Source organism: Elgaria multicarinata, chromosome 3 (assembly GCF_023053635.1).
Source record: "Elgaria multicarinata webbii isolate HBS135686 ecotype San Diego chromosome 3, rElgMul1.1.pri, whole genome shotgun sequence".
Taxonomy (NCBI): Eukaryota; Metazoa; Chordata; class Lepidosauria; order Squamata; family Anguidae; genus Elgaria; species Elgaria multicarinata.
Window position 1 is genome coordinate 885535 of NC_086173.1, and position 72089 is coordinate 957623.

The 72089-nt window shown below is 42.8% G+C and overlaps 1 protein-coding gene across 1 annotated transcript; it reads right to left on the reverse strand.

Annotated features, from left to right (window-relative positions):
• Positions 1–6864: 6864 nt before the first annotated feature.
• TRPC4 (transient receptor potential cation channel subfamily C member 4) lies at positions 6865–54826 on the reverse strand. The gene is made up of 10 exons (XM_063123017.1): positions 54448–54826; positions 39208–39726; positions 35561–35897; positions 26758–26897; positions 19126–19439; positions 15545–15740; positions 12239–12433; positions 11637–11678; positions 9863–9952; positions 6865–7594 (listed from the first exon to the last, which is right to left on the reverse strand). Exons 1-10 carry the CDS (start codon positions 54823–54825, stop codon positions 6884–6886), a joined length of 2922 nt encoding a protein of 973 aa, XP_062979087.1. The 5' UTR covers position 54826; the 3' UTR covers positions 6865–6883.
• Positions 54827–72089: the final 17263 nt, after the last annotated feature.

Sequence of the window (72089 nt, forward strand, 5' to 3'; positions counted from 1 at the left end):
CCAAACATAAAATTATACTACGTAGCAAATAGATTAAGACATGTTGTAGAAGCAATTATGGGAGTAGGAGATTTATATTGGATGGAAGAAAAAATCATAAGTAAGGTAGAGATGAATCTGGAGAATGTTTTTTTTAAAGATGGAGGAAGAAAGTGGGTTGGAAGTATAGATAATCCACTCCTGAGGACTCAATGGGAAATTTGGAGTAAATTTAAAGGGAAGCTGCTTCCGAGCAACTCTCCCTTAGCACCGATAATAATGTTAAAGAATTTCCCAGAGGATCTAAAGGGCAGATTATGTAAAATATTAAAAGAGAAAAATAAAATAAAATTAAAGGATTGGGTAAGAGATATTAAAACAAGAGAGGATATGGAAAATTTGTTAAAGGAGAAGAAGCTATCTTGGCTAGAATATGGTCAATTAGAACAATGGAATAAAAAGTGGATTAAAGATAATAGAATGTGCAGAAAGATGACGAGGTTTGAAGAATTAGTAGTAAGTAAGGAGAAAGGAAAAGGAGGTAGTATAGTTTCAAAAGGATTAATGAGTGAAATATATAAAATATTGTTAGAGAAGGAGTTTAGAGAGAATACAGAGAAAATGATTTGGGAATCAGATTTGAAGATACAAATAGGGCGACAGAGCTGGGAGGGACTATGGAAACAAAGAGTGTTGAGAAGTTTATCAGTAAGAATAAAGGAGAATTATTTTAAAATTTTATGGAGGTGGTACCTAACCCCGGTTAGATTGAATAAGATAAGTGATCAACATTCAGCAAATTGTTGGAGAGGATGTGGGGAAAAAGGAACGTATTTACATATGTGGTGGCAATGCAAATATGTACAAAGATTATGGAAGATGGTGTTCTCAGAAATTGAAGAAATAGTGGGAATGAAAATAGAACAAACACCAAAAATAGCATTGCTGTCACTATTTGAAGATATAAAGTGTGGAAAAGGAACTATAGAGCTGATATCGAGTTTGTTGGTTGCAGCACGATTGATGATAGCTAGGAACTGGAAGATCCAAGGGGAATATTCTATTGAGGAATGGTATAAAGTAGTATGGGACATAGCCATTAATGATAAACTGACATGCAATATTAAGTGGAGAAAAGGCGTAACTAAAATAAATGAGTTCGAAGGAATCTGGAAACAGTTCCTAGTGTTCGTGTTTACTAAGGGAAGTGGGAAACCACCAGCAGAAGAAATGATTAGATTTTGGACTCAAGAATGATCCCGAGGTGGGGGGTGCACTTTTATGTTAAGAATGAAGATGTTGTAGTGTGATAAGGCATATGTAATAGGTTTTGATATTTGTACTCAACAATTATTCAATATGTATGCAGCAGATATTTGATGTATTTTTTTTCTTATTGTGTTTGTTTCAGTTATATTTTGGAAATGTTTATCTATGTTTATATAGTGTTGAAAATGAATAAAAATTATTATAAAAAAAAAAAAAAAAACAGAGCATGGCCCAGTAAAGTCCATTAGAGATAAGCAAACTGACCAATTATGTTACTAATGAGTGATGTAACCAGAGCCTATATATTCCAGAGGATCCCTTTGTTCGGAGAGCTCTTAATTTGCATTTCCCGCTGGAGCTCCGATGTTGCAACATTTACGAATGAACTTTAACTTGCATTCTCCAACCCCGTGTGTTTATTGACAAAGTACACACTGAGGGAGTGGCCTGTCCAGCCCTCGGGTTTGAGGGCTAACATGACCATACCCACCGGAGAAGTCCGGACTCCTCCGGGAAAAGAAGGCCAATCGGAGCAACCGGTGTTGAGGGCCAACTCACCGGTAAAACGGGGGTGCCTGGCCCTGTAGTTGCGTTAGGCCTTCTTTACCCCATCGGCCCGGCCTTCTTCCCCAGGAAATTGGAAGGCTCACGAAACTTCCGGTGAGACTTCCGGTTTCCCACGAGACTTCCCAGCCGAGATCTCACGAGATTTAGAGTGCACTGAAGACCCGGCTGGCTGATTGTTACACAGCTCGGGTGACTGTGGCCTGGGTGAGGGCCAACAGCGTGGCCATCCTAATTTTCTTTCTCCCCCCCCCCTTTGCTTGGGAGCCAGAGGTGTGTGTTTCCAGCTTTCCCTGCCTGTGGCCTCGTCGTGGTTTCTATGGTGCCCTGAGGGGCTGCTACGAAGGCTGGTGAGGGTGGGTGAGTGAGTGAGTGAGTGGGTGGGTGGGTTTTCCAGAGGTGAGTCTTATGGAGTCTCCCCCTCTATAAATGCCTCCTCTCAATCTAACAGTCTCCCTTAAAAGTCTTCTCTATTGCCCTCCTTTTTCTCCTTCCCTCTTTTTTTTCTCACCCCCATATTCCAGGGCACATCGGAATAAAAGTCTCAAAATTTGTAGAGTAAATAAAAATAAATGTTAATTTCTGAAACGTTGAATGTCTCACTTGTTCTTTATTTCAGTGATTTTAATATTAAGATATCATGTAGAACACTTTTGTGTTAATTGTAAGGTGTAGAATTAGACATGTGACCGAGGCCACGCCCCCTTGGGGGCCAGACATGTTGGGTTGGCCCCACCTTGGGGTGGGCATGTTGGGGTGGCCACACCCCCTTGAGGGCAGCCATATTGTCCTCCTTTTTGGTTTCCAAAATATGGTCACCCTAGAGAAAGCCCAATTGAATGTTTCTGCCATGCCAAGTTGTAAAGAAACTCCTGTGGCATGCTCAGGAGTAGAAAGCAGAAATATAAAGCCATTTAAAGAATGCTGCATAGAACAAGAAATTTCTCAAGAGAGTGAAGCAGAACTTGCTTTGTCTCCTGAGCTAGTAGCAAAGCCTAATAAAGAAAACATTGTGTTTGCTAACCTGCTGTTGCTTCCTAATAAGCAGCCTGTTCATATAGGAAAAACTTCAAAAATAGAGCGTCCAACTGCAAGAAGAGCCGACCTGAAACCTGAATTAAGTTTAAAAATCAACCCGGTTTTCTCTCTGAATGGGTCGCGTGGTCTTTGTTTACTTCCTCTTTCCCGTCCAGGTAAAAGAGGAAGTAATGAGGGACAGAAGCAGAGGTGGAGAAGCAACAGTAAGGAAACACGATTCCTCCCCCCCCCCATGTGATGTCGCTCTATATGTCTGATCAAAAGTAAGAACCATTGACAGCAATGGAACTTGCTCTCCGGTGAGTAAGTTCAGATTGCAACAAATATGCTTGAAGCAGCCAATGAATTAGTTGGACCAATTTTAAACACCTGTGGCGCTGGAGATATATATATATATATATATATATATATATATATATATATATATATATATCCCCTATAGCAATTATAGTCTCTTAAATGGAAAAGTGTTTTTTAGTTATATCAAAGTGCCATTGTGTTTCAGGCTAATGCTTTTTTATTGGAAGGGCTGTTCTTTTCTCTTTTCAGCATTTTCACTGTGTGAATAATAATGGAATTTCATGTGTCTAGTTCCAAGATGATGAAAGCATGAACTGGGTCCATTTCTCTGGAGACAGAAGAGAAAGCGTTGTGCTCTTTTGCTTCCTCCCACTAAGTTGACTCACGTGGTTACCTGTGGTGCAGAAAACCTTGACCAACGTACCTTGCTCAGCAGGCTTTTCCTTCGGGAAAGATCCATTATATAGAATGGGTTGTTATTTGGACAAAAAACCCATCAACACCTGTTATTATTACAATTTAGAGCCCATTTGGGCCTCAGTTCCACTTATGTTCCCTTTATAGTTTGAAAAGGTTTCAGGTTAGAGACTATTCTAGACACACAGTGTCAAAGAAATCTTGCAAGGCAGCATACAGATAAATGGCAAATTTAGGTTTTTCTTAAAGAAGTAGCGGCTATATTTCTTTAAGGGGAAACAACCTGAAATGTTTCAGAATGTTTATATGTGCACCATGAGAGTTATGTTGCCATTACACTGACACAGCATTCTCCTCCTCCTTCCTTGTTACATCCTTGGGTAAATTAGACTTTATTTACTTCAGATGGCTTCTCCTTAAGCAACAATCACAAGCCATTCATTGATATTTATTTATTTATTTATTTTTTTATTACATTTTTATACTGCCCAATAGCTGAAGCTATGGGAGCAAAAAACACAAACACCACCCACCAGTTCACCTAAGGAGGTTCACCTGGCACCCAGGGCCAGTGCTTCCATAGAGGCCACTCAGGCGACCTAGAGCACCAAGGTAAGGGGGGCGCCCAACGCTGCACCCAGAAGCCCCTCTCCCACAGCGGCTCTGAGAGGGCAGCTTCCAGGCACGACACCCAGCCAAAGTGAAACACACACACCGCCACTCGCCCCCTGCCCCAGCATCGGCAGGGCAGGCAAGATGGCGCCCTGCGCCCAGGTACACTGGGGTGGGGGTGGGGTGGGTGGGTAAAAGCAGCTCACCTGTCTAGGGTGCAAAATACGGTTATTTCAAGTTTAGTTCATACAAGAAGTAGGGGTGTGTTAGGTGTGTCAATGCATGTAGCAAGAATAGAAAAGTAGAGTAGTCCCTTTGATTTCCATTAAGTTAGTCATGGCCATTAAGCCCGATTAATTCCAACAGTTCTGCTCTTAATAGAACAAAATCTGGATCCAGCCCAATACAATATCTGTTTTGGCATCGTTTTGATTCTCAAGAAAATAAGCTCCATTGCACCTTCGCCTCCTTCTCTGGCACCTTTGCGAGGCTCCTGATAATGGGGTTGGTGAGAGAAGGGGCTTCGAAGAGGGGACAGGGCAGCCGCTCCTCTTCCCGTCCTTGGCCCAGTGCTGGAAGAGATGGCCCCAGCGCCCACGAGCGAGCGACAGGAGGCTTGAGCGCACGCAAGTCCTACAGCAGAGCAGAGACCGGGCTGAGCTGCGTGCAAACGCTGGAGCTGCCCCACCTGGCTGGCAGCTGCTGTTGGAGGCTCAGGCGGCAGCGCAGCCCCGGAGGCGGGGAGCTGAGATGTGAGTGGTGGCAATGGGGAGCTTGCCGCTGCCCCGACAAGGTGAAGAGGCAGCGGCTGCGCCCCTGGGCTTCCCGCCTCTCGGTCTCACATCTGGCGAGACTTCTGGGATGAGGTCCCTGACGGCGCACGCTGGTCTCTTCATCCTGGAAGTCTCGTGAGATGGGGGACTTCTGGGAGAGGGGGGAAGCCACCGAGCGGCACATCTGCCCGGCATTGCATCCCGCTGACTCCTGACTCTACATTTGAGTAAAATTCTGAACTCTCTCCTCAGGAAGCAAAACCTCTTTTTGCTTCCTTTTGTCTCCGCTCACTCCCTTGCTATGCCATGCAAGGGAAGGCCGTTTCTCTACACCTGCCTGTTTGCCCCCCCTCCGGATCATCCCTGTGCATGCAAATGACACACAGGGGATCCCGGGAGCAGGCAGGGACGACGCCTCCATTTTCCTGGGATAACCCTTAGGTGCAGACAGGGCCAACGCCATGATAAATACTTTAAAATGTTTCGTTATATTGTTTTATTATTAACCTGCTGTCCTCCTTAGTGCTGTAATACGTTGAACGAGGAAATAGAGAGTGGAATGGTCAGTTTACTGGAATAGATTTTCAAATGTGAATGTGTTATTTTATTCTTAATCACTTTTTATAATATAGAACACCAGTCATGGATGAGAAAGGAACAGTTTAATTTAAAAAAAAATATTTTGGCTCACAGTAAATCACTCATTGCTTATGAAAATATTCTTAGATCAATAATATTGTACATTTCAAAGCCAACACATTGTGCAAACAGTCAGAGAGGAGGCCATTAACGTCTCAGTCTTGTTCAGATTTGACTTTAAAAGATTTCTTATGATTGTCATAATTTGATAATAGATGATGGGGATTATTCGTAAGTAGTATTGTGATACAAATAAAATATACTGGAATTAGAAAAGCAGAAGTGAATATAAACTCCTCTCACATGTACGGTGCACTGATTAATCAAGGCTTGCAAATAGCAATTTTTTCAGTTTTCCATGAAGAGACAGAACTGCTTCCAATTGACCAGGCAGAGAAGCTTTAAAATGATGACTCTTCTTGTCTCTCAGGCCACACAGGGATGTGCGTGAGGGCAGGAGAGTTAACATTTTTATAGTCTAGTAGCTTTTGTGGATTTATTGGCAAGGCTATATAAACCCATTTTTCATCAAAACACATGAGCGAGGTTGTTTTGGGATGGGGGCCTTCCAGCAATGAAGTAATCACATTTTATTTTGCTGTATGGGAAATTTAAAAAAGGGCAAATTCAGATACAATATATTTATGAGCAAAAATTGTCATATCTAATTGGGTATTTTAGCAGAATTATTGAAATGATTAATTATTAGTAAATTACAGGATTGAACAGTTTTCAATAAATTATTATTATTATTATTATTAATAATAATAATAATAATAATAATAACATTTGTATACCGCCCCATAGCTGAGGCTCTCTGGGCGGTTTACATAAATCAGTTTGGTGTTTGATCCAAATTTTATTTATAACTTAAATAAATGTCTATCTAGGCAAATATTATTTGGATGGAAAATGCGTATGATTCTTAGGTCCACCATCATCCAAAGGAATCCTAAAAAAAGGTTGATAAAGGCTCACACCTTGGTTAAGCTACACTTATTTGCATAGAAAAGTATTTACTATAACAAATTGAAAAAGATAGCTAGAAAGTTTCTGTGGGTTTTTGCAACAGTACAAGAATACAAGACGCTCCCATTTAATAAAAAAATGTAAAAGAAATTGTGAAAGCTAAAGCAGGCTACAAAACAGAAGGTCCTTCTATTTACTTTCCTTCACAGAATTATATTACAAGTCCTTGCTTTCATTCTGCATTTGATTATTTAGTTTTAAACATCTTCACCTCAAAGGGTTTTGCAGTATATATATATTTGTATAGGCTCTGCATGTACTCATCACAACCTTGTTGTCAGGTAAGTGTCCTGAACAACTGTCTCTTGTTTCACACTGGAGTCACTACTGAAGTCTTGCTGATTGTCCAGTAAACCCTTTGGCACGGGCAGATCAGTGTCCTGTGTCTTGGTCTTCTTCATTTCAGAAGAAACAGCCAATTTAGAATCCAAAGTCTTGTTTTTAGCTTGTTTATACGTGGCCATTGTGCCCTTTTCAATGGGACTCTGAGTGTTTAATTCACAGTTCAGAACCAGCGCTTTCTCTCCCAACTCAGTGACCTTCTCACACTGTACTTCAGCTTGTTGACGGGAAACTTCTTCAGAAATGGAGTAGATTTTGTTTGTACTGTGCTCAGTAGAGCTGTTTTTTGATTGTCTGTGAAAGAAACCAAACTTCTTTACATCAGTCACAAAGTTGACTTTCTTTTGCTTTTCCTTGGCGGTCTCTGCTGCCATCATTGCTGACCCATTGCTCTGGCTGTGGGCGTCAGAGGCTCTGGCCACTGCTCCGGGGTGAATCATTGTCGTTATGTCAAAAAGGCTAAGTTTTTTCTTCCGAACTTTCTCATTTCCTCCATTTTCACTCCCTTCATCAGATTCTGGCAAAGAGGAGGCTTCTCTGCTGATTTTTGAAGAAGGCAAATTAGACAATTTGTTTCCTTTTAACAGACCCAGAACCTCAAAACGAAAACTGGAAATATCTTGCTTTAATTCCTAAAGTTTTAGGGGGGAAATGAGAGATATGTATACTTAGAAAAGACTATAATTTACAGGAAAGGAACTGATTTTTAAAGACCATATATTAATATTATAGAAGTTGAATGATCATAACTGCTTTTTGAAAAAGTACCTATCTGCTTATGAGCTTTTCAGCTATTGAGCATTGAAACTTGGGCTGGGATGCATTGTAATTGTCTTATGTGTGTGTTAAGGCTGGGGAATCCCATAAAAGTAAAGTTGAGGCCTTTCTATGGTAGCTCCAGCTCCACACCATTCAGTCAGTTGTTTCACAAAAGGTGAGTACAGCCTCTCTACACTGTGGAGTCTAAAAGCTCCATCCAAGGAGCATTGTATTGCATGCTCGTTCCTGGGCACTCATGGAGTTTGTTCAGGTCCCTCCCATGACGTCGTCTGCCTCCCGCGCCCCTTCCGCCCCTTCTGGCCTTCCTCGTGCGACAAAAACCCCCTGCTCTCTCCTGCTGAGTGCAGGAGAAGCAGCACCATTATAACAGCAGACTCAATGGGCCTTGTGCTCGTTGGGTACTTCCTCTTGAAAGAGGAAGTAACTGAGGAACCAAAACATGGGCAGAGAAGAGAAGGTAGGGAGCATCTTAACCCCTGGTGTGATGACTCTCTAAGTCTGTCAAGTGGACACATGATCACATACATCAATTTCAACCACAACAGGTACAGAAATAAAATATTCCCGAATGAGGTCTCTTTTATAGCCTGCTGCTGCCATGCTAGGTATTTCCCTTCTGCAGTGGAGGATACATTATTATATTTATTTATTTATTTATTTATTTATTTATTTATTTATTTATATAGCACCATCAATGCAGCAGAAGGTTCCTCAGGAGTCAGGCTCAGCAATACTACAAGCAAGAAGGAACTTGGAATTGTTGTAGATTACAAGCTGAATAAGAGCCAACAGTGTGATGTGGCTGCAAAAAAAGCAAATGCTATTTTAGACTGCATAATAGATGTAAAGCTTCCAAATTGTGTGAGGTACTGGTTCCCTTCTATTCGGCACTGGTTAGGCCTCATCTAGAGTATTGAGTCCAGTTCTGGGCACCACCCTTCAACAAGGATGCAGGCAAGCTGGAGTGTGTTCAGGGGAAGGCAACGAGGATGATCAGGGGTTTGGAAGCAAAGCCCTATGAGGAGAGACTGAAAGAACTGGGCATGTTTAGCCTGGAGAAGAGAAGACTGAGGGGAGACATGAGAGCACTCTTCAAATACTTGAAAGGTTGTCACCAGGAGGAGGGCCAGGATCTCTTCTCGATCATCCCAGAGTGCAGGACATGGAATCATGGGCTCAAGTTACAGGAAGCCAGATTCCAGCTTGACAAAGACCCCCCTTTGGCACTGGGAGGACTAACACAATTTCCTCAGGGCTGGGGAAATTGCGTATTTTTGCCCGCTTTGGTAATAGTGGCTGCTATTACTGCAGCGGGCGGAAAAAGACAAAGGGTGCACACAGGTCAGGGCGGAAGTGAGTTCTGCCTGGACCTGTGCCCCGTTTGTCAGTATAGGGGCCATGGGTTGAAAATCTGCTGGGAGTATTTGCCAAGGCCCAAGAGGGCCAGACAAAGAGTGTCCAGAGAACTTGTGGGCCCCAGCGGAATTTCGCCTCATCCCCAGACTTGTCTGAATAAGCTCTAGGTCCTGGACTCTGCAGCCATTAAATAACATTATTTGTAGATAATGTTTTTATATTAGGCATAGAAACGACATGTGACAATTACATTTGTTGCATTAAAATGTGTTAAATATATACTTCTTTGTGTAAATGAGTTTATGCTTGACTGTGTGCTGCTCCCAGTGGGAAACATCTTAGATGTCGCCTCGTGCCAACATTGTTATCTTTTCGGTGCCAGGTTAAGACTTTTCTCTTCTCCCAGGCAGTTCACAACATGTGCTGAGTTTGTTTCTAACTGACTCCAGAATAGCTGTTTTTACAAGGATACTGTTGTTTTTATTAATTTTTGTGACCCGCCCAGAGAGCTTTGGCTATTGGGCGGTACAAAAATGTAATAAAATAAATAAATAAATAAATAAATAAATAATGCTTTTTATGTTTTTAAACTTTGTATATCTGTTTTTAATGTTTATTTTTTTAAAGTTTTGTAAACGACCCAGAGAGCTTCGGCAATGGGGCAATAAATGCAATAAATAAATAAATAAATGAATGAATGAATTGTGGAGCACTGCGGTACTCTGTTCCACCGTTATTAAGCCAGCCAATATAAGACCAGTCACCTTAAAATTCTCTTCTGTCAACCCCTCTTCGGTTTTAGCATCTCTTATCATGGCTGCCACGTATCTCTTAACCAGGTTTCTCATGACCTCCTGAAAGATAAGAACAGTCCAATTTTGTCAGCACTTCTAACTGTGTTGGCTGACATTTGATGAACCTGGAATTGCGCTTGCATTGGCTTTAAGTCATTACAGAAAATATAGGAACAGGTCAGTTGCCTGATTCAGTCATACAGGAGTGGGAAAATGAGGTGAAGCAGCATGAGGAGGGAAACATGAGCTATCTCAAGCTATGGGCAGGGCTATAGAATTATATATAATAATTCTAGCTGTAGCACTTCGTAGCACGCATGTGAAAGTAGTGGTCTTGGAATCAGTGACTATGCTGGGAAGCCAATGGGAAGCTCTGAGGGGCTTGATTGGAACCCTGTGCTGCCAGTTGCCCATCCCACTTGTAGTACTAGCCAAGAAGAACAGATGGTTCTAGTGAAAGGCCCTGAAAGCTGCAGTTATTGGCTCTATTCCCTCCTTGCTCCCTCTCACTGACGTCATTTCTCTTTGCTATCTTAGAAGGTTAGACAAGAGCCCACGAGGGTTCAGCAGTCCAACAACAACAACAACAGAACTAGAAGGGACTTCCGGGGTAAATTATTAGAGCTCCCCTGAGGTGGGAGGGTCTTCCTCAGCCACCTCACCTGAGAGATCTAGGTTCAAATTCCCAGTCAACCAATGATGTTCACTGGGTGACCGTAGGTCAATCACAATCTTGATCTAGCCATCCCCTCACAGGGTTGTTAAGATAAATTGAGTGGTGGTGGGATCATGTATGTGACCCTGAACACCTTGAAGGAAAGATAGGATATAAATGTAACAAATAAATTTAAAAATGTAGCATAGTTCTTCTTATAGCTCAAACTTACGAATGTTCACCCACTAGTAGATTCCACCGAGTTCAATGGCTTTTACCCCGAAGGAAATACGCAGGGTACTGCAGCCATAGGCAAGGGGGAACCGGCTTCATTGCTCAACCTTTCCTATAGTTGTGAGTTTTTCTTTTCTTTCTAGTAATGAATTCAAATCTGCAATTTGACCCCACTGATTTTTGTTCATCCCTGGATTCTTTTTCTTTTAGTCCATTGAAAATGTTTCCTCCATCTGATAACTCCCTCTTTCTCCTAATCCATTTTTTTACACAGGATCTAAAAACTGCTTTGTGCTCAAATATGTCTAGAAAGTGAATGTAAACCTACATTGCGTCACACCCTTTGGATGTCTTGGACTACAACACTCATCATTCCCAGCCAGCCAGCCAGCCTGTCCATGTCCACATACCAAAAATAGAGTAGAAGAGGCTCAAAGGTGGTTTTTAATGTCATATTTCAAAATAGCTACTGGATGAGTCCAAAATAATGAGTCCATTACTTTCAATGACACACATATCTGAAGGTGCATCAGATGTGCAACCAAATGGTGATGCTACTCTTTGCTTTCAATGGGATACACATTCTCACATATTTTCAGTTGCACATTCTCATTCTTAAACCCCTGGCTAGTTTGCACAAGAGTTTTTGCATCAAGGCATAATCATGTATTTATTTTCTGACAAAAAATAAATTTGATAGCATTAGGCAGAAGGTTGGTTTGGAACAATTGTTCCCAGCAACTGAACTTCTGTATCTATACTGGAAATTGAATCTTCACCCTGCTAGGGCATTCCTATTCTAAGTTAAAACTGTCTCGTTCTTTCAAGTAATAAGTAAAGGAACAGGTTGGTTACCTGATACTGATGATGCCTTCTTAAATTATCAGCTGCACGCCTCTGAAAAATATAGAATACATCATATAAACTGGCTGGAATGTTACTGATAAAATGTTTCTACCTGAATAGCATAATTGTCTACCATGGCCAAAATCATACACAAAGATCTGCCTCAAAGTTGGGCTCTTTTTGATGTAACCCTTTAATGGGAAAAAATCAAGGAGGAATGTGACTAACATGATATCATAATGAAGTCTATATCTAATGTTATTCACATTACTTCTTGACCGTTTTCAAAGGCAGCCCCACGTATCAATATAATTTATTGATAAGATAGCAAACGGGGCAAAGGAAGGAGAACAGGAAGTGGGCAGAGCAAACTCAGCAGCTCTGCTACTCTCAGAGAAGAGGAAGAGGAAAATTACCGGTAGAAGGAGGCACATGGATCTGTAGCCACACTGCAACTAAGAAATAGAACCAGTAAGTACGACTCATTTACAACGTTGGAGACCCAGGGTCACGTGACGCTGTGCGTCACAGTAACCCATTCAAAACGTTAGAATAACATCAGTGTAGATTCCCACCAGGATGGGGGTGGAAAATGGCGATTTTTGGCTTACCCCAATTGTTCCAAAACTTTCAGGTTTCTTTCTAATTTTCTTCCTGCACAGTTGTCTCCACAGCCATCTCACCAGGTACCAGAAGGACTTTGGACTTGGTATAACATTGAAAGGAGTGGGCAGAGTTCCTCCTTCTTCAAAGTAACTCATCCAAAGTTTTGTTCGAGCAAATTTCCATTCAATGTCTGCATGATCCTGAATACAGGAAATATGAAAACATATTTTCATTTCATACTGGAAAGGTTTGACAAACTTCCTCTCTTCCTGATTTTAGATGTGTGCTAAAAACCTTTCTATTCCATCATGTGTTTTATTGTTTGATCTCTACTGCTTATACTCTCCCTACTAGTTTTAATGCTGGTAGTTCCTGTTTGCTTTCAATAATAATAATAATAATAATAATAATAATAATAATAATAATAATAATAATGCACCATCAATGTACATGGTGCTGTACATAGTAAAAAAATAGATCAGCAACTCCCTGCCATATACACTTACATTCTTTCTGTGATCTTTAATCAGTATTTTATTGATAATGACCTTTTTCTTGCAAACTGCTTTGGATTTTTTTAAAAAGCAGGGTATAAATAATTAAAATAAAATTCAGCCTGTTTAACCTCTCACAATATCCCAATGCAAGGGGACAGCCAGCATCACCTTGACAGAGGCTGGGGTGGGGGGGAGGGTGTGACTCTAAGGCACTAGAAGTATGCAAGATTGGGACAAAACTTCATACACAGCCTCCATGAGTTGGGATCATGCAAAATCCTCCACAATTACACATCAAGGAGCGAAAACCCTGGGTGCCCCCAAAAGGGTGTGGCACAAATAAACTCTTGGAACCAAACTTCATCCATAGCCTCCCCTGGCAGGGATCCACGCAAGGCAAATTGGCAACCTATGCGCAGCTGCCGCCAACCGACTGACACAGCGTTTGACACGTGGGGAATGGTTAGGGCAGGGGGTGCGCTGCAAGCACAAGCAGAGATCTGCTGGCTGGAGGAGAAGAGTGGAGAAGAGTGGAGTTTTGACCACGCTACTTTGGCCGTGTCCACACCAGCCGTTTATTCCAGCATAATATCAAAGCCATCTCTACCAGGCCACATGACAAACAGCTGATCCAGCAGTGATCTCAGGTTGATCCTTTAGTTATTCAGGAATATCACTGATTGCTTTTGCCATGTTTTTTTCAGCTCTCTCACTGTAACCCCGAAGTCCGCAGCTGGTGTGAACCCCACCTAACAGTCATGAAGCTGTTACTGTTCAGCATGAGCTCCTGGCTCAGCGAACAGCCAACCCACCGTCAGGGGCATGGGCGTGTTTCATTGCCAAATGTTTTTTTAAAAAACAACAACAAATCTCTGCACAGCAGCACATTTTTGACACAGTACTTATCCACCCTTGCATTGCTGGTGCATATCTCTCAGGAGTTATTGAAAAAAAAATTCATGCCCCATAGCCATCTGCCTAGTCCCGCCCACTTCTGCCAATACACATTTGGAACCATTGCAATGGGGAACACGTGCTCCCGCAACGACTCTCCTTGAATTGTGGGAAACATTGGTGGTACGTGCCCCTTGAGCGTGGATCATGGGAGCTGGGAACCATCACAATCATCCCTCCTTCATTGCGGAAGGGCTGTAGGTATAGATTAGGCCTTTGTAGGCGACCAAAATTGCCAGGTGACTCTGTAGCTGACCAAAACTACCCACTGTGACTGTCACATGATGCATTAACTCATGATGGGTTAAATAACTCTCTCTGCAGACCGTGGCTTATCAGAGTGGGTTAATTTTTGTGAAATAAGTGATCGTGGGTTAAAAAACTCCCAACAGATGACACAATAATCCACGATGGGCTAAATAATCCACAATAATCCCCCACACCATCAGACAAATAAGATATGGTGCATAGTTATTAAGTTCCTGTGGGTAATCTGAGGCACCTTCCCTGCCCCCACCCCGCTGCAGTATTCCTGCCCTAGCACTGGTGCTGTTCACCCATGGATGACGTCATAGCTTATTGAACCTACAGTGGGTTATCATGATGTCTGAACCCAGTCTCTGGGGCCTTAGCTAGAACTAAGGTTTATCCCGGGATCGTCCCGGGGTCATCCCTGTTCATGTAGGGGATCCCAGGAGCAGGCAGGCCCCCATATTGCGTTTAATCTTCCAATCTCCGCAAGGCAGCAGAAGGCAGGGGCAAATGGGAAAATGTAACTTATTTCTAGGCAAAAATAATTGCTATGAAGGAGCCATATTGCGTAATATCACTGTGGCTTCATGAAACATTGATTTTATTCTACAAATTTGAATTAGCGGGCACAGGCTTTTATGACCCTTAACCTTTCCACAGCTGAAACTGACGCTACAGAGATATTCCCACCTATTCCATTCAAGTCCAATTGCCAGAATGACATATGCTGTCCTCAAACCAGCAGATCTGCATTCAGGGTTCATGTCTGGTTTTTTAATTACTTACTTGCCCCACTAGAAAGCAACCTTTGACCATGTCTGCTTCGCAAGCTGGGAACATACAAGTGCTTTCTACAACATTCTGGCATAATTTGGCAAGTTTTAGAAACCGGACTTCTCAGCTGGCAAGAGCTTTTTGCTAGGGGCTAAACACTGGCTAAGATCTTGATCTAGTTCGCATGTCACGACTGCTCATGGATTATTAAACGAAGTGAATGAAGTGGGACTGAACAGCATGTTGGCTCCCGCCCACTCCTGCTGAATTAAACAACCCTATAATGCTCTATTTATTGTGATGTCTGTGAGTTGTTGGGAGAGGATCAACCCAGAGTTGAAACCCATGCAGCAGGAGCAAATGGGTGCCAAGAAGTAGCACGTTCACCCATTCCCACATTATTATTATTATTATTAAATTTTTACCCTAACCCTAACCCTAAAAAGCATAAAATACTAACAAAAACAGACAATATCCATTTGAGTTACAACCCTTGATTTGATCATAGAACAGTTGGAAGGCCATCGCATCCAATCCTCTGCTCAATGCAGGAATCAACTGTGGGTTTTTGTGCTGTGCAAACTAGGTCATGGATTGTTGTATGTTATATGTCTAATGGTGTGTAAAGCAGGCTTATTGACTTCAGCACGTGCTGAAAAATTAATCCTGTTGAATTGTTCAGGTGACTAATTTCAGCTTCTGTAGGGGCTTGAACACACCCAAAAGAACCTAATTTTGTAACAATGCAGGGCTTGTTATTTTTTAGAAAACAAATTTTGGTCACTTGGTAAAAATGACTTTCAAAATAATCAAGAAGTAAAACAAGGAACTGACAGCAATGAGCTGATAGGAATTGTTCATCATCGCTATCAACATGTTGAGCAGGACAACCAAAGAGATGACGTTGTAGGTACCAAACATCGTAGCCCCAACGAACTCAGTGAATTCATGCCGTGCTTTAACATTGGTCACGTACAGGTTGATAAGTCCAAAGACAGACCAAAACAGTGACTGGAGGGTTTCAAACAAACTGGGGAAAAAGAGGAAAGGAAAAAAAAAACATTGTTACAAATGCATTCCAGGTATATTGCCTGAGTTGCCTACAAAGAAAACAGAACTATTGCTTTTACGTTACATACATATCCTCTGCAGAACTTTGACTAAAAACTTTAAACTTAAACATCAAAAGAGGCATTTAAATGAAATTATGTTAGAAAAGCTAGGTCTATGCTAGGTTCATTAGAATCCCAGCATGGAAAATGTTGTTCCCTTGCAGATGTTCCATTTATAATTTAAAGGGCTTTTTGAAGTATTTATTTTCAGAATATATGCTTTTACAGGGTGGTTTACAAAAAGATTTAAAATGCATGAAATGACCAAATGAGGATTGACCAAAATGCATTGAACAAATGAGGATTGAAAAAAACCCGTGAATCGGGTGGGCGTGGGCAGGTTTCATTTCCGGCATGGTACCCTAAGGGTGTATTGGCACTAAGGTAAGGTGACCATATTTTGGAAACCAAAAAGGAGGACAACATGGTCAGCCCCCAAGGGGGCGTGTCCAGCACCAAGGGGGCATGCCCACCCGAACATAGCTTTGGTCACATGTCTGATTTTACAGCACACATTTAAGACAAATCTGTTCTATATAGCATCTTAATGTTAAGATCACTGAAATAAAGAACAAGTGAGAGATTCAATGTATCTGAAATTAACTTCACTCACTCCTACTTTTGTAGGTTTTGCTGTACTTGGAAGCTTTTGCTATGCTTTGTGTGATACAGTCTCCCCTTCCCTCAAATATCTTTTCTGACTGTGTCTTCACTCATTGCAAGCTGCTGTTGTTGTTAACAGGGTTTGCTACTGGCCGGCCAGATGGCTGGCTTTTTTTAATTTCAATTTTTTAAAAAAGCTTGTGTATAATTGTCACAAGTTTCTCTACTCTAACATTAGGGTGGGTGTTGTGGCAGTTTACCTAAAGACCGGAGATCCACTTAATGTCAAGGGCTGAAACTGCTCAATATGCAAAACCCCAAAGAGGAGGTTAGACAACCTGAGTTCGAAGGATATGGCTCCAGCAGTTTTAAAACACAATAATTTTAAAACTTTGAACTTTTAAAAAAATCCTTAAAAAATGGATGAACAGATCTGATTCAAACCTGGCATAGCTAAATCTCTCCTTAAGAGCTATCATGGTGCCAACTTTCAGCCCTTTATCTTTTAAAAATTTCATTTTTAAAAAAATAATTTTAAAACCTCAAACATTTTAAAAAATCCTAAAACTCAATGGATGGACAGATCTGTTTCAAACTTGGCATAGCTAAAGTCCTTGTTAAGAGCAATCATGGTGCCAAGTTTCATCTCTTTATCTTTAAAAATAATATTTTTTTTAAAAAAATTAAATCCTCAAATTTTAAAAAATTCTTAAAAATCAATGGATGAACAGATCTATTTCAAATTTGGTATAGCTAAAGCTCTACCTAATAGCTTTCATGGTGCCAACTTTCAGCTCTTTATCTTTAAAAATGACAGTTTAAAAAATAATAATTTAAAACCCTCAATTTTAAAAAAATTCCTAAAAATCAATGAATGAACAGATCTGTTTCAAATTTGGTGTGGCTAAAGCTCTACCTAAATCCTATCATGGTGCAAAGTTTCATCTCTTTATCTTTAAAAATAATGATTTTAAAAATACTAATTTTAAAACTTCAATTTTAATTTTTTTCTAAAAAATCAATGGATGAACGGATATGTTTCAAATTTGGTATGACTAAAGCCCTTCCTAAGAGCTACCATTGTGCCATGTTTCATGTCTTTATCTTAAAAAATGATGGAGTTATAAGCATTTTAGTTAATTCCCGATAGAGCTGCTTTTTGGAAAAATCCGGATTTCCCCTCCCCCTCCCGGATTTGTCATCAAAAACCCGGACAAATCCAGGCAAATCTGGTCATATGGTCACCCTAACTAAGGGGGAAACTGCAGACGGGGGTATTGAACTGGGGTGTTATGGGGCAAATGGCGAAGCACAAGACAGCTTTTGCTATTAACATTGCAAATGCTTCTACGCTAGTGATTGCAGCGCAAACAGGGACTGACCTGTAAGGAAGGGCGTGGAGCTATGAGTTCTTTCCTTCCTCAGTTAGATGTGTCCCAGCATCATTGTGCTTTGTATTCCACCTCCCCACCCCCTGTCAGCAGCCATTTATGCTGCAGTAGAGGCATAACTGTGTCAATTCTAGACGGAATGGCTAGAGTCCGAGCAACATGCTTTCAGATGTTTGAGCAGAAGAACGTATCTCCAGCCCCTGAAAGGAGTGCTCCAGTGCTAAGTTCCAACCAGCCTGGAACAGGAGCCATGTAGCCCAGGCCTCATGGGGTGGGATAGGGTAGGAGGAGTTTCAGGGAGGGAAAAATAGAAAAAGGACACCTTCATGTCTTTCCCACCCTGTCCTGAACAACCTTCCTCTACTGTGTTATACAGCTATATATGGCGTTGGTTCTGGAGAGTGGGAAAGGGAGACTGTATCCTTCTGCTTTCTTCCTCCTGGACGAGGGAGGGGAGGTTTTCAACCTCCTGGCACACACACACACACACACACACACCTACCTCCAACATTAATCCCTCCTCACAGAGAGTTACTATCAACTGTGCAATCCAATCCCATCTTCTGCCCCCTCCCGTCTCCCCTCCTTCTGTCTCTTTCTGAGGTGGCGGGCTCAATTGATACCTCAACAAACCATGCAGTCCAGAAGCTCATAGATACTTGTTGTTAGGCTGTTTGGGGAAATTTTGAACAAAACCTCCCTCTTTCAATTAACAATTGTGCATACCTAGGAAAGGTCCCCCAAGTACCGTATTTCTTCTATTGTAAGACACCATCGATTGTAAGACGCACACTAATTTCAGTACCACCAACAGTAAAAAAAACCTAAGACACACCTGCAATTCTAAGATGCACCCCATTTTTAGAGATGTTTATATGGGGGGAAAAGTGTGTCGTAGAACTGAAGAAATAGGGTATGTCGAAACCACTATTGGGTGACCTTAGTTTGCTTCTAGATATGTACTCAACCATCTGAGTTGGCTGCAGTCAGTGCAGCTCTAGTTTAGGTGTCTGAAGCCCACCATCTTCCCAGTTTTGTGGGATCAATTTCAGTGGTTGGAGCCTGAGGACGGGGACAAGGTGCTTGCAGCAACGTGACCATCCATGTGACCTCTTGATTCTTGCCCTTCATGGCTAACAAGAGCTAGCTGCAAGTGGGGTACGACTGGTTCACGTTCCTTAAAATTATTTCAATGCTTCAGACAATTCTCTACCAAGAAATTAATATACAACTAAATAGAATATTGTGTAATATTAAAAAAATGCTGTGAGATATCTATCGTCCTATATAAAAGGAACTGCACACTTACGTTGAAAATGCATTGTTTTGATTTTCACACCGTATCCCTTTGCAGCGATTGGGTTCAGTTGTTTCATAATAGAAATATAGCTGGTTAAGTCCATTTGCAAAAGCTAGCAGCACAAGACAGTAGATGAAAAGAAACTTTAAAATGTCCAGTAACATTCTTCCAAGCGAGATCTGCAGTGGTCCCAGATGAGAATTTGCAGTGAATAATGAGATCAGGCGCAGAGAACTAAAAATGTTTGCAATAGCAAACAGTGCCTCGGCCACCAATGTCGGGTGCCACATATCCCAACTCTGTCTTGGGAGCAGCCCACTGTACTGAAAACAAAAGAGTTGAGTTAACATTAACAGAGTTTCCCCCCCTAATACAAAGATCATTTTTATCTTGCAATTAATTTTATTTTCATGGATTTCAATAAGACCCCAATCCTTCACTGAGCAATAGTTAGCTCTGGCAACTTTCATTTGCTGTTTCACAATTCTCTGAGAGACATATTATTTATTTATTTATTTATTTATTTATTTAAAACATTTGTGTCTCGCCCTATACCACCACGATCTCAGGGCGGCATACTGATATGTTCCAATGCTGTGTGCACTTCTGGGTATTCTATCTTAAAAAGGATAGCACATAGTTGAAAAAAGAGTTGAAGCACATTCCCTACAATGAAATGTAAAGCAGTTGTGCAACTGCTTGTGGAAGCATAATGCGCAACCACTTACAAAACAGAAAGATTCAGTGGAGCTCCGCTAGAAGTGTTTGAATTTGCGGAATGACACCATAGGATACTGCCCAAAACAATTAACTTATTAAATAACCAAAGCTAGACAATCTTTAAGATTCTCAAACTTACTTGCAAGGAGCAAGCATCACCCATGACGATGAGTAGATTACAAATTTCATAGGGAATGATTCTAATTCTTAAACTTGTGGAAACAGGGAAGATGCATCCTCTAGTCACGCATGGTGCTTGGACACACCTCTAGGGAAGAATTTTGACACTTAGGACATGACAGATCCAACAGAAATACAGAGGAAGATGGCCCACTGGCACCTTTCAACAACCCATAAGGGTGAAAATAAAAGGTGAGAACTGTGAACGATTTCCAATTTACACCTGGTACACAGAATCCCAGTCTGTATGCATGGAGGATGCCATCTATTTATTTATTTATTTATTTATTTATTTATTGCATTTCTATACCACCCAATAGCTGAAGCTCTCTGGGCAGTTCACAAAATTTTTTGGATGGTTCACAAAAAACGACAAGTGGATTCCTAAGAAATGGAGAAGGCACATAGGCACATTGATTATTTGCCATGACACTAAATGGAACATCCAAGTCAAGAAGCAATACAGCTCTGACTACAAGAAGGAAGGGACAAACAACCCTTTGGGGACTCCAATCAACTTCATAACCTGCTTATGAGCTGTTTGGAGGCCTCTGGTGGGCTGCTGTTGGAAATGCAATCCTGGACCGGATGGACCTTGGAAGTTGGAGTCATCACACGGTTACAGCAAAAATCAAAATCAAATCTATTTATGTATTTACTTATTAAATTTATGTACCACCCAACGGATAAAGGCACTAGCAACAGTTTACAGTCTTAAAAAATCCAAATTACAATTTTTATTCTAGGTATCTGTCCACTGGAAAACGTGCAAACATTCTGAGATGCAAAGTTTGTTTTAGTTATCAATTATTAACATAATTTTTGCAGTTATTTCATGTCATTATTGTACATAATTTCTCTGAATTTAAACTATTTGTATGAGGACGCAATTCAATCTGTCCACTCAATCCATTTACAAAGAATTCTACTGTGCTTGCCTTACTGCAGATTTCCTGCAAAAAAAATATTGCATTGGATTAATTTACTCTACACAGAATAAAACTAGAGACAGAAACGAAGAATGGGCAGAGACTTAGTGAACATATGAGCTTCAAAGGAGAAACATCATGTAAGATAATGACCAGAAATGTGAACATAGTTACTCACAGTAAAAAAGCACAGACAAGTACTGGGAAGACTCAGATCATTAATCTCTCTCCTCACCTCTTTGGCAAAAGAGGAAAAACGCAGGGAGAAACAAAGACAGAAATCCATGAAATGCAGAATATTATGTGTTGAAGAAGGCATGATCTCATTAAATTGAACTAAATTCTCCTTAATAGATTTATCTTATTGGACAACTTGACAGAACTTTTTTTGCATCCCACCTTTGTTTACAAAAGGCAAGACATCACATTTGGCTACTCACTGACACAAACCATGGCTTGGACGCCCTGAACACTGTGAAGTTCGCCATGGCTCAGGAGACAAATCAAATTGCTTTTCTCCTGCCTCAGTTCCTGCAGCAAGTGGTCACTTGTAAACAAGATGCTGCCTTTCAGCTCTCTGTATTATTCATAGGACACATTGACCAGGTTCGGACAATCTTTTCTTGCTCCATAAAAAAAACAAAACATGGCCTACATTATGCAAACAAGAACAAGCTCTCCTTGCCCTCTCCTTCTCCCCTTGGGCGTCAACTTCATCATTTCATTCCTGGCTTGTATTAAGCCAGATTTCCCCATTATGTCCAAAGTGGGAGGAAACATCCCAAAACAGCCTGAGATCAGAAGAGGGGAGGGGTGCTTGGCCCTGATACTCATTCCTGGCTTCATGAACCATAGTTTATGACACTGTGAAAGGTCATCTGAACTTTGCCATTATGTCTGGAGAAATGACAAAAATAACAGGACCAGGCAAAAAATGGTTCTAATTTTGCCATATACTACTTCCTTTCAGTGAATGGCTGCTCTAAATAACTTCTGGTTGTTGGGTTGTGAAATAATATATACATATAAAACCCAAAATATTCACAAACCTACTACTTATTCAGGGCATTTATCTACATATGCAAATATGAAGTGGTCAACTGGGGAATGAAAATTCACTTATATTTGTGGTAGCCCTAATGTTTAAGCTACATAATTAGAGAAACATGATATATGAGCAGATTATTCTGTCCCAAGTGCAACTCTTCATGAAATGCCTGCAGATCTGTAGAGAGACAGAATGTTGCACCTGCTTCTTGGCAAAGTGGTGCTGAGAAGGTCAGTAGAGGCAGAAGGCAGGAAAAGGAAGCATAAACCTTTTCCTTGCCCACCACTTCTTCCTCCCAACTCTCCCTCCCAGTTCAGTTTCCAGGCAAATATTTGTAGGAGAAGCATGAGACTGACAGCCAGGTAGACACAAATTAGAGGTAGAACATGTACTTTTGCCCTAAGGTACTGAACGCGCTATGGGATTGAAAATGCCTCTTTGATCAAGAGACTGCCAAAGGACTACAGAAGAAACAGTTTTAAAGATCCCAGTAAATCACAGAACAAACCCAGAATTCTAGAATATTCGGGATTTGCAAATGGTGGCAACAAAGTACAACACCATCAGGTGTACTGCGATCTAAGCAGGCCTACGATAGCTTACTAGTGAATCACTTACAAGTCTAGAGTGGCTCCACATTAATTCAGTGGGACTAGTTATCTGGAGATTTTTGTGTTGTATTTGTTATAAAATTTGAACCCCTGGTTATTTATATCAGGTACTAAAATGAGTAGAAATGCCAAAAGCAAAACCTGCCTGGAATTTCATGTGAAGATAATGAAGCCAGCCAGAGCTAAAAATAATAATAATTGGAATGGGAATACATGTCTGTTATTTCAGGCTCTGTCATCTCAGACTCTGATTACAGAATGGAAGTGTCTGGAAAGTGAAGCGATGATTATTTTCTCTAGTTAATTGCAGTTCAAAATGAATAGTAAGTGGACAATCAAAAATGCACTGAATGGTTTTGAAACCAAATGAAGGAATCTGTTGCTTTGCCTAGCAGGCCATTCTGCCCAAGACGACTGAACACAATAATATCTGGCATCCATCACGCTAAGCAGCAAAAGAAACAAATGAAAGGCAGCTGGAAACATATTGCAGTAAAGTTGTCATTAGTGAAGTCAGTGCAAATACGAAGATAAACAACCCTATCTACAAACGTGTGTTGTGAGTGGAAGATGGAAGGTTCACAAAGTCCACCCCCCTGAGAGTACAAATGAGTGGGAAAGCATGGGGAATTCTCATCACTTTTATAGACACTTTTTGGCTTCCCTCAAAATTCCTTAGACATTTACTTGAGAAGGAATCTCTAAATTCACACTGAACTTTTACTTTAGGAAGAACTGGTAGCAACCAAGGGATTCGCAAACCCTTCCCAACCCACAGCTATGAAACATTGCTAGTCAAAACTCTAAACAGAGGTAGGAGGATCTGTCAGATTTGCCATTCAATTTTATTCTAGGGAAAATTTAGAACCAACTCTAACATTCAGCTGTTGTTTGACTTCTATATGACAAATTACTGTTAAAAATGGGTGGGTCGCCCGCCAGTTACTGAGCTGGGGAGAAGATAGCCAAGCACCCTCCTTGTCCTGTCTAGCAGTACTTCAAACTCAGCTGCCTGTGATACGGGTTTTTTACCCAAGTTATGACCCTAACTTCTTTTATCATACCAATATATTAACATGCAACATTTCATGGGTGAAAACAGGGGCCCTCCTGTGCACAAGACCCTGGGTAGCCCCTATGGCTTCCCCCCTTAGGTGTGGGCTAGTTAGTAAAAACGAAAATAATGAGAATCGTCAACTGATTGCCTGTTCTGAGATAAGAGGAGGGCTGAATGGGAAAAAAACCCTCCATGGTTTTAGTATTTTTATATTAGATCCATATTAAATGAGCATCTTAAAGTTAATCAATAATTAAGAGAGTCAACAGACTTTGAAAAGGTAGTTATAAAATACGGAATACCTATTATCAAAATTTTGCACTTTACATTTAAAATAAGATATCCTGAACAAGTTAAAAGATGTTATCGTTAAATGGGCACAAAATACAGAGGGGAAATGTCCTTGTTGAAATCTTGGGAAAGCTGTGGAATAGGGCTCATAGATTATCTTTAAATATGGGGAATAATTGAGAACTCTTTTTAAAAAAACCCCACGATAGTCCAGTTTGCACATAACAAAAAGTCACCGTGGACCAATTTTCCTGCAGAAGTTCTTATTGCGGCACTGGCCACCATTTTGAAAATTCAAGCCTGGTGAGGGTGAATTGTTGGGGTGATTAACAAGCCACCCACAACCTTAAAGCAGGCTACAGTTTCTGGGTGGTTTGTTAACCGCCCCAGCAATTCAGTCTTCCCAGGTTTGGCCGTAACGACAAGCTGTGGTGCGGGCCCTCCGCAGCTTGGCTTTTTAAAATGCAAAACAGCAGCCCCTGCAGGGAAATTCACCCATGATGGCTTGGTGATATATGTGAATCAGGTCAATGACAAGAAGGTACATTACACCAGTATTAATAAATAAAATAAATTATAATGATCTATCTACTTGTTGGAAATGTAAAGAAGAGAGAGGAGATTTCTATCATATATGGTAGGAATGTCACCTAGCAAAGGGGAAGTGGAAAACAGAATAATTTAGAGAGCAATCCTATGAGCCCTAGACAGCATTTGGGGTGCCATAGGATGCTGGAGATCTCTTCCTCTGTGCCCGTAGACAGAGCTACGAGCATAGAAAAAGAGTTCCGATCATGGACTCCAACCTTGTAAGAGAACTCAAACAGGGAGAAAATGGTGCATGTTGGTGGGCCAGGAGGTGAGAGGAGTGGAGAGGAGAGGCAGGGATATGCCATATCCTATGGCCTCTTAGGCCTTTTCTACACCTATGGGTGTAGCGGGCCAGAGAGGGGGCAATCCTGGACTTACCTACTTCCGGGATCGTCGCCCTGAGTCTACATGGCCACGTGACATCATGGATAGGAGTAGGGACGTTGCGTGCGTTGCAAGTGCCATTTTTTTTAAAGGAAAAGGAGCTGGAGCACAATCGCGCTCCAGCGAAAGATAAGGTAAAAAAGAAGAAGCCCCGACCCTGCTCCCCACCCCACCCCACCCCCTAGGGCCCTGGTCTCCCCTGTCTCGGCTCCTTCCCTCTGATTACCCTCGCTACTCGCAGGGGGAGGGAAGAAGCCGGGATGGGCAGACACACATCTCCCGCAGTCTCGGGATGATCCCAGGGAGTACTTATCCCTGGGAAAACCTGCGCTCGTCCCTCCTGCCCCTAGGAGACCCTGTGCATCATTTGGATGCATAGGGACTTGGCCCTGACCAGCCTGCATTTTCGTGCTGATGTAGAAACAGCCTTTGTCTCCTCCCACCCATCTTTGAAATGGAGCAATGGAGGCAAAATTACTTCTGTCCTCCTCTCATCCTGCCTTGCTCTTGCTGGCAGGACATAGGATAGGCAAAGGACCCTGAACTCAGAGCCCCTGTCTATCAGGAGTGTTACCCTAAGGACGCAATCTAATCTGATCCACGCTGGGTATTCCTAAGCCTCCAATGCAATACACCTCCTGGTGCATTTTAGCTAGACAGGAGCAGGCAGGCAATGGCTGGGGATGCCTCATAGCCCCACATACCCAATGTCTTCCCCTCCCTGCACCCTGTCAACACATCTTTTCTCCCTCTACGAGTTTGCATTTGCTGTCTAGGGGGCATAAGACTGCTCTCTTAATGACAAGGGTTTTAGAATTTGAAATCCTACTTGAACTAGTATGTGTTAAACTAAAACTACATGGATGCTTTTGCTGATCAGATATATCGAAAACTAGTTTCTTATAGAATCTTGTATGTCAACAAATGGAGATCATTAATTATACCTACTATGAGTGAATGGAATGAAAAATGTGGGATTTTGTTCTTATGATTAGTTTTACACAATATATGAGAACAAAATTAAAAAAGTCAGTGACAGGACAATGTTAGAATAAATTGACCCCATTTATTAATTATTGCAAAGTTAGTACCTGGTTTTTATTTTATTTTAAAAAATAATGTCAATGGGATATAGTTTAAATTAGGCATATTGTTTGCTATTATTAAAAATTGCCAGAAGAGATTAAGAAAGTGATTAATATTTTTCAATTGTATTTTATATTGTATTTTATATTATGTTTTTATACTGTTTGTTTTATATTTTGAATGGTTTTAATTTTTGTGAACCGCCCAGGGAGCTTCAGCTATTGGGAGGTATAAAAATGCAAATAATAATAATAATAATAATAATAATAATAATAATTCTGAAACTAATTCTATCAGATTGCATATTGTTAAAAACTAATTTGTTGTTGTTGTTGTTATTGTGAAACTCTTTTTTTGCTTGCTTTTGCTTTTATTTATTTATTTATTTATTTAAGGAAAATGATGAGGACCAAGGACATTGGCAGAATGCTTATTGCCCCAGGTCAGGACACAGAAAATTGGCGTGGTCCAGGCCAAACAGGGTTAATTGAAGGGTAAGTGCGCCCTAAAATCTCTTCCAAAACTCTAATTCAAAAGGGAATTCCCCCCAACACACATAAACCTACAACTTTTGCTTAGAAAATTCCTTTATCCCTGTGCTCCTACTCACTGCAATGAAAGATATTAACCAACAGTAAAAGTCAACATAAAGAGAAAGAATTCATAATAACAGAATCATATGCAAAGTAAATGTCATGTATCTAACATGTTAACAATATGAATATATTTGTGTGCGTCAATTACCTTTGAAAATGCAACAATTTTCAAAGATATCGTTGCTAGGTATAATGAGTTCATTACGAAATCCATCAAGTTCCACCAGTCATGAATATAATCCTGCAGGCCGCCATCCCACATTTGTTTAATTTCACCCCAGATAAACCCTGCAAATATAAAAAGGAGACATGCTTCAATACAACAATAATAACAAGGATTACTATGACTTCAACCTTCTCTTCCAGTATTTTTTTCAGGTTTGGTTTGTGCCCCCCTGAAGACACTGGAGTGGAGCACACCCTATAGGACTTTCTCCAGCGTGGGGCTGGCAGAAGTGGATGGGAGCTGCAACCACAGCAGTGGCTGCAGGTGCATCCATCCCACGGATCGCAGCCTAAAGGCCCAGAGTTCAGCAGAACGGGCTGTGAATTCTGACTAAGGAAACAATTTGGACATTACTTAGAACTGAGGGCCTGTCTACACCATGCCTTATCCTGGAGATCGTCCCGGGATCATCCCTGTGCGCCACATGACGCACAGGGATCCCAGGGGCAGGAAGGAATGATCCCTCCATTTCTCTGGGATAACTGGGACAGCTTTTAGACTGATTTTTCCCACGGTCTTGGGATCATCCCAAGACTGCGGGAGGTGTGGGCAGCTGTCCCGGTTTCATCCCAGCTCCTCGCAAGTAAACATGAGGAGCCAGGAACCGGGCATGGGGCATGGAGTCTTCAGGTGCTCCGTGACCATCAGGGGTGGGGTGAGGGAGCAGGTGCCGGTTTGTTTCCTGCCCCTACCTTTGGCGGAGGAGCACCTGTGCACTCCTCTCCTGTTTGTTTTTTAAATGCAGCCACGCCATCCTTTTGGGACGATGCACGGCCGTCTGGACACCCAGGGAGGATTGCGGAAGCTGCTAAGTCTGCGATCCTCCCCCTACACCCTTGTGGTGTAGACATGCCCTGAGTGGCATCAGTGAGTGGCCTCTTTCCTTGCAGGGTGCTGCTCACTTGCTATCTGAGTGGGACTTGACAGAGACAGCATTCGCTTACCTCAAATGAAATTTATTTTTGTGGGGGCGGGGGAGAGAAGTCTTTTATGACCGTAGACGGTCGCTATCAATGCCTTCTTTTCTACGGCATAACTGATTTAGCACATTCTGGGAAATGGTTAATTGGAAGCACTTATCAGATTTCATGCATATAGGTACTTTGCTGGGACAACTCAGGCTGCGAAGTAACCTTTATATTGTGTCTTACTTGCACTTGAAAATAATAATTCTAGGGCAAAGGAGGGCAACTTATACACCTCTAGCTGTTGTTGGACTGCAACTCCCATTGTCTCTCAGCATTGGTTATGCTGGAAGGGGCTTGTGGGAGCTGAATCTGAAGCACAACAATTTGCTCAACCCAAGTTGCTCAAAAAGACCCTTTTAAGGCACTGTGTTACACTGTTATATTGAAGATGCGCCAGCTAGGGAGCTATGGGAAATGGCAGAAGCCTCCCTATATTGGCAGCAACCTAGAATGCATCGCTAATACTTGAATACTTCCAATGCGCCCGCAGAATGGCCAAAACAGGGCAGAATCATGGGTGGGATGTGGGCATTACAGAGGAAGAACATAACGCTGTATACGCCATCCCTTCAATCCACAGCTACACCACTATTGACAGTGCAGCGTTACACCAGCCTTAGACCTGGTGCAAGAAATATCCTTCCTGTTAACTCTAGTGGAAGGAAGTAGATTAAAAGTAGCAGCTCCAATGTCAACAACCACCCTGGCCATCTTGCCAAGACAGAGCATAAAATACCAAAAGGAACAGAAGAAATAGAAAGGGAGACAGAGTCTCACTATATAATAAAAATACATATCCATGCATAGAAATACAAGAGGATGAGCCTGGTAGTCCCATCGAGAGCATCTGGATTAAAATAAATGGGGCAAGGAATAAAAGGAACATGATAATTGGGGTCCACTACCGACCACCCAATCAAGGCGAAGGCAAGGATGAAACTTTTGAAAAGCAAATTGCCAGTGTTTCAAGGAAGTCTGATGTAGTAGTGATGGGGGACTTCAATTACCCCGATATCTGTTGGGAGACAAATTCTGCCCAAAGTGCCCTCTCCAAGAAATTCCTGACATGTGTGGCTGAGTGTAGCCATACACGTACTCTGGATTTTAGGAAAGCTAACTTTAATAAACTCAGAACTATGGTAAGTAAGGTCCCATGGCAAGTGACCCTAATGAGAAAGGGAGTCCAAGATGGGTGGGAGTATTTAAAAAAGGAAATCTTAAAGGCACAATTACAAACAATACTGACAAGGAAAAAAGATAGAAGACAACAGGTGTGTGTATAGTAAAAGACAGAGGAAAGAAATGGTGGTTAATGAGGATGGTGCTTAATGAGGATAATGAATTTATAACATACAACAAAGAAAAAGGGCAAAGTGCTTAATTCCTACTTTGGCCCAGTCTTCTCCCAAAAGCGGGTCTATGACTCCCCTGGCAAAGGTGAAGTACAAGCTGAAGGGGAAAGATTGAGATTGATCAACAAATGGTCAAGGAACACCTAATTTCTTTGAACAAGTTCAGATCTCCAGGTCCTAGAGTAATACAGGAGCTGGCAGAAGAACTCCCAGAAGAACCACTGTCTATTATCCTTGCAAAATCATAGAAGACAGGTAAAATTCCAGATGACTGGAGGAGGACTAATGTTGTCCCTATCTTCAAAAAGGGCAAAAAGGAGGAACCTGGGAACTATAGACCAGTTAGTCTGACATCAGTCCATGGGAAATTTTTGGAGCAGATTATAAAGAAGTCAGTCTGTAAACACCTTGAAAACAATGCAGTGATTACAAGAAGCCAGCATGAATTTGTCAAGAACAAATCCTGTCAGACTAATCTGATCTCATTGTTTGATCACGTAACCTCTCTTGTGGACTGTGAGAATGCTGTGGACATAATATATCTTGACTTCAGCAAAGCTTTTGACAAAGTACCACATAACATTCTGATCAGCAAACTAGTTAAAAGTGGGCTGGATGGAACAACTATTAGGTGGATCCACAGTTGGCTACAGAACCAGACTCAAAGAGTGCTTATCAACGGTACCTTCTCAAACTGGTGGGAGGTAACAAGAGGGGTATCGCAGGGCTCAGCCCTGGGCCCTGGGCTCTTATTAATGTCAAGTCATTAATTTTTTATTAATGACTTGAATAAGGGAATGCTGATCAAATTTGCAGATGACACAAAATTGGGTGGGATAGCTAATGCCATGGAAAACAGAAGCAAACTTCAAAGTGATCTTGATAGGCTGGAGTGCTGGGCTGAAAACAATAGAATGAAATTTAATAGAGATAAATGCAAAGTTCTACACCTAGGAAATAGAAACCCAATGCACAGTTACAAGATGGGGGAATACTTGGCTCAGCAATACTACAAACGAGAAGGGTCTTGGAATTGTTGTAGATCACAAGCTGAATATGAGCCAACAGTGTGATGTGGCTGCAAAAAAAGCAAATGCTATTTTGGGCTGCATTAATAGAAGTATAGCTTCCAAATCGCACGAGATACTAGTTCCTCTCTATTTGGCCTGGTTAGGCCTCATCTTGAGTATTGCAACAAGTTCTGGGCTCCACAATTCAAGAAGGACGCAGACAAGCTGGAGCGTGTTCAGAGGAGGGCAACCAGGATGATCAGGGGTCTGGAAACATAGCCCTGTGAAGAGAGACTGAAAGAATTGGGCAGGTTTAGCCTGGAGGAGAGAAGATTGAGGGGAGACATGAGAGCACTCTTCAAATACTTAAAAGGTTGTCACACAGAGGAGGGCGAAGATCTCTTCTCTATCATCCCAGAGACTAATTATTAGGACACAGACTAATGGGCTCAACTTACAGGAAGCCGGATTCCAGCGGGACATCAGGAAAACCTTCCTGACTGTTAGATCACTGTGACAATGGAACCAATGACTTAGGGAGGTCATGGGCTCTCCCACACTTCAGGCATTCAAGAGGCAGCTGGACAGCTATCTGTCAGGGATGCTTTAAGGTGGATTCCTGTATTGAGCAGGGGGTTGGACTTGCTGGCCTTATAGGCAACCAGGATGATCAGGGGTCTGAAAACAAAGCCCTATGAAGAGAGACTGAAACAACTGGGCATGTTTATCCTGGAGAAGAGAAGATTGTCACACAGAGGAGGGCCAGGATCTCTTCTCGATCCTCCCAGAGTGCAGGGCATGGAATAATGGGCTCAAGTTAAAGGAAGCCAGATTCCAGCTGAACATCAGGAAAACCTTCCTGACTGTTAGAGCAGCACGACAATGGAACCAGTTACCTAGGGAGGTTGTGGGCTCTCCCACACTAGAGGCCTTCAAGAGGCAGCTGGACAACCACCTGTGTCAGGGATGCTTTAGGGTGGATTCCTGCATTGAGCAGGGGGTTGGACTCGATGGCCTTGTAGGCCGCTTCCAACTCTGCGATTCTATGATTCTATGATTCTACTATTCTATGATTCTATTATCTTTCTGGCCCCTTGTCTTACACACCTGTAGCTCAGGTTGTAATTAAAAACTTCCAAGGAAGAGCACGGCCTTAACGTGACCTAAGGTTTATCCCGGGATCGTCCCGGGGTCATCCCTGTTCATGTAAATGACACACAGGATATCCCAGGAGCAGGCAGGGACGACCCCGGGATAAACCTTAGGTCTAGCTAAGGCCTCTATTTCACCCAAAGGTGAATCCTTGGCCTCACAATGCAGATAGCTACTTGAGCACATTACCAACATTTCTCTTCCTAGAAACCTAAGTGGAACACTGCCTCTGTTCTCCAGGTATAACCAGACAAGAGCAAATTCAATTTTAGCATTTCTGTAAACCGCCCAGAGAGCCCTGGCTATGGGAGCGGTATATAAGTGAAATAAATAAATAAATAAATAAATAAATTCCACTCCAACAATTTGGAGTGGCAGGATAGAACTCCTGTGCATACAGCATAAGCCGTCATGATACAGAGTATTGCCAGATCATTTTGCATTATTGGGGAGTGGAGGGCAATGCAAACTTGTAACATGGTTCCCTTCCCACAAACGTAACAAAATTGATTGTTTTTTAATTTCTATTTCAGTTCTGGAGTTATACCATGGCCCATACTGGGCTTTTCTATCATGACCCGAAACACCCCTCCCCTTTTGCTATTTTTTTTTAACATAATATGATTCAGCCTGAAGAAAAATTCTACAAATCTTGCTGACTATTTTATAAGGTTTTGGTTGGCTGTAACTCCTCATAAAGGTATCCTGACAATGTTTTCATGTTTTCCCCTTATTGTTCTAGTGGAAGAATATGGGTGCAAACATTATATAAATAAGACCTGTTCACTTCAAAGCTTTATTGTAATTTCAAAATCATTCATTATCTTTCCAAAGTCAATCTCCCTTGTACGTTCACATTCAGTAGACACAGTAGCTGGATGGCTTGGCTGTTCTTTACCCCATGATGAGTGCTAGGTTGCTGAAACTTCTTTCAGTCTCTGCTGGTGTACAAAACCTCCCTAGGGTGTGACAGCGATTTTCCAGCAGTCTAAATCACATGGACAGCCCCACCCATTCAGAAAGTCATCCTTTCCACACAGAGCATAAACAATGCTCAAATGCCTGCTCTCTTCATAGAATCCCAGGAACTGTAGTTCTGTGATAGGGCTAGGTTCTCTAACAGAGAATCTCAAAACTCTCATCAAATCATAGATTCTTAGGGGAAGCTATGACTGGTAAGGCTATGAAACCAATTTAAAGTTGTAATGTAGACAGGGACATGTGAAGTAACATCTGAAGAAGAGACAATGATCTGTCTTGGGCTGTTCGTTGTGCTTCTCTGAGAACAAATCATCATTGTTTGTTTGAATACATCGTTAAGTAAATTTTCGGATGTGTCAGGTTGATTAACAGCAACCCCAGCTGTCAAATGTCAGCTATTATATTTTTTTAAAGGTCAACTCTTTTTAATTGGACTCAACAGATATACTTATTGGAAATGTGTCCCTATGGTCCTACTGAGACAATTTCCATAAAACATTTTACTGCATGATTATAACATACAACCTGCATTGTTTAAAATGATCCTATCACAGATTTGGATAACTTTTGCTTCTGCAGAACACATAAAATAAAAGTGCAGAATTGTTTGAATAAGCAATGGACCAGACCTATGACTAGACTTGAATTCTTCCTTTCCTTCTTGCGGATTTTTTGTCAATGGCAACTCAGTGCTTGTCAACCAGTTCAGAAGAAACAAACACATCCTTTGCCTCAAAGCAAAAGGCAGCCACCGGCTTGGAAGCTCTAACTGGCGTCAACGGAGCTTCAAAAGCTCCACATCATTATATTTTATGGTTTTAATTATGCACTGCCCAGAGCGCCTCGGCTAATGGGCAGTATAAACATGTATTAAATAAATAAAAGAAATAAAACTATGCCACGCTTACCCAACCTGGATTACCAGTTGGATTACCAATGGCCAATGCTGGCAGGGAATGATGGCAGTTGCCTCTGAAGGGCGCTCAAGGTTGCGGACGGTGTGGCATTATGCAGCAGCCCAGTGGTCCTTTCCTCTGTGTGGAGGAGTCTGCTTTCCCTTCCAGTTCTTTTTTCAGCACAAAATCACTACATTAACTTTTCACCCGTGGGGTGTGAATTTGCTGTTCTTTCTGTGTGCATTTTCCATTCATGTGCACTAGAGGCAAGATGCAACTCACACTAACAACATCCCACAAAGGCAGTAAAGAAAGACAAACTAAGGACAGTGAAGTAGGACATCTCCCAGAAAATGGGGCCTGTCCTTGGTAAATGGAGATGGTTGAGTGTACATGGTGACAGGGACAAGGAAGAGTCCAATATATTTTCTGACAATAAATCAGTCAACTACGTAGTTCCTAGCTGCTCTCTCCCCAAAGTAGAGGGCATGTAAACTTTTTGCTATTCCTGCTTTTCTTTGGTGGGAGGACATTGGGGAGGTAGAGTTTCTGGTTGCCATTTTTTTCCTTATGGATTTTTAAAAAACAGTCAGACCTTCTCCAACGTTTAAAATTAAAAGCTCTGACCTCTGGAGCAAGTCCTCTGATTGTCACCATGTTTCCCCACTCCCAGCAAGCCTTGGTTTGCTGGGAGTGGGGGAAGATGATGATAGCTGCTGTAGCTATAATTTTAAACACAGGAGGGGGCAGGGGCAGAGGAGGAAATGTCCCCCAGGCTGCCCCTCTCACAGGTAGTGGTTTTAAAATATTTTAAAAAGAAAAATAATAGCTGCTGCCCTGAAATGGTGAAGCCACTTCACCCCTAAATGGCCACCTGTATTTTGTGGGTCTCTTCCCCACACCCTGCTCCCAGTGTGCCTCATCTTGGGGGTAAACTTCAAAACCAGGGGGAAATGAACTCAGCCCCAAAATAAATAACGATAAATTCATGGAAATTGACAGATGCTGACAGTCACATCCGAATCTTCAGCAATCCCAGATGAGTTTTGCGACTGCCAGCCCTAAGTGATGTACAGTATGTGATCATGTGCCCACTTGACAGACTTACAGAGATCTGAGTGCTGAGTTTCTCATTTAAGTGACTGTGAACGATCAGAGCTGTCTCTCTGAGTTTTTGTACGTTCATAAAATGCATCTGTGCTTATCAACAGTCAGATGTTGACATTGAGCATATTTTGGACAGTTGCCGTAACTGTAGTGTGTTATGTTATTTCCCATCATGTCTTAAGAGGGAAAAACTGCTTGTTTACACCACTTTCCTCCTCCCTTTTAAAAATAACCTTAATTTGAATTGATCTACTATTACCTTAGATCAGGGAAGGGGGGAGCCTCTGCCCCCCCATGAGTCCCCCTAACTGGCCTGCAAACATCTGCCAACATCTGCCTCTTTGAGAGGTCCCACCCCTCTGTCCAAGCAAAAGTTCTTTTCTCTGATTCGCAGCTGATTAGAGAGGAACCCTTTCCCCTGTGCCAAAACTGCTAGAGGGGGGAGTGTTCTTCTCTGATCTGCTGATCAGAGATGAGCCCTTTTCTCTTCTCAGTGCTGAGAAAGGGAGCCTGACCCCTTCCCCCACTCACGCCTTGTCTTATCGTTCCCATTGAGAGAAGTTTATGCACTTCTTTAGTGCTGCATTAATTCGGTTCTCTGATGTAGTGTAACTCCGAAGCTGTGCAGCTGCAGACTTGTGAATAAGGAGCTGCGTTAATTCAATTGTCTGATGTGGTATTAGCTCCGAAGCTGTGCAGCTCCAGAGTTGCTAACAGGGAGCTGCATTAATTCGGTTCTCTGATGTTTTGTTAGCTCTGAAGCTGCACAGCTCTGGAGTTGGGAGCTGCGTTAATTCAGTTCTCTGATGTAGTGCTAACTCTGAAACTGGGGCTGGTGCGATACACTTCAGGGTGGACCTTATTTGCGCTGGTGGGGTGCTCTCATGGGGAGCCAGCATTGTGGTTTAGTTACTGCCTATTCCCATTCTTAAAACTATAGTGGCAAGGGGAGCCTGGACAGCGGCAGGTAACAAGCCTCTCTCATTGATGACTTTGGTTCTACTCCGCTGCCCTCCCGCACCCAGAAGTATGTTTTTATGGCACAGAAAAGCCAGGTTTTAGGGGGCGGCTGGCTCAACCATGTAACATGGATGGAGCAGAGCTGATTTCAGCATACTGTGGAGAATAACAACGATGCTAGTTTAGAAGGAGAATTCTGATCTGTTCCAGTGCTCTGCTTCACATTTCATTTGGAAGGATGCCGGCAATTATTGAATAATTCTACAATTTGACTGTATTTGCTTTACTAATAGATTTACCCAGGACCCACGGTAATATCATCCACTCGACGATAGTAGGCGGAGGCCCCTGCATGTTAAGATCAGACCTGTCAATGTGTTGAGAGGCAAGCAACAGGAGGAACAAGAAAGTCAAGTAGGATGCCGTATGGCAGATAAATTTGATGAACGGTTTCCTGATGAACAGCCCCAGCGGGCTCTTGGGAGCTATCATGTAGCAGACAGAGAAGACGGGGAAAAGGAATCCAACGATGACGCAAGTCAACATCTTCACAGCCCAGTGACGCCTCCTCCAGCCTGGGAACTCATCGTACCAGCGAGAGGCAAGGAGTTGTTGGCAGTTTGGTTGGGCAACAAACTAAAGAAAAAGAAAAAGAAAAGTCAACTTCCTTCCATCTTGTACATCATTATCTATTGCAGCCTTTTCCAAACTGATGCCCTCCAAGTGTTTTAGAGCACAATTTCTTTCATTTCCAACCAGCATGGCCATGGGCTGAGGATGGTCAAGCTGGCTGGGAATGATGGGAGTTGCAGTCCAACACATTTGGAGGGCACCAGGTTGGGTAAGGCTGATACAGTGTATAATTTTAGCAGGTGCAATGCAGCTTTGCTCACCAGCTGAGTGAGAAGCTAAAATTCCCTGTATGGCAAACTGAAATGGTCCCCTTTTATGCACAAATATTAAAAGTGCAAGAACCTTGTCCTCCATGGAATCTGGTCAAGATATTAAGAGAGGACCGTGTCCTAGCGGTGTTGGATTCATCATAGTAATACAGTAATGGGAACATCCATATCTGGAGTCTAGGCTCCAGTCTAGGACCTGCACAGCCTCACCTGATTCAGTTGTCACAGGGAGATAGAGCTGCGTATCATCAGCATATTGATGGCATTTAGCTCCAAATCCCCTAATGGCCTCTCCCAGCAGCTTCATATAGATGTTAAATAACACTGGGGACAAGCAGCACCCCATAGCTTAATTGCCAAGGGGCTGAGGAATGGTCACCCTATGTTACTCTCTGAAAACGACCCCGTAGGTAGGACCACAGTAGCACAGTGCCTCCGATACCCATCCCATGGAGTCAATCCAGGAGGATACCATGCTTGATGGTTTCAAAAGCCGATGAGAGATGGTATCAAAAGCTGATTTGTCCTGGATCTCCCATCAACCAGCTTCATGGGATGTTCCCTGGTTCTAGTATTTTGAGAGAGGGAGAAAAACATCTCCCTTTCCACCTTCTCCATACCATGCCTAATTTTGTACACCTCCATCATGTCTCCCCTTAGCCTCCTTTTTTCCAAGCTAAACAATCCTAGTTGATGTAACCCACCCTCATTGGGGAGATGCTCCAACCCCTTAATCATTTTAGTTGCCCTTTTCTGCACTTTTTCCAGCTCTATAATATCCTTTTTTAGGTGTGGTGACCAGAACTGTACACAGTATTCTAAGTGTGGTCGCACCATAGATTTGTATAAGAGCAGTACAATACTGGCCGTTTTATTTTCAATTCCTTTTCTTATAATGCCTAACATGGAGTTTGCCTTCTTTACACTGGGTGGACATTTTCATCGAACTTTTCCACCACAATCCCAAGATCTCTTTCTTGTTTGGTCACAGCCAGCTCAGATCCATTAGTTTATACTTGAAGTTTTTGGGGTGGTTTTTTTATTTATTATTATTTATTTATTTTATTTATTATTATTTATTTATTTAGAATATTTCTATACCGCTCCCCATTGAAAAATTTTGATTACAAATTAGTGGGACAAGACTTGCCTTTGCGGAAGCTGTGTAGATTCTTCTTCAGCTGGACATGCCATTTATCCTGGGGTCAGCTTGTGGTCAACCAGGGACGACCTCTTAGTTGTCCTGGGATAAATGGCACTCCACTTATCCCAATTTTCCCCACAGTCCAGGGATGACCCTGGGAAAAAACATGCCTTTCTTGTTTATCTCCCTCAAACACACACACTGGCTTTATGAGCAAATGCAAAGAGGAAGCAAATACAAACCCACAGAATTCTCTCCAAATGAGTCCCAAGCATCCTAAGAGCTCCATCAAACGTACTCCCCACTCTCCCACTTTGAGTCCGTGGTTTCCCCCTTCGTTTCTTTAGCGAGTTGAGCACTGGGCACTTTCATGTCTGTGTGTTGTTGCGTTATTTCAGCTCATGTGTGTGTGTGTGTGTGTGTGTGTGTGTATATATATATGTGTGTGTGTGTATATTATATATTTCTGTGCAAACACAATAGTACAGCAGCCTGAAACTGCGTAATTAAGGTAAAACAACACACTTTGCTTTCCCCATAGTTCATATTAAACAATATAAATAAAGGGAAAGAATTTCAATTAGCTTTTGGAGAAGTTTGTGGTCAATGTTGGCATGGCATTGGGAAGCCGATGCTGTTCTGGTCAGGAAACATAGACATGCCTACTCAGGAGTAAGAACCATAGAGTTCAACGGGACCGAATCTGGGCATGGGTGGGGGAGCCCTCACTCACTTTCTTTGCAGGGTGTTTGCAGGGTGTTTGGGCGCCCTCCCTCCCTCCCCCTTCACAGTTGAGTGGAGAACCACCATCCCTCCTCTTTTGCCAGGGAGAGTGAGACCCCCCCCCTTCGACACACACGCCCCAACAAAAAACGGGATAGCGCAAGGACAGCAATGCACGGGATGGCGGAGTGGCTTTATTGCACACTAAGGGCAAAATGGACTTTCCCTGTTCCAAGGACACGCTGCAAAAAACATATACCAGGCATGGCAAGAGTGCAGTGGAACTCTAAGTGGAATTCCAACGAACCCTTATCAATTTGGCTGTTGTAAGAACATCCCAGCATTTTAACAGTCTATAAATAAATTTTAACTTGGTGTTTTAAAGTTGTAATTTTGCATTGCTGCTGTTTTTATCTGGTTGAGCTTTTATATTGTATTTTATATTATGGTTTTATACTGTTGTTTTATACTTTGAATGTTTTTAATTTTTGTGAACCGCCCAGAGAGCTCCGGCTATTGGGCGGTATAGAAATGCAATAAATAAATAAATAAATAAATAATGCTCAGTTATTATTCCCATCACCCTTAATCCCCTTAATCCAGGAGACCATTTTACAAGGCAAACTTGTAATTTCAAACCTAGTTTGTTCTTATGAAAGTATTGGACAAGTGTGGGTGATCGAAGAAGAACACAAGATGGAAACCTTCCAAGATGACTCCACACTTTATTATTATTTTTTCAAAGTGATACCAAGTGTCCGATTTCTGTATCTTTACTTACTTCTTATTACATCATCAGGATACATTTAGATGTATCAACTGTTTGAAGCAAGGCATGAATTTAAACAGTTAGTGAACAGAAAATGCTCCTGCCCTTCTAATGGTCTTGATGATCTACTAAGCAACATTATTTGAGATGAAAAAACAGCTAGCACCACGGCTGGGTCTCTGATGTACTGCAATATTTAATTTTCTTATATCACTAGATCCTAATCATCTATTATATTCAATCAATTTTTTAAAAAGAGAGACAATTATTTATTTATTTACAATATTTATATACTGCTCCGCATTGAAAATTTCAATGCAGAACAAAAGACCTCAGCAGCAATTTATCTCATTTGAAGTGTATATTGTCTATCCCCAACTATTATGTCACACAGTTCTGCACACTTACCTCTTTCTGACGGTACTTAATTGCCAGTTTCAATCTAGCCAGATCATTACCACTCTGTTCCTCTATTAGGTTGTTATCATCTCTGTAGTTAAGAATAATTTCCAGTTCCCTAGAACTCCGTGTCTGATCCAAGAGATCTTTTGCAAATTGCTTACATTGCTGTGACAGTTCTTCATATTCAGATTTAAACTCATTTTCCACTTTGCTCAGTTCCTGAAGTTCCCAGCTTAACTGGAAAGCAGTAAGAAAAGGATCCTCACTTGACAGGGCAATCAATGATGGGCTTGCAAGAGCTCTGTAGATATTTAGCCTGGATCGGGAATGGCGGAGGCTGTCCACATCCGAGCTGGAGACGCACTCCACACAGTTACAACGAACTTCATGTGGTCTGGGGACTGAAACACCCTTCTGTACTAAAAGTTTTATGATCTCATAATTGTTTGTATGGGCAGCCAGGATAATGGGTGTAATGTCTGGTGTAAATTCTGAGAACTGCTTATCCAGAAGTATGGGTGGCACCTGTGGGGGGGAATGAAATACAATTAGATTGGATAATCTTATCTATAGCTCAACGGCAAGAGACCAATTATATGAGGCATCTTCGTGTGCTGAACCAAAGGATGCTTTGAGAGAGTACAACCCCATCCAGAACAGCATGAACACCATTGGCCTGGATAGATGAACCACCCTTGAACAGCATCTCCATCTTATCTGGAATGAGCTTCAGTTTATTAGCTCTCATGCTATCCATTATCAAGTCCAGGCCTGGATTCAGCACTTCCATCACATTACCTGAATCTCATGAAAATGGGAAATAGAGTTGGGTGTTATCTGTATGCTGTGACACCTCAACCCAAATCTACCCTGTAACTCGGGTTCTTGGTCACATGAACCATACATAAGTGTCTTCTTTGCACACATCCACAATCAGATGTGTGGACACTGGAAACGGGGCAGGCAGGGTGTGTGTGTGTGTGTGTGTGTGTGTGTGTGTGTGAGGAAACATGGTCCTGCTTCCCTTCCACATGTAGGGCTAACATCTACAAAAAGCGATTATGGATGGAGAAACTATCCCAGTACTTCCTCCCTTTTTTATTGTGAATATCAACAGAACAGAACAGAAAATACATTGTGAAAGAGAGGAAACAAACCACACATTATATATATATAAGCAATATCAACATTTTCCCATCATATGCTCGTTAAAAAAAGAAAGTGAGTTACGGGGAATCCGCACGTCGTACCGAGACCGCTTCTAAGCGACCCCAGTGCAATGTGAAAGCGATCGTGTACCTTGGAAGAGCTGAGGAAGAGCCGTCCTTGCCGCCGCCGCCACCCACAGACCTCCTTGCCGGCTGGGACGGAGAGCTCGGGGGAAGAAGGCGGGGTGGAGAGCTTCTTCTGCTCTCCACCCCGCTTTCTTCAGCCGAGCTCTCCTCGCTGGCCGGCGAGGAGGTCTGTGGGTGGTGGTGGCGGTGGCAAGGACGGCTCTTCCTCGGCTCTTGCAAAGGCAAGTTACATGATCGCTTTCACGTCGCACTGGGGTCGCTTAGAAGCGGTCTTGGTACGACGTGCGGATTCCCCCTTAGACATAGGTTTCAAGAAAAGCAGACCATATATCCATGTATTTATTTACTCACAAGTTGCACCTATATAACACCCGTTCAAAAGTTGATAGTGTTATTAGGTCCTCAATTCATTTCATTATGAGAGGTGTGAATTTGTCCTTCCAATGTGCTAATATCTTTTGGCTGTCATAAGGTCTCTGAAGATCCATCTGCACTGACCATGTGTTAACTTCCAAGAAGCTGGTAGGTAATTTAGGAGGACATGCACATTGCTCCATATTACAGAGTGTTTTAGCACAATGTTTATCCTTATTATAACCTCCTCCCAAAAAGGGGCGACTACGGGGCATTGCCAGAACATATGAGTTAAATAAGCATTAGATGCATTACATCTCCAACAGTTGTTCAAGTTAGACAGACCCTTATTGAAAAGGTGTTGTGTCCAGTGAACCTGGACGAAAAACATTTGCTGAATAAGATGTAACCTCAAGCCCATAGAAGCTTCAGATACAGATGCTAGAGCAACTGTCCATTGATTAGGCAAAATAGGACACTCCAATTCGCTGTTCCAATCCTGTCTTAAACTATGGTTATCATATTTATTTACTGCTACTAAGTTGTGGATTGACATGTCAGTTCAGCTGATTATAAGTGTTTCTAACAGGGCTGGAAGCTCTGAGGCTATAAAAGCAGCTGGACCAAACCAGTAACCTCGTTGATATCAAAATATTCAGCCAATTCAGCAGAGATCTGAGGTTTAAACCTCCCATCATTTAAAAGGAAACATTAAAACACCAAAGGTACCCGAAGGCCTTGGAAAGACAGAACTGTAGCTCCAAGCATACTGTATCAATAGGTAGAACTAAGTGAGACACACAGGAAGTCAGATGGAAGAGGAAGTCAGGGACACTTAGGGCGTTATTAGATGAGGCTGTAGCGCGCGTTACCTTCCGCAGTCGCGTCGAGGCTTCCAGATGATGTTCATGAGGATCCGCCGTTATCCTGCGGTAAAGCCTCGTTATCCCGGCTTTAAAAAAGTGAGTTCAAGTGCGCCTTTTCCTGCCGGCCCGCGCTAATTCAGAGTACGTGTGGGAGGATGTGAGGTCACTGCGGTCCGCACTGGTCAGGAAAAGGCGTGCTAAGGGGAGTGGCCAGTGGCTTCGGTCAAGCCGCGTCCGCCATTTGCGCCCAGCCCGCCAGCTGGGGCAGCGCGGCGGAGCGGCTTTTTTTTTTATTTCCACAGTGACAGTTTGCGCAGGAACGGAGGACCGGAAAAGTGGCTGGTGCGCTGCTGGGGATGGCTGGGGCATGTGCGCCTGTTTTTTCTACTGCAACCTCTGCGTGGGTCAGTTTTCGGAAAGCCGGGCATCCCACAGTCCGCCTTCATGGGAAGTTGGTGACTCCTTGCGGTGGGCAGCCACCGTGGCCACATAATGGCGGTGCTGTACGCTGCCTGTTGGTGTAGGTACCAGGCTGGCAGAGGGCAGAGCTGTTTGTGGGCTGCTGCCATGGCTATGGCCAGATGTGGGTTGGCTCCTTGGGATGGGGCAGAGGGCACAGAGGCGGTCATCGGTGGTGACACCTCAGAGGCATGATGGGAGATGTAGGCACAAAGTGCCCATGCAGACGATTGACCTCGGGTCATATTACACCCGCCACGACCCCCATCAGGAAGTGAGCACATCAATGTTGACCCTCAACAGCACCAGCAGCACTTCAGCTGGCACTGCCACTGCCGCCGCCGGCTCCGCCGCTGCCGGGGTCAGCGGCAGCATCGCTGACGGCTGCGCAAGTTTGCGGTCTTTCGGACTTGCGCAAACCGTGCGGCAAGCGGAAAAAAAAAGCCGCGGCAATCAGGCCGGTGTGGCTGCGCAACTGTGCTCGTGGCGGCAGCAGCACAACTGGCACAAACTTCCGCCACAAATCGAAGGCAGGTGTGGATCATGAGGCATCACGGCTGAATGGGAAAAGCCGCTTTCACCACTCCTCAACGACGGAACACCCGGTAGGTCTAGCAAAGCCCTTAGACTTTGATTGAAAGAATACTCGCCCACTCAGGAGGTGACACAGCAGTCAGTGACTCAGCACTCACAGGAGTCAGTCAGGGCTGGAGAGAAGCTAGTTAGGAGAGTATATGTTTGTTTGAGGCAATAAAGGCTTTATTTTTTATATAATACTGCATTCCTCATTTGCAACAAACCCATCTTTGAAACACATACTGGGGTGTGGTCTGAAATGACCAATGTGTCAATCCTGCAAGCCTTTATATGCTGCAATAAAGAAGTGGAAACCAGGAAGTAATCTAATAGAAGAATCCATTCCCAAATTAAATGAAAAAAGAAGAGGAGAGTCGAAGATGTTTGATTTCTCGGTTTCCATGCTTTATTCCTCTGTTTTAGTAATATTCTTTATTCCACCTTCTAGTGTCTCCATAAATATTACTGAGATTTCACCTTCTGACAAGTTTCCAGTTAAAACCATTGCCAACAAAAATGAAAACATACTTAATACTTATTCTCTAGCTATTGTAATATAGACTCTGGAAAACAAATCTCATCTCCTGGTAATTTTTGCTTACAATTCCATAAGGAAGAACAGAACCTGGCTTTGTCTTTTTACAGTAATTGCTCCCAAGTGCCGAGAGAGAGAGAGAGAGAGAGAGAAGTGTGATTTTAATTTTATTTTTCCAGCCAGTAAACACAGCACAGAGGAGACTCAATCGAGACATTCTGGGAGTAACTATTTATAGTACAGGTGCTGTTTTTAAATTAGTTACTAATGTTGTAAATATGAAGTGATTCTCATAACGACATGTTTCCAGTTTAGCTCACAACGTTTTGAGAAGATTCCAGTTCAAATAAGAAAAGATTGTACTATATTGTACCAGAAGACAGATTGTTGGCAACAACAAAAAAAGACATTTGGAGACTTAGAGAGGATATATGAGGAAAATCTTTGCACAGACAAGGGTCCTATTATGAATAGGCCTTGGCCAAAACAGTTTGATTGAGTTGATTTATCTCCCAAACAGTGCAACTTCAGAGGCCAAAATGGTTGCTGAATTTTGGGGATGGAGAGAAAATTGGCAAATTGTTTCAGGGGAGCTGTGCCACTTAATTTGCCACTTTTCCCAAAAAAAATAAAGGGGGGGGGAGCAGCACAAGCAAGTGCTCTCTCTCTCTCTTTTTCCAAGAGGAACGGTGAGGTGCCGGACGACTGGAGGAGGGCTAACATTGTCCCTATCTTCAAAAAGGGCAAAAAGGAGGAACCTGGGAACTACAGACCAGTCAGTCTGACATCCATCCCTGGGAAAATTCTGGAACAGATTATAAAGAAGTCAACCTATAAACACCTTGAAATCAATGCGGTGATCACTAGAAGCCAACATGGATTTGTCAAGAACAAGTCCTGTCAGACAAATTTGATCTCATTTTTTGATAAGGTAACCTCCCTTGTGGACCGTGGGAATGCTGTGGACGTCATATATCTTGACTTCAGCAAAGCTTTTGACAAAGTGCCCCATGACATTCTGATTAACAAACTAACTAAAACTGGGCTAGATGGAACAACTATTAGGTGGATTCACAGTTGGCTACAGAATCAGACTCAAAGTGTATTTATCAATGGAACCTTCTCAAACTGGGAGAGGCAACGAGTGGGGTACCGCAGGGCTCAGTCCTGAGCCCAGTGCTCTTCAACTTTTTTATTAATGATTTGGACAAGGAGGTGCAGGGAACGCTGATCAAATTTGCAGATGACACACAATTGGGTGGGAGAACTAATACCCTGGAAGACAGAAACAAACTTCAAAGTGATCTTGATAGGCTGGAGTGCTGGGCTGAAAACAAGTACATTGTTGGTGCTATATATATATATATATATATATATATATATATATATATAATACAACAGAATGAAATTTAATAGGGATAAATGCCAAGTTCTACATCTAGGAAATAGAAACCAATTGAACAGTTACAAGATGGGGGATACTTGGCTTAGCAATACTACAAATGAGAAGGATCTTGGAATTGTTGTAGATCACAAGCTGAAAATGAGCCAACAATGCGATATGGCTGCAAGAAAGGCAAATGCTATTTTGGGCTGCATTAATAGAAGTACAGCTTCCAAATCACATGAGGTACTGGTTCCTCTCTATTTGGCCCTGGTTAGGCCTCATCTAGAGTATTGCATCCAGTTCTGGGCTCCACAATTCAAGAAGGATGCAGACAAGCTGGAGCGTGTTGAGAGGAGGGCAACCAGGATGATCAGGGCTCTGGAAACAAAGCCCTAGAAATATCTACATCTAGGCTTCTCCTGCACACTGGTGCCATTGTGCCAGCGTGCAGGAGAAGCCCTGCACTGGCGCTGTGAGGAAGAGCTGGAAGACGCATTCCGGACTTTCGGGAATGTATCTCCCAGCCCCCGCCCCCAGCACCGATCTAGGCGGCTCAGATTTCACTGCCTGTTTGTGGCAGCTGGGCCTGGCCCAGCCGCCCAGGACAGGGAGTGAAAACGGAGCCCCGCCCCTTGCCTCTCGTTGCACTGGTGCTGACCAAGAAAAGCCCCAGTGCAATGAGAGGCAACGGGTTGGGGGCTGTGAGGCGATGGGCTGGGGGCCGCCAGCGAGATCCTCCTCTGGAGAAGAAGCAGCAGCAAGAGAAGAAGCAACTACCAGTTAAGGTGTGTGTGTGTGGTGGGGGCGGTTTCCCATGTATGTGTGCTAGCAGTGTGTGTTTTGATGTCTGAATGGAGTGCATGGGGTGTTAGAGTGAATGGATGTGTGTGTTTGTGTGTTTTGGAGTGAGTGATCCTAAGTGTGTGTGTGTGTGTGTGCGTGTGTGTCTGCGTGCATGCGCACATGTGCTGGCAGTGTGTGAGTGTATTGATGTCTGAATGGGATGCCTGGTTGTTTTACTATGAATGGATGCATGTGCATGTTTGCAGTGTGTGTGAGGGGGCTGCAGTTTTCTGTGAGTTGGGGGGATGATTTGGAGGTGATATTCCTATTAAATAATGCATTTTGACCCATAGACCTTTGTTTCCAATTTGTTTGCTATAATTGGCATGATGTATATTTTGTAACAATGGCTGATAATTGTTCATCCTTCCTTAAAATCATTTTTAAAAAATTACAGGGTAGCCATCATCATCATCATCATCATCATCAATCTCTCTTTTCTTGCTCACAGTGGTTTTTCTAAATGAACATGATGGGCTTTGCCAAGTCATGCTGTCTTTTACTGATTCAGAAATTTCCTGACTATTGAACATGTTTCAAGTATGACTGCTTTTTGGATGTTGGCATGCATGTAGGTTTTCTCTAAATATATATGATGCTGGTGACTGCTGCTCTCTTGTCCTGTTCGTTTTCTGCAACATTTTTGTCATTAGGTATTGCGATGTCAATGAGGTAGGTGTGTTTTTCTTGGTTGTTTTTGACTGTTATGTCTGGTTGAAGTAGAAACAAGCTAAGAGGTGCTAGCCTTTAGTCCATTTTGTTCCATGGCTAAAATTTGCAGGGTAATAGTAGTTTATACTCTTTCTGAATGCTTGTTTGCTTATTTGTTGTACTAGATTTTTCTGTCTTTGTCAACTGCTTCATTTGTTCAGTGGTAGCAGTATGCTGAATCTGTGAGTATGGGTATGAGAAAGGTGATGGGGAGAGACTGTTAAATGTTAGGAAAGGTTAGACTATGGTCATCCAGTGAAGGATTTGCAGTCACAAAAGATATTTGAGGGAAGGGGAGACTGTATCACACAGAGTACAGCAAAAGCTACAATAGTAGGAATGAGTGAAGTTAATTTCAGATACATTGAATGTCTCACTTGTTCTTTATTGCAGTGATTTTAACATTAAGATGTGATGTAGAACAGGTTTGTCTTAATTGTGTGCTGTGAAATCAGACCTGTGACCAAGGCCATGTTTGGGGGCCTTGGGGGCGGACATGTTGGTGGGCACGCCCTCTTGGGGGCTGGGCATGTTGGTGGGCACGCCCCCTTGGGGGCTGGGCATGTTGGTGGGCACGCCCCCTTGGGGGCGGACATGTTGGTGGGCACGCCCCCTTGGGGCGGGCATGTTGGTGGGCACGCCCCATTGGGGGCTGGGCATGTTGGTGGGCACGCCCCATTGGGGGCTGGGCATGTTGGTGGGTGCTACGACACAGGCTCTGAACACCAGACCTCACGTCTGCCACCACTTCTTATGGGGCGACACAGGCTCTGAACACTAGACCCGGCCGAGGCTACTCCCTGCTCAAGCCAAGCACCACCGCTTGGTACGTCTGAGGCAAGGGATAAAGCCCACCTTCCTCCAAATTATGTGGAGAAAGGGGTTTAAAATGGAGAAGGATTTTAATATATATAATAATGTGCTGTGAGTTATATCTGCTTAGGTGAATGATTGTCAGACGTGGGTGTTATATGTGTAAACTTAAGATGATAAACGCCAAACAGACACGTGGGATTTTTGTGGTAGTTTTAAAAACAAACAATCAAAATTTATTTTTAAAAGTTCATAAGCTTTGTTTCAAATAACAACATTTAAAAACCTTTTTGAAACCTTTTATACAATCTTGTCACTCTCACATTCGCGCTTTCCTTTTTCTCACACAATCACTCTTGAACTTTCTTTATTATCAGTATTGATGAATATACTTCCACTACGTGCACACCACACTCTAAAGACACCACTCACTACACTGACTCTTAAATTTCTCAGAACTTAAGTACCATAAATACAAAGAGCACTACAGACTCTAAGAGTACCTAACAAGTCTCCCTGGAAAGGTTTCCTGAAAAGAAGAAGAACAAGAACAAGAACAGAACTCACAATCCCCGCAGTCCTTCCCTTATATACCACTCCTCCCCCCTCCCAAGACATTCTAACTCCGCTCACTCAGGCCAACGTTCTAAAAACTACAGACTTACAAACTGCAGACATACATTTGGAATTGACTTGTGGGGTGTAATGCCACAGTGGGCACGCCCCCTTGGGGGCGGACATGTTGTCCTCCTTTATGGTTTCCAAAAGAAACAACCATGTTGTCCTCCTTTATGGTTTTGCCCTGCAATTTTTTTTATTTTATTTGTTACTTTGTCTTGGGAATCTCTGCAAGGTCTCTGGAGGCATGGAGGTGGCTCAGTGTCCACTCAGCTCACTGGTCCACCCCTTCCTTCCCCCTCCTCCTGTCTGGCCACAGCGACCAATCAGGGGTTGCTATTGGCCAGGACACACTGGAGGCGCAACACTGGAGCAAGGCGGCTGACAGCAAATACGCCTCTGCGCCTTGCTGACGGGAAAAATCATGGTAAGTAGCCTACTTTTTAAAACCGGAGCTTCCGGGATTTGCTCTGGATGGCTTTGCGTTGGTGGCTACATCATATATAGATGACCTGCCGCCACTGCAGATCCACCCTGGGGCAAGCCCCTCATCAAGAGAAGCACCCCATCTTCTGCACGGCAAATCCCTTATTACCCTTATAATGTTTAACACTATTTCACTGAATACAGGTGGTTGATTCTGTTTGGCCTATCAATAAGCAATATCTATACCATTCCAAACACTGTTAGAGATGTTTGATTACCCTTATGCTGCTGAGGATTAAAAAATCTCAAACACAGCATCCAAACAGCCTGCAGGGAAAAGAATTAACTTTGCATCCTGATGCCACTTCAAGCTTTACATAAAGGGCAAATCATTTGCCTCTGCCCTCAGTTACCAAGTGGACTGTTAAATACGCACGATTGTCACTTAATGCGTAGGATTCATTGCGCTGGCTTTTCCAGTAGACATTTTCAAAAACATAGGTGCAATGCCTGTTCTGGAATAGAAAGTATGAGTTTGCTTGTGTATTGTCTGACTGTTTTAAATTTTAGCCTGCATTATTATGACAGCTCAGACCAGATTCCTATAAAAGCAATCTCCACCCACCATCCATCTGTAACTATACATGCAAATCACAGTGAATGCTACGTGCTCGATAAATTGTGTCTCCCCAGTGGCAATGGTTCATTTAACTTGCTCATAAATGCTGGAATGCTTTGCATGGGTTTGATTCTGCTGTGCTTTTCGTAGTTTTAGGGCTTTTATAGTTTTAGAGGCTATCTGGAGAGTTTATCTATTTTTATCTTGAACAATATTGTTTAAAGTCAGTTTGATTTTGTAAGCTACTTTGAATGTATTTTTATATAGAAAAGTGACAAATAAATAACTAAGAAATATTTCCCAAGATACTGTCAGAATTACAGGCAATTTTTGAGGCATATTACTGGGCGGAAATGATATTGGAGGTGACTGGATCAATTCCTTTTCCATTGTTGTCTTAAATTGCATCATTCTCCTTTATTGCTCCTTTATATAGCTTATGCAACTTCCAAAGAGAAAAGCAAAATGTAAGTAACAAAACTGACTTTTTCCTGAATTATTGACACAAAACATTACTGATAACAGTATCTGAAGAAACCGCGTTGCATTCAAAAACATGAAAGTACCAGGGCCGCAGCTGCTACACAGTTACGTATAGTGATAATCTAATTCACATAGTAAATGGGCACTGGACACAGAGCAGCAGACCTTATGCAAGGTGCAGGTGAGCACATGCAAAAAAAAAAAAATAAGGGAATCCCAAATTCCTTGGAACCTGAAAGAATCCATCCCAATGAGATGAACTCTCTGGTCAACTATGGCTTCAGCTAGACCTACTGGGTCTTGCGCGACGGAGGGGTGAGGATCTCGCGATATTTTTATCGTGAGAACTCCCCCTCTGTTTACATGTGGCGTGGAACAACCTCAGAGGGAGAAGACGTCATGCCCGCCATTTTGGGTTCCCCCCCCCTTAACGGAGATGAGCGCACGAGCACTCGTGCGCAAAAGGTAAGTTTTTTAATTTTGAACAATTTCCCTGCTCCCCACCCACCCCACTGCCGATGGGTGCAGAGCTCCTAAGGAGCGCTGTGCCCCATTTGTGGGCCCCGGCTCCTCATGAGTAACTGCAAAGAGCTGGGACAAACTGCAACACCCGCACACATATTCCGTGGTCTCGGGATCAGCCCGAGACCGTGGAAAAAACGGGCTCAAAGGGTAGGGCAAGATCCCAGGGAAAGGGAGGGATCTTCCCTCCTTGCTCCCGGGATCCCCTGTGTGTCATGTGGAAGCACAGGGATGATCCTGGGGATCGCCCTGGGATATTGCCCCATCCAGCTATGGCCTATATCTTGAACCTTCAAATAGGTACCTTCTATGGTACCTATTTGATTTAATAGGTACTGTTGTCTTTTTCTCAATATCTTTGCCAGTGGATTTGCCCTCGGGATTTCATTTATTTCTACACTATTCTTCAGCAAAGCCTCCATGGTTGCTTATAAAAATAGCCAAAATGCAAAAATCAGTATAAGAAATTACAGTATGTTAAAGTACAGTAAAAACCCAGACGGAGAAGCGATGGTAGGGAGCGTGTTAACCCCCGGTGTGAAGGGAGCTTATTGTATTCTGGCAGCCAGCGCCCCTCCTGCCTCACTTTGGGCTCCCTGCTCATTCTTCTTTCTTGCATGTCCATGTTCAGCCTCACCTGCTCCTTTCACTTCATTCCATTTTCAGCATCTACCAGGGCTCCTGGGCAATGGAAGACTCGCCCTGCCACTTCACTGGTTAAAGGAGCCCTCAGTTCTTCTCTAAAGTTCTCTAAAGTTTTCTGCAGTTTCTGCACATAAGGAGGGGTGTGTGCACTCCATTTATTTATTTATTTAAAAATCATATTCTGCCACTACAAGAAAAACTGGATTTTGTGACCTATGCAGAGTACACAAAATGGAAACACAAATAGAATGCAATTCTATCATTGCTTTCATGGATTGCAGTCCTATATATGCTTAACTGTATGTCTCATTGAACTCAACTGCTATTCTGCCTCTTCTGCTCACAAGGAGAGTCAAGGGGCCGAACGATGTGAATAGTATGCATTGAGTTCCCTTATACATAGCTTATTCTGCAAGTTTGTGGCTTTACCGCATTCATTCTGCTTCTTCTAGTTAGGGCAGAGTCAAGGGGATACTGAAGACCCTTCCCAAATCACAGGAGCTCTTACTCAGCCCCTCTCTCCTGGTTCCTGAGATTTCAGAAAGAAATGTTCTAGAAAGTGTATTCTGTGTCCAGTGTTACATTCTGTGCTTTTTCTGCATGACTGAAAAACTATGGCATGTACAGAGCCCCAGAGTAAAGCGTCTCATTGGTTTTGCAGAGCCCGAGGGTTCATAGTAGCCAGTGTGGTGTAGCGGTTAAGGTGTTGGACTGGGAGTTGGGAGATCCGGGTTCTAGTCCCCACTCAGCTATGGAAACCCACTAGGTGACTTTGGGTCAGTCACAGTCTCTCGGCCCAACCCACCTCACAGGGTTGTTGTTATGAGGATAAAATGGAGAAGAGGAGGAGGATTATGTATGCCACCTTGGGTTCCTTGGAGGAAATAAGGCAGGATATAAATATAATAAATAAATAAATAATGGGTTCTTTCAGTGGGGATGAGGGGATTGTTGCTGCTGTTTATTCAGAATTAATCAGTGGAGGGTGTTATTGTTGTTTATTCAGAATTAATACAGGAGTTTGGGATCACAGAAAAGTGTTTAAGGACTTGTCTAAAATTATAGGATGCAGAACAGGTAATGTAGTACCTTTTATCTGAATGACATTTTAAAACCGGAAGTTGAGAAGAGGACACACGGAGGATCTCTGTCATTACCTCCTTAAAAACGAAAAGATAATAAAAGTTGGGGGTGGGGAAAGTAAAGGGAAAATCTATTGTTCCTCTATTATGTTCGGACTGCATGGCAATACAGTGATGGAGAAAATAGTAAGAAGGGATGATACACTGAATGCTTTCACAGTACAATATTCAGCATACAGCTGTTATTATGCAATTGCAGAAATGAATTCTATGTTTTACTCATCTTTCACTACTGAATCTGCAATGAGAACAAGATAGCGTAATTAAATGTTACTGTATGCACTGTGAAAAGCCTCCAGACATTTCAATGCGCTGTTCATTTAAATATTTTAACACAGCACTGATAATGTATGATAAGAAAAGAACAGAAACCTACATGTTTCTAATACTCTTCATAAAAATGTGCTTGCGCAATGTCTAAAGATCCTGAGCTTATATTATGTCTCCGCTCCCAGGGCACAGGAAGCAGAAAATGAGCAGAAGGGTTCTAGATGCATGTTCAGCTGCTCTGTAATCATTAGGGCTGGTGCACCCCCTACCCGAATTGCTTCGGATCCTGATCTGGACCTTCCAGATCGGGCCCGAACCGGTTCAAGTTGATCTGGACCTCCCCCGATCTGCTCCGAAACCTGATCTGGAGCAAGTTCCAGAGGTCCGGATCAATATTCGGCCCCCATTTTGCCACCCTTCCCCACTTACTTGCCTCTGCAGACAGCAGAGGCAGGTAAGTGGGGAAGGGAGGACAGAATAGGGGCTGAATAAGCCCCCCTCCCCCCTTACCTGGCTCCGCTGTCCATGGACCACAGCGGCGGCAGAAGGCGGAGCCAGGTAAGACCCCCTCCCCCTCCCCTGGCTCCATCACCACCTTAGTCCTGGGCCACAGTTGAAGCCACCACCCGGACCGGGGTGGACACAGGTAAGCCCCCCCTCCCCCATTACCTGGCTCCACTGCTGACACCACATGGACTGTGGCTGAGTCAGGTAAGCCCCCCTTCCCCCTTCCCTGGCTCGGCCGCTGTCAGGGGCAACAGGTGGCGGCAGACAGGGGAGCCAGGTAAGCTCCCCTCCCCAATTACTTGGCTCTGAAGCTTCGGAATGGTCCAAATTGCTTCGGACCATTCTGAACCACTTTGGGCCAATCCGGACCTCCCCTGATCTGCTCCGGAACCAGGCTTCGGAGGACTGGCTCGGCCTGCTCCACTTTGGATACGGGGATCTGTAATGGAGCGGAGCACACCCCTAGTAGTCATAAGCAGCACTCTGTTGAGGGCTTCTATGACTGATAAGGGAACGCATTTGCTGCCTACTCAGTGCTGCTCAGCACCTGGCTTATGGCCACAATCCCCATTTCCAGTCCTCCCACAACCACCACCTTTCCCCCAATCATAACCAAGTCATCTTTCATGGCGGAGACATGAGCAGTGTAGGGCACAGATCAGATTGCCATAGTGCTCGAGTATATGGCCTCCACTCTTCTGCCATGACACCACTTACGGCTGAGTAGACAGGTATAGGATCGCACTGGAAAACATGCCTTTCAATATGGCCGTCTGGTTCATTTCGCACCAAGCCTGTGCCCCCTCCCTCATCTCATCTCACAGTACCCAATGGCTGCCTCCTCTCCAAGGGCTCCAGCGCTCAAACTCCTTGCACCAGAAGTAGGAGCAGAGATGTGCTTGGGAACCGGGGCAAGTGCAGGCTGTTTGATGCCAGAAAGCCTTCAGGCCAAGTGCAGCCCATGGCGGTTTTCCCACCTTGCCTGCCAAGCTCCTTCCTCAGCCCCCCCTCCTCTCCCAGGCTCCAGAAGGGCTTATCCCTGATCAGCTGTAGGACAGAGACAAGCCCTCTCTCTCAGTGCTGGGAAGGGAAAATGCTTCTCCACCCCCCACCCCCGCTGCCAGTTTATCTTTGAAAACACCCTTTAAGTCACCAGATGTAGTTAAACACTGGCAACTTATTCAGACCAGGTAGCCACACTGAAAACAAAGCTATGCCTTTTCATGGAGTTGTTCATTCCCAACAGAGAAACCTTGATGCACCGTGGAATTCTATATTTGTCTAATCAGAAGTAAATCCTATGCGACTTACACCCAGGGAAGGAGGCACAGGATTGCAGTCTTCGTCCCTTAAGAAGTAGTTGAAAAAACAACACAGCAGTGACACAAGCAAACTGTGGTACTTTAGGCGCCCTTCATGGGCAGGGCTGTTGATTAGGGATGTGCTCCGCTTCTAATCGGACCGGCGAATTAGAAGCGGAGCGGGGGGCTTCGCCTGCCCTTAAGGCGGAGGTGAAGAGGATTGGGGGGCCGGCGGAGCGTGGCGAAGAGGATCGAGGTGAAGGCGGATCCTTCGCCTCGATCCAGAGCTCCGCCGGAAAGGTAAGTGGGGTTTACCGGGCCCTGCTGCTGTTGCTGTCGCCCATGCGGCGACAGCAGCAGGGCCTGGTAACCCCCCCCCTCCTCTCCCTTACCTGCCTCCGTCCACGGTCCGTCAGCGTCTTCAATTGAGCCTGTGGTTCCAGCAGGAAGCCTGGGCCGCTTGCAGCCCAGACTTCCTGGTGGAACCGCGGGCTCAATTGAAGACGGCGACGGACCGCGGACGGAGGCAGGTAAGGCCCCCCTCCCCCTTACCGGGCTCTGCCGCAGTTGCCGCATGGGCGGCGATGGCGGCAGGGCCCGGTAACCCCCCCTATGGGGGGGGAATGGAGCTCCGATCCAGATCCAGAGCTCCGAGCGGAGCGGAGTGGGCATAGGCGGAGTGGGGGCGGGGCGGAGCGGCCCGATCCGAAAAATGGCGGATCTGCAAGTGAAGCGGAGTGGGGGGTCCATGCACACCCCTACTGTTGATTAAACCTTCCTGTGATCAATCCTACTGGTTCTCTGAGATGCGTCAGGGAGAGGGTGGCAAAGGACATTGACACTACTTCACAAGCTGGAAGCTTCCCCCAAATACCTGCTTTTCTCCACTGGGCTTCTTGTGGTTCAGCAGCAGCTCCACAGCTCCGACCACCTCCTTTCTGATGGCGTGCAGCAAGGCGTCCCCAACATAGACGTTAAAGCTCAAGACCAGCTCTATGAGCTCCAGGTTCTCATTTTCTATTGCAATGAGGAGAGCTGTTCTTCCAAGAGGGTCGATACAATTAATGTTGATCTTGAAATAAATTTCTGCTTCTTCCAGGGCTTGCTTCACACTGGCATAATCTCCTTTTTCCACAGCATTCAAATAGGCTTTCTCAGCAGGTGAAAGCTCAGATTCCGCTCGTACGATGCGAAGAGGGATACGATCTCTGTAAGGGGCATTGACACTTCTCTTGTAATAGAACTGGGCCATAGTTTATACCACCCAAATCATGTCTCTCTACAATAGAAAAGAAAGAAGTCATCAGTTGCACATTCCTGGAACGCAACATAGTGGGTGCATCAATATTGTAGCAGCCAACTTTCACAGAAATAGCAGGGTATACAAGGGGGGGGGGGAAATGTGATGGCCTTTTCATATGACTAATGCTTACATTAAAGAAGCTTAAACTTAGGCCTCAGCTAGACCAGGGGGTTATACCGCGACGATCTCGCAATTTTATGATTGTAAGATCGTCGCACTGGTCTACTTGCGGCGTGCAACATCACAGCCACTTTTTTTTTTTTTGGTTTTAAAGAAGGAGCACACGAGCCTTTATTTTTTAAAAAATCCCCGTTACCCTCCACCCCACCTCACCCCACCCCCGTGCATGGGTCCCAGCTCCTCACGAGGAACCATGAGGAACCGGGACAAACTGCGATGCTCAGCCACACGTTCCTCGGTCTCGGGATCATCCCAAGACTGCGGAAAAAGTGGGCTCGAAGGGGAGGGCGAGATCCTGAGGCAAGGAAGGGATCATTCCTCCCTGCTCCAGGATCCCGTGTGCATCATGTGGACGCACAGGGACGATCCCGGGGATTGCCACAGGATTTCGCCCCATCTAGCTATGGCCCACAATGGAGGAAAATATCCACAATTGAAATTAATGCAACCCCAAGGATTTCATTTGTGCTAATTAAAATTCTCTTGGAAGTTAAAAGGTCTAGACTAAAAGAAAGGCAGGATCTGCAAAATAATCCTTAATGCAAGAAGAAATACCCTAAAATAGCATTGTCGATTTTAAACCATGCAAAGGGATCAATATCTCAATATTTTTGAAATATTATGAAGCTCCTAGCCTTGCAAACACTTGGTATTGTATTAAAAATACAGTGGTAAAATAAAATATGAACAAAATGTGCTATATCCATCCTAATTAGTGCACTGTGGTTTTATAAGAAATATGATTTAGAATATATATTGTTAGTCAATACCTGTGTACAAGCAATCATACAAGAGTAAAATACCCTGTTTTATCACCGTACAAGAGTAAAATATCCCCCTGTTTTTAGCACCACTCAGATTATGTAATTATAATTTACAAATTAAATAATAAAGAAGTACTGGGTGATATCTCTAACTGGGAAGGGAAAGTTCTGAACACTGCCAGGAATTCCATACAAGATGAAAATATAAAATTATTACCTTGGGGTGAGTTCACCTTGGGTTGGATCTGGACTTGCCACTCTGTGAATGGGAGGGCACCTTCCCTTTACCAAAGGAATCACCCACTGCCATCCTGCCCACCTTCTTCAAGTGACAGCAGAATTCTGCCAAGCACAAATCTGGATCCAACCCCTAGTTTCGCCCCCCCCCCCCAATATTTTCAGTTAAGACATGCTTTATATGTATTTATGATTCAATTTATGGGAAAACATGATTCAATTAGAGAATTATGGAGAATTGGAGAACCATACCTGGCTCCATCCAATAAATGGTTTTCCATAAGCAAGATTTATGTAACAACCAAAAATAGACAAAATGGAGAAACATTAATTTATCAGCCAAAACAAGCAAAAGATTTCAAAATGTCTCTTAAAATGGAAGCATGGCAATGAATTCAAGAGAACATTGGAAAGAATTTGATTGCAAAGAATTTAAAACACAATTAATTTAAGATATTCTATCAGTGATATAGAAATAATATATGAACTGGTGTGTAGGAGGTATGGATAAAGGGGTGCTGATTATTTGCATGTATTTTGGAATTGTGAGAAAATTGAAATGTATTTGGTATTCTATTTTATTTTATATTTAGAAACTAATTGCTTATAAACTACCAGTTATTCCCTTTGGAATTTTGCTAAATTATCTGAAAGGATGTGTCAAACACAGTGAAATAGAAATGGTTATTAATTTATTCACTGCTGCTAAGATTTCTATAGCCATTTTTTGGAAAAAGAAAATAGTTCCTCTTCGATAAGTCTTTTAAAAAAAAAGAATCTGGGATATTGCACTCAAGATAAAATTAACTTACACAAGTTCCATCAACGGAGGAATGGCTGCTTAAGATTCTGGGATTGGCAGAGATCGCCAAACTTATGGTGATAGTAAGAGAAAAATCAACAACCTCGTTTGTATTGGACTGGAAACCTCTGATAGAATATGTGCAAGAGTCACAAAAGAATGGTTTATATGTCTGCGGTTTTTACATATAATCTGTGGTCTTAATACGCAACACTGGGCTGGCTAAAGCGAAGTAAGACAGCCCATATGTCTGCCATGAAGAATGCCTTGAATGGAATATGGCCTTATATGTTTTGTATATGTAAACCGCCCAGAGAGCTTCAGCTATGGGGCAGTATATAAATCGAATAAATAAATAAATATGTGTTTTTACTAGTAGTATTGTATTGTATTGTTAGTTAAGTGTGTAATGTTCTGTTATGTTTTCCCTCTCTCTTTTTTTTCTTTTTTTTTCCTTTGTAGAACACAATAAAACTGTTAAACTGGGGAGGGGAAGATAAAATTAACTTACTAAGTATGTGCTAGGAAAAATCAGATGTTTGAAAATAGTTGTATTGAAAATGGATATTTGTCACATTTTGAAATGGCAAATGTCAGGATTATATTTGGTCTTATTTCCCGAATTTGAAATTTATTTTTCATTATTGATTGATTATGTAATAGTATGATTAATATTGAAGGGTTGATTTTAATATATTTATTGCTTAATATGTTACTTAACATGGTAAAAATTGTATTGCATAATATGAATATATTATTATTATTATTAAATGCATATTTAAGCTTTGTAGATACGTGTACAGAGGTGTTAATTTTGCAATTTTAAATACTTTGTTTTTATCTGCTTTAATTGTTGTTTTTTAATTGTACAGTTTGCTTTCATTTTAATTTACAAATTGTTGTAAAACACCTGGTAAACAATTTTCTCTTGAAAACTGGCCTACAAATATGTTTGCAGCATTCAGTGCTGCTTCACTTACACCATATGATATTTGCATTAGCTTAAACAATCTTTAGTTGTAGCCTAAGCTGGCATAACAGGTTTTCTGGGGGAATCCACTGTGCCAACATTTGCTATTGGCCTTATGTTAGAGATATCATCTATGACAGACATGACAGGCTAGCCAAGAACTATGCTAAATAGTATGCAAAGAGTTCATTCAGGTGGTCTCTTTCTCAAATACTGTACATTTCCCCCCCAAAATAAAGTAAAATGAAGGAAAATATAAATTCAAACTATGGTCAAACAGACATACTTTTTGGATCCTGGGTAGCCTACCTGCACAGGCAGGGAACACTTGTAGCATTCTGCGGAGGTAGTGATGGCACAGAGCCCAGACCTTGCCCGTGTCTCTAGCACTACCTGCTGATCCTTGATTAGGTGGATTGGGGGCTAAACCATATCGATGGAGAATGCTGAACCAAAGTAACGCCATCTTGTATATCCACTTTGCTATGTGACCTATTTTATGTGACCGAAGAACTAACTTGGGTGAATGCTCCCCCACCCTTAAATGATATATATGCGTGCACAGAAATGTGAGGCAGGAAACCACAAAGCCTGGGCACCCAGCATAAAGACACTGACTGAGGAAAATCTGCTCAGTAACAGTATCTGAAAAAGTCTGAATATGAGAGCTGTATCGTGGATGCGGGGGAGCTTCGTTGAGATAGCTACCCCAGAGCACTCTGTCTGAATGAATGAACACCTCGACAGTCAACTCGTGAACTGTGTCCAACATCACTGTCCATGACAGTATCAGTGACATTATTTCATAGAATCATAGAATCATAGAGTTGGAAGGGGCCTATACAGCCATCGAATCCAACCCCACTCATTTCAAGAATCCACCTTAAAGCATCCCTGACAGATCAGGGATGATGATCTGACAGATCACTAAATCCTAATCTATCTCCTCCAACAAACACAGCAGCAGCAGCACCTACTCCTCTCCCCACGAGCAACAACCCACAAAGATGCTGAAAGCTCAAAGCTCTCAAGGTGCCTCTGCCTTAGTCCCCCCCTCCAACGCTGGGATTGGAGGATGCTTCATGGGGTGATCAATTCTCATCAGGATTGGGAGTTGAATGTGCCTGTCATCACTATAAAAAAAAACAAAAAACGCCGGTTTACCCGTTGTTCTGGTTTTTTTACATATATTTTCCCAAAAATTCTAGCAAGCGAACCGCAGAACGCAGAGAGCTGAGGGTAGGCTCAAAATGACCCCCAGCCACGACTCTCTAAGCACAAGAAGTTTCAGAAAGATAGCTTAAAAAACAACACAGTTATCCCCTATTCTTTTCCGCAATGCAATCCTATGGGCGAATTTTTTCAAAATGGCGATCGGAGCGCTCCGCAGAAAGCGCTCCGCCTATGGGCGCTTCTCTTCGCCTTGCTTCTAGGGGTCCGCGGTTCACTTCTACTCTGCCTCTGGGCAAGGCGGAGCAGGCCAATTCGCTTCTGATTCTCCGATTCTAATCGGAGCGGAGCACATCCCTAACGATTTGGAAGCTATACTTCTATTAATGCAGTTCAAAATAGCATTTGCTTTTTTTGCAGCCACATCACCCTGTTGGCTCATATATAACTTGTGACCTACAATAATTCCAAGATCCTTCTCGTTTGTAGTATTGCTGAGCCAAGTATCCCCCATCTTTAACTGTGCAATTGGTTCTATTTCTTAGATGTAGATCTTGGCATTTATCCCTATTAAATTTCATTCTGTTGTTTTCAGCCCAGCACTCCAGCCTATCAAGATCACTTTGAAGTTGATTTCTGTCTTCCAGGGTATTAGCTAACCCACCCAATTTTGTGTCATCTGCAAATTTGATAAGCGTTCCCTGCACCTCCTCATCCAAATCATTAATAAAAATGTTGAAGAGCACTGTGCCCAGGACTGAGCCCTGTGGTACCCCACTCGTTACCTCCCCCGAGTTTGAGAAGGTTCCATTGATAAGCTCCCTTTGAGTCCGATTCTGTAGCCAACTGTGAATCCACCTAATAGTTGTTCCATCTAGTCCACTTTTAGCTAGTTTGTTAATCAGAATATCATGGGGGACTTTGTCAAAAGCTTTGCTGAAGTCAAGATATATTATGTCCACAGCATTCCCACAGTCCACAAGGGAGGTTACCGGATCAAAAAATGAGTTCAAATTAGTCTTACAGAATTTATTCCTGTCAGGAACAATCCATGTTGGCTTCTAGTAATCACTGCATTGTTTTCAAGGTGCTTACAGATTGACTTCTTTATAATCTGCTCCAAAAATTGCCCAGGGATGGATGTCAGACTGACTGGTCTATAGTTCCCAGTTTCCTTCTTTTTGCCTTTTTTGAAGATAGGGACAACGTTAACCCTCCTCCAGTTGTCCGGCACCTCACCCATCTTCCATGATTTTGCAAAGAGAGTTCTTCCGCTAGCTCCTTCATTACTCTAGGATGCAGTTCATCAGGCCCTGGAGACTTGAACTCATTCAAAGAAATTAGGTGTTCCTTGACCATTTGTTTATCAATCTCAAACTGCAATCTTGCAATCACTTTTTCCGGGGTCATGGACCCCCTTTTGGGAGGAGACTGAGCTAAAATAGGAATTGAGCACTTCAGCCTTTTCTTTGTCATCCATTATCAATTTGCCACCCTCATTAAGCAGTTGAACCACCATTTCTGTCTTTTACTACTCACGTATCTGAAGAAAGCCTTTTCATTGCCTTTAGCATCCCTTGCTAATATCAGCTCATTCTCAGCTTTAGCCTTCCTGATGCCATTTTGGCACTTCTGTGCTACCTGTCTGTACTCTTCATTTGTAGCCTGGCCTTCCTATATGTATCCTTTTTTGTTTTCAGGTCATCTCTAAGCTTTTTGTGGAGCCACATTGGTTTCTTCTGTTGTCTTCTATCTTTTTTTTCCTTGTTGGAATTGTTTATAATTGTGCCTTTAAAATTTCCTTTTTTAAATACTTCCACCCATCCTGCACTCTTTTTCTCATTAGGGTCACTTGTCATGGGACCTTACTTATCATAGTTCTGAGTTTATTAAAATCAGCTTTCCTAAAATCCAGAGTACGTGTATGGCTACACTCAACTTTTGTCTCCTTCATAATCAAGAACTCAAGTATGACGTGGTCACTTTCCCCCAGAGTTCCCGTAACTGCCGTTTTATCCACTAAGTCATCCCTATTGGTCAATATCAAGTCAAGGATTGCCGATCCTCTAGTTCCTTCCTCCATTTTCTGTAGGAGAAAGTTATCACCCACACATGTCAGGAATTTCTTGGAAGGGCTGCTTTTGGCAGTATTTGTCTCCCAACAGATATCGGGGTAATTGAAGTCCCCCATCACTACTACATCAGACTTCCTTGAAAGTCTGATGTAGTCCAAAGATTTCAGGATTTGGATTTGGCTTCTAGCATGCTTGCCGAACGTTTGGCCTTTACAGTTTTTCTTAAAAGCATAAAAACTGTGGAGCATTATTTTTTCTGGCTTATTCTTCCCTCACCCCATCCTTAGAAAAATTATTTCTGGAAATCTCATTCGAACAAATGACCCATGTCTCTCCATTCCTTTAAGTCCTTGGGAATCTGGTTGCTGACTTTTTCAATTTATGAAATGAATGGAATCTTAAAGACGGCTGCTTATGATACCCTATTGATGCTCCTGTTAAAAAAATCCCCAGACCCACTTTATCTACCTCTCCACTCCTTTCCTGTCAAATTGTGAGGTTGTAAATACAAGCTGTTTTATCCTCCAGTTCTTTTTGACTCCTTCCACTCTAGTTATCACTCATTTATTCCCTTCGAAGTATTCTTTCACCAGTTAGCTTTTTCCCTGCCACATGTAAGTGTCTGGGAACTGCTTTTGTGTCATGGTATTTAAGGGTCTGAGAGCTGTGAATCAAGAAACCCCTAATTTGAATCTCGCCACTGCTATGACCTTAGACACTTTTTGCCTCAGACTCCATCTGCAATGTGGGACAACTTTATCAGCCGGCTTTATAGCATTTTCTAAGGGTTACACAAGATAATACCTTGGATCCTGTTTTCCATGAATTGAACACATGCACAAAACAGTGCTTTCCTACCCCCTTCTCTGTGCAGCCTCCTCTGCCACCCACCACCAATCTGCTCTTGGGGGTTAGAGCCCTTGGAAAAGCTCTGGAATATGCTGTGGGAAGCCACAGATGGAGCAGGGAGTTGCATCCACAGAAGAGCTCCCACAGGGTTCCATCGCATTTCCTGAGCTAGCAATATATGAAAATGCTGAGTCATCTCATCTGGTTCAGGTGGATCTTTGGAATTATAGAATTTGTGTCTTCAAGAAGCAATTGATAGGATAAGAAAAGATGTGTGAGAAATTTATTCTATTTGATTTGGTGTTTTTTGTTTTTATTTTATTTTTAAATAGATTTCTCGAAACTGCAGCAACTGGAAACAGACACAAACATGACATATTTGCCATTCTGAAATCTGTACATTTCTGGACTTGCTATGCATTCCACATCTGGTAAAACGTACACATCTGAAAACTGCACACAGAGAAACATAGATATTTAAAAAATGTGCACAACCCCACTTCGGTGTGGATGCATAATACAAAAACATATGTACAGTGTGCACAAAAAGCACAGGTGTTTTTTTTATAATACACAAAAAACTGTACGAATTTCTGTTTTAAAACATCCACACAAAAGCAGCACAGTATGAGTTTGGAGGTGAGAATGGAGGTTGTCCATTGAAACAGACCTGGCAGATCAGACCATCTCCAAGGAAGAGGGCCAATGGACTGAAACTCAATCCAGACAAGATGGAGGTACTGTTGGTGATCAATTCTTCTGACTGGGAGGTGCTGTTCAACCTGTTCTGGACGGCATTGGACTCCCACTTATCAGGCCTACAGCCTTGGGCGCTTGTCAGTGAAGGCGCATGGCTCTCCTCTTCCCTTCTAATTTCTCCATTTGTTAAGACTCTGCTAGTCCCCTCCCCTCTTTGGTTCCCCTCCCCCCTTTTGATGATGCATTTCCTTTTTTCTTTTTCTTTCTTTTTTGCTTTAAAGAAGACTTTTGCTCATTAATTGAACTTACCTGTAAATGGATATTATAAAAGACCCTCGGGAAATAGGCATTGCTGGATAATACACTGTTATATTTTGTGTAGCACTCCTGTTTCATTTCACTTAAAGCTAATTGTGGAGAAGCTATGCGTCAGTTGCACAAAAGTGCTCTGGTGTGGAAGCACCTTTAAAGTGATTCTGACCAAACGCCTTGAAATGGGAATTAATAGCAGGGCTGGTGTGTGTGTGTGTGTGTGTGTGTGTGTGTGTGTGTGTGTGTTATTGAGTAAATGAAGATGATTTTTGAAAGTTTTCTGAAATGGTTACATTACAAGTCTGTACAAATCCCACACAGTCTGGAAAGAAGCCTACAAGTAGAAAATTGTTGGTAAAAGGAATTTAGTGTGTTTGATTTTCTGTATTAATGCAAATGGTGCATTTCAGCAGCTGGTCAAACCTTTCAGTGCCAGAATTTAAATGACAAATTTTGACATTTTCCTTCAAACATTACATGCGTTTTTCCAGCTTTACAGATGGTTAGGCAACTTTGCATAATACACAAATCATTAAATAAATTAATCTAACAGGCACTTGAAACATGTTAAAATATGCTAACATGCCAAACAATATCCTTCTCTTATTAAATGGACCAATTCTCTAGTTGAAATGGGTAGATTTATCACTATTATTCTGTATCATCTCACTTGTTGGAAAATAACTGTAGTGCTTAGGGATGGGCAGGTCTCCGAATGTCCTGCATGAGTTTGGTACCCCTCCCACCCACTCCACCCCACCCTGCTGAAATCAGTACATATTTTTCAAAGTCCACACAGTTTTCAAACATGCAGACTTTGGGTGCACATTTGTCAAAGGGTTGCTCTTAAGCATCAGCAGCATTAGGCACCACACTTGACTTTACACCTGCTGTATCTGTACTCTATTGGGAGCAGAAGACACCTGATGTGGAATCCACCGAGTCTGAGCAGCAGTAGGCATGGGATCAGGCCCAGTTTCCAGAACACTTCTGTGTGCACTATCTTCCCTCTGTGAGTGTTTGGCATTCTTTTATTTATCACCTCTCAGACTCCCACAATTTTCTCCATGCTGTTCTCTGTTCTTTTGCTCAAAGAGAAATATGAAGAATGATCATACTAGCCCAAGCGACAAGCTGGCCTTCTTTTTCAGAAATCATCACTTTCGGAACCAAGAGATCTGTGTAGATTGGAAGTCTATATCAAATTTATACAGGATGTCTATATAGTAATGCCCAGAGTATGGGAAACAAACAGAACAAACTTGAACTTTTATTACATTAAGGCAAATACGACTTGATAGGTATAACTGAAACTTGGTGAGATGACTCTCGGTTTTGTGAACCGCCCAGAGAGCTCCAGCTATTGGGCGGTATAGAAATGTAATAAATAAATAAATAAATAAATAAATGACTGGAATATAGCAATTGAAGGATATAACTTGTTCAAAAAGAACAGAAGAAATAGAAAGGGAGGTGGAGTTGCACTATATGTTAAAAATACCTATCCCTGCACAGAAATACAGGCGGATCAGACTGGGAGCCCCATAGAGAGCATCTGGATTAAAATAAATGGGGCAAGGAATAAAAAGAACATGATAATCGGAGTCTACTACTGACCACCCAATCAAGGAGAAAACGAGGACGAAACCTTTGAGAAACAAATTGCCAGTGTTTCAAGGAAGTCTGATGTAGTGATGATGGGGGGACTTCAATTACCCTGGAAGAACCCTTGGAAGACAAATACTGCCAAAAGTGGTCCTTCCAAGAAATTCCTGACATGTGTGGGTGATAACTTTCTCCTACAGAAAGTGGAGGAAGGAACTAGAGCATCAGCAATCCTTGACTTGATATTGACCAATAGGGATGACTTAGTGGATAAAGGTGGCAGTTACGGGGACTCTCGGGGAAAGTGACCACGTCATACTTGAATTCTTGATTATAAAAGAGGCAAAAGCGGAGTGTAGCCATACATGTACTCTGGATTTTAGGAAAGCTAATTTTAATAAACTCAGAACCATGACAACAAGTAAGGTCACATGACAAGTAAGTCTAATGAGAAAAGTAGCGAAAGATGGGTGGGGGTACTTAAAAAAGGAAATTTTAAAGGCACAATTACAAACAATTCCAAAGTTCAAGTCTCCAGGGCCCGATGAACTGGATCCTAGAGTAATGAAGGAGCTAGTGGAAGAACTCTCAGAATCTTTGTCTATTATCTTTGTGAAATAATGGAAGACGGGTGAGGTGCCGGACGACTGGAGGAGGGCTAATGTTGTCCCTATCTTCAAAAAGAGGAAAAAGGAGGAACCTGGGAACTAGAGACCAGTCAGTCTGACATCCATCCCTGGGAAAATTTTGGAGCAGATTATAAAGAAGTCAATCTGTAAGCACTTTTAAAATCATACCCTGATTACTAGAAGCCAACATGGATTTGTCAGGAACAAATCCTGTCAGACTAATCTGATATCAATTTTTGATTGGATAATCTGCACTGTGAACTGTGGGAATGCTGTGGACGTCATATACCTTGACTTCAGCAAAGCTTTTGACAAAGTGCCCCATGAGATTCTGAATAACAAACTAGCTAAAAGCGGGCTAGATGGAACAACTATTAGGTGGATTCAGAGTTGCTACAGAATCGGACTTAAAGAAAATTGGGTGGGATAGCTAATACCCTGGAAGAGAAACACAAACTTCAAAGTGATCTTTGTAGGCTGGAGCTCTGTGCTGAAAACAACAGAATGAAATTTAATAGGGATAAATGCCAAGTTCTACACCTAGGAAATAGAAACCAAATGGACAGTTACAAGATGGGGGATACTTGGCTCAGCAACACTACAAATGAAAAAGATCTTGGAATTGTTGTAGATCACAAGCGGAATATGAGCCAACAGTGTGATGTAGCTGCAAAAAAAGAAAATGCTATTTTGGGCTGCATTAATAGAAGTATAGCTTCCAAACTGTGCGAGGTACTGGTTCCCCTCTATTCAGCCCTGGTTAGGCCTCATCTTGAGTATTGTGTCCAGTTCTGGGCTCCACACTTCAAGAAGGATGCAGACAAGCCGGAGCGTGTTCAGAGGAGGTCAATGAGGACAATCTGGGGTCTGGAAACAAAGCCCTATGGAGAGAGACTGAAACAACTGGGCATGTTTAGCCTGGAGAAGAGAAGACTGAGGGGAGACAGGAGAGCAAATATGCAAAAGGTTGTCACACAAAGGAGGGCCAGGATCTCTTCTTGATCATCCCAGAGTGCAGGACACAGACTAATGGGCTCAAGTTACCAGATTCCGGCTGAACATCAGGAAAAAAACTTCCTGACTGATAGAGCAGTATGACAATGGAACCAGTTACCTAGGGAGGTTGTGGGCTCTCCCACACTAGAGGCCTTCAAGAGGCAGCTGGACAACCATCTTTTGGGGCTGCCAACTCTACTATTGTATGATTCTATGTTGAGTTGTCATCCACTTCGCATGTCAAATGCTGGCTAATTATTTACACATTCCACCCCCACCCCCCGCAAAGGGCATGTTTCCATTTCATGTTTTAAAGACACAGGTAACTTCTGACATATAACATCACATCTGGAGGTCAAGAATTTGCTTTTTATTATAAAATGCATCTGCATATGTTTAAGAGAAGATATGTGCACCTAAAAAATCTGAAAATGTTCCCTCTGAATGGGAAGTATCAAGCAACGAAAGCGGTGGCTGAGAGGCAACGACAGGGAAGCATCATTCCCCCCCCCCCCCCCGTCTGATGGAGCTCTGCGTCATCTAAATAACCGATAGTCAACTGTGAATAGGGAATGATGAACACACCATAAATGCCTCATGTAGAAAAGCCCTTAGAGCAGTGGTTCTCAACCTTCCTAATGCCGCGACCCTTTAATACAGTTCCTCATGTTGTGGTGACCCCCAACCATAAAATTATTTTCGTTCTTCTCTACACGATCCATTGTCATGGGATGGTTTGCTAATGAAAATAATACATAACAATAGCTTTAATAATACAAAAGATGATACATGACATAGTTCAGTCAATACAGTTTCCTAAGACCATCGGAAATATGTGTTTTCTGATGGTCTTAGGCGACCCCTGTGAAAGGGTCATTCGACCCCCAAAGGGGTCCCGACCCACAGGTTGAGAACCGCTGCCTTAGAGGGACATAACATCTCCTCGCTCTGGGCATGCCTCCACCTCCCAGTGGAGGGAAGAGGACCTCGCACCTGCCATTTTTTAAAAAAAGAAAAGTAGCTTGAGCGCACCTAAAAAGTAAGTTTTCAAAAAAGCCAGTCCCGACCCCACTCCCCTCACCCCACCCCCCAATGTGCCCTGTACTTGGTTCCTGGCTCCACACATTTACTCGCAAGGAGCCGGGATGAAACTGGGATGGCCGCCACACCTCACGCAGTCTTGGGACGATCCCAAGACTGCAGGAAAAATTGGGCTAAAAGCCATCCTGGTTATCCCCGGAAAATGAGGGGATCTTCCCTCCCTGCCCCCAGGATCCCCTGTTCGTCATTTGGATGCACAGGGATGATCCCGGAATGATCCCCAGAATAAGGCAAGGTGTAGCCATGTACTCTCTCTCTCACTTAGAAATCTCAGAGTCTTTCAACTCCCTCCCTCTCTTAATCTAAACTGTTGTCTTAAAAGCTGCAGGTATTTTGTCCTCATAATTGTTCGTTCTAAATTAGCTCCTGTAACTTAAAAACAACTCCTCACGGATGTGTTATTTGCATCAGACATCTCTTATGGATAAAGAGAGATATCTGAGTAGGTGGGATAGGAAAAAAGAGCATTCTCTATTACAGAGTAAAACTAATGCAAACTGCGATAAAACCTTTTGGGTTGTATTACTATGATCTCCGCCAGATTTCCTAGGATCATAGAATCATAGAATAGCAGAGTTGGAAGGGGCCTACAAGGCCATCGAGTCCAGCGGAATTCTGTCCGCTTCTCTTAGCACATCACCCTCTACTAGGAACCATATTCTCTGCCAAGGCATGTTGCTAGAGTTGCAATAGGGAACTTCACTGTGCATGGAACATTCTAACATTGGCAGACCACATCCCAAGGGGATTGGATCCTGCTGGGAAATTGCTTTAGAGGCCTAGAATAACATGATGATGCACTGGGACCACTTGACAATGCATCACACATGGTGAATCCATTGTAACGTCCTACTCACAGTGCTTCTCACATTCCAACCCACTGATCTCCTCCCACTTACAGGCAATACCAGTATTTTGGACTCACTGGACACACCACATGCAACTGCTTAGCTGTAACATGGATGTTCCGGTTACTGAATATAGATTTACTTAACATTTATTGTATTTGTTCTGTATTTTTTTAATCTTGTATGCTACCTTGAGAGGGTTCCACCCTTAAAAAGACAGTATAAAATAAATTTAAATAAAAATAAAGCAGTTGGTTCTCCACGAACATAGTTCATAGAAAAGAAATAAAGTCTAACAAAAGGTTTAACTCCGTGGTTTCCAAACTTTTTCAGGTGACCACCCCCTTGGTTCCACAAACTCATGCCCAGTGCCCCCCCCCCGCCTCAATCCACACATGTATTAATACTGTTTAAGAAGAGCCCTTTTAACGGTGAATTGAAATGTTCCAGAAGCACCAAAACGCTAATCAAGAGACATTAGCTGCAATGTCTCAATAGCTGCAAACAGAGGAGTTCACTCTCTTTTCCCTCCCTCCCTCGGCAAGCCTGGGGGCAGGTGCTTCCCATTTAAAGGGGCCATGCTCCTCTGGATCCTGCTGGTCTGGGCGCCTGGGATGAGCAACGGTGGTGGCGGCAGGGCGGAGGAGCTGAGCTGAGGAGCTAAGAATGAAAAAGGGGTCGTGCTGCGCTTGGCCCCTTTAAATGGGAAGCACCCGCCGCAGGCTTGCCGAGGGAGAGAGGGAGGGAAAAGAGAGCAAACACCTCTGTTTTGCAGCCGGCGTGGCGGGGCACACCACGCAGGGTATGTCTCTTCATTAGCGTTTTGGTGCTTTTGAAACATTTCAATTCACCGTTAAAAGGACTCTTCTTAAACAGTATTAATCCATGTATGGATTCTTCCCCTATATGGCTTGGGACCAAACTACCTTCTCTTGTACAAATGTCCCTGGGTTTTAAGACCTTCTGGAGAGGTGCTTCTCGGAAAAGACCACCTTGAGTGCCCTCCTGCCACCCCCTTGCCTCTTAACGCCCCCCTATGCAATCCCACCGCCCCCAAGGGGGCGGTACCACCAGTTTGGGAACCACTGGTTTAACTTAATTAAATGTGTACAAAGACTTTTAAATGTTTTTTTGTTAAATGTAACAGAGCTGTGCACAAGTGACCTCTTGGAATTCTCCACCCTATTTGTGGGCAACAGACAAACACCTGAGGGAACAATTTCATTGAATTTCTCAATGGGGAGGAGAAATTCTCCAACAATTTCTCACATGTAGTCTTCACCATTGGCCAGGGTTGTAGAACAGCTTCTTTCTTTTTCCCCCCAAGGGTCTTTGGTTTTTCTGCAATGCCACTGCAAGTGGCCACTGTATCAGCCTGGCCCCCATTTTGCATCCTCCACAATATCCCATATGCCCAACTTCATTCCAGGGCCTGGCAGGGGGTGAGGAAAGGAAAGGCAGCCACCCCACCCCACCCACCCCAAAAAATGGTGAAGAAAATTTGGGGGAAATTCTGCAAAGTGTTCTTTTATTTTTAGGGGGTGAGAAAAGAAAAATCTTAGGACTTCTCTGAGAAATATATATTCTGAGAAATTTTGGCTCAGCGCTAGTTGTCATTTTTCAGAATTCAGCAAGTTCCCTAAGGGTCTTCCATTTTTATTTTCATTTCTGAGGGGTGATTGTGGATATGTCTCTAACGGAGGTGCTGGTAACAGCACTCCTTCCCTGAAAGTCCCATTGCAAATGTGATGTCGTGTTGCATCCAACTCCAGTGAAAGCGTGCACCAAAATCCATCTTCTAATTTCCTGAACGTTTTCTTCTCCCATGAAAGAGATTTCCATTTTTCTCCCTCATTATCAGGGCATTTTATCATTTATTTGGATGTGTTGGTGGTGTTTTTGACCTTATATAATGACTGTGAGGAGGCTGAGGGTACTGTCTGTATTTTTCTTTCTATTACACATCTCACTATTGCTCTACAGTCTCCCAGGCTGCCTGCACTTCCTGATTTGAATAGGAATAAATCCACGATGTCTTCCCCTGGGCAGGAAGTGCAGGAAGCCAAAGAGAGATGAGTGTACAATGAAAAACAGGACACTCATCAGCCATCTCATAAAGAAGGTAAGCACAAGAATCCTAAATTCATGAGAATCTCTCCAAAATTTCTTCTCCTTTGAATTTCTTTCCAAAAGCTATTTTTTTCTATGAAAATGAATGAGAATGGTCAAAAAATACGTAAGAGAATTTTTTTGGCACAGGACTAAAATTTAACAGCTTTAGACTTCCTTTCTGAACAATAACTAAACTTTGACTGAACTACTTTTAACTGTAGGTGTCTCTTAACCCCTTCATGATTTGTTTAGAGTCTGTATGTTACTGACTTGTCGTTGTACTTTGGCCTGCACCTGTGTTTCTACAGGTGTATTTTACTTATTTTTATTTCTATACCACCCAATAGACTTCTTTGTGTTCATATTTGCTCCAACTTGCAATTAATTATGTTTGTTTCATTATGTTTGACATTTTTGATAGTAAAAATAAAAATTTATGGTACATCGTTATTGAACATAGCCTAATTCTTAAAAAAGAAAAGAAACAGCTTTACGGACATAAATATATATGGCTCAGGTCCAGGTTATCTGAAAGACCGTATTCTCCCTTATGAGCCTGTCGCTTTGAGGTCTTCTAGGAAGGTCTTCTAGGGAGGTCTTCTTTGAGGTCTTCTAGGCGCGCTTGGTGGGAATGTGGGAGAGGGCCTTCTCGGTGGCTGCTCCAGTGCTCTGGAACTCTCGTCCTGGGGGAGCTAGACTGGCTCCCTCCTTGAAGTGCTTTAGGAAGCAGGCAAAACTTTTTTGTTTCAGCAGGGCTTTGGCGAATAATCTGGGCCTCTGTCTCCGTTAAAGACTTAATGCAGCCAAACAATTTATGCACTCTCTTCAGGTGGGAAGGGATGTTTATTGCTTCAATAAAGCTTCGTGGATAACTTAGCAGGTCTTGTTATTGTCTCCCAAGAAGGCAGGTTTTGAGAAACACGACACTGACCTCACTCAGGAGTCAATGTGGAGGTGTTCCTGGGTAGATGGTGCCTCCTGATTGGCTGCTAGAAGCCTGGGCAGAGTGCAGGCAGGCTAGCTGAATGACCTCCAGAAAGCCTGCACTGCCTTCTACATGGGGATTAGCCACTGCCACCCTGCAGCAGCGGATGCGTGGGGTTTTCACAAAAGCGGTGGCAACCCAATGCCATCAAGGCAGCCCCCCAGTTCTTGCCTGTCTTTCAAAACTTTGAAACTGAACTCTGTAGATGTCTGTGATTGCAAATATTAAAAGCAAAACCAAAGCCCTCTGGAATGACAACAAATGGATCCCCTTTCCTTAAGTTAAGTCATATGAACAGACATAACTGAGGACACAGTGAGACAGATCCAAGATGAATGGACCCATTTAAATTCCGTGGAAGCATTTGCTTTGCTGTTTATGAACTCACAATTATGGATGTGGGTACAAGAGGAATGACAAATAATACGCTCTTCTTACAAGACTGTGGGAGTATTATATATGCCATATTGCATCACAATCTACTAATCATGAGCATACATTTTTACAATATCTCTTCTCTAGAAAATATATCTCTATGAGGCTCAAATTACTTGAATGCCTATTATGCACCTAATTGAAGTACATGATTTAGAACTTTTATTTCCATAGCTTGTGGAATTGCTGCTGCAAGAGACAAAGGCAGAGATGTCAAAGTGCTCTGATAGCATGACAAGCAGAGAGAAAGGAAACTGTTCTTAGTCTTTATTCTGCGCTCAGCTCTACTATTAGCTGTAACTGCTTTGTACAGCTTCAGATTTCCAAAATAATGAGGGCTCCAGGTCCTCTGCCAATTGGAAGTCAATATGCTACCAGGAAAAGAAGAGGAACCACTTGCAGGATTCAAAAAATGAATGAGCTCCTCCATGAGGAAAAGACATG

What these genes read in the sequence shown, in the direction of transcription:
- TRPC4 (XM_063123017.1), bottom strand. Translation starts at nt 54,825, where the DNA reads ATGGCCCAGTTCTATTACAAGAGAAGTGTCAATGCCCCTTACAGAGAT. An exon ending in TTAAGTACCGTCAGAAAGAG is followed by an intron (nt 35,898 to 39,207) that starts GTAAGTGTGCAG and finishes CTTTTTCTTTAG; the next exon opens with TTTGTTGCCCAACCAAACTG. An exon ending in ATTCCTATCAGCTCATTGCT is followed by an intron (nt 12,434 to 15,544) that starts GTCAGTTCCTTG and finishes TCCTGTATTCAG; the next exon opens with GATCATGCAGACATTGAATG.